At 34.4% G+C, this 55,131-nt stretch overlaps 4 protein-coding genes across 4 annotated transcripts; 3 read left to right on the forward strand and 1 right to left on the reverse strand.

The window, feature by feature from the left end:
• Positions 1-7,467: 7,467 nt before the first annotated feature.
• Positions 7,468-23,654, forward strand: tat (tyrosine aminotransferase). Its single transcript, XM_056478680.1, has 12 exons — positions 7,468-7,576; positions 9,187-9,501; positions 10,003-10,107; positions 10,260-10,327; positions 10,446-10,604; positions 11,929-12,067; positions 12,155-12,207; positions 17,765-17,917; positions 17,997-18,125; positions 18,207-18,290; positions 22,788-22,886; positions 22,992-23,654. The coding sequence occupies exons 2-12, from the start codon at positions 9,225-9,227 to the stop codon at positions 23,130-23,132; spliced, it is 1,407 nt and encodes a 468-aa protein (XP_056334655.1). The 5' UTR covers positions 7,468-7,576; positions 9,187-9,224; the 3' UTR covers positions 23,133-23,654.
• A 4,350-nt stretch (positions 23,655-28,004) lies between these two features.
• On the forward strand, positions 28,005-34,688 carry zgc:56622 (uncharacterized protein LOC326033 homolog). The gene is made up of 10 exons (XM_056478391.1): positions 28,005-28,270; positions 30,703-30,873; positions 30,964-31,080; positions 32,465-32,542; positions 32,644-32,760; positions 32,929-33,041; positions 33,284-33,371; positions 33,686-33,769; positions 33,929-34,011; positions 34,390-34,688. The coding sequence occupies exons 1-10, from the start codon at positions 28,181-28,183 to the stop codon at positions 34,421-34,423; spliced, it is 975 nt and encodes a 324-aa protein (XP_056334366.1). The 5' UTR covers positions 28,005-28,180; the 3' UTR covers positions 34,424-34,688.
• Positions 34,689-35,962: 1,274 nt separating this feature from the next.
• On the reverse strand, positions 35,963-43,120 carry klhl36 (kelch-like family member 36). Its single transcript, XM_056478114.1, has 6 exons — positions 43,104-43,120; positions 42,809-42,891; positions 41,617-41,769; positions 38,741-39,661; positions 37,154-37,311; positions 35,963-36,904 (listed from the first exon to the last, which is right to left on the reverse strand). Exons 2-6 carry the CDS (start codon positions 42,881-42,883, stop codon positions 36,325-36,327), a joined length of 1,887 nt encoding a protein of 628 aa, XP_056334089.1. The 5' UTR covers positions 42,884-42,891; positions 43,104-43,120; the 3' UTR covers positions 35,963-36,324.
• Positions 43,121-43,817: 697 nt separating this feature from the next.
• On the forward strand, positions 43,818-52,660 carry cotl1 (coactosin-like F-actin binding protein 1). Its single transcript, XM_056478115.1, has 4 exons — positions 43,818-44,121; positions 44,420-44,502; positions 50,346-50,503; positions 51,814-52,660. Exons 1-4 carry the CDS (start codon positions 44,045-44,047, stop codon positions 51,922-51,924), a joined length of 429 nt encoding a protein of 142 aa, XP_056334090.1. The 5' UTR covers positions 43,818-44,044; the 3' UTR covers positions 51,925-52,660.
• The last annotated feature ends 2,471 nt before the right edge of the window (positions 52,661-55,131 follow it).

Below are 55,131 nucleotides of genomic sequence, written 5' to 3' on the forward strand. Positions count from 1 at the left end.
CGCCGCATGTCTCAGCTCGCTCGCCGTCTGCTCCTTTGGAGTCATGCGCTGCTGAAATCGCTGTGCGCCGTTCACATCCCGGGTGAGCTCAACCATGCATCGGATGCGCTCTCACGGCAGCCTGCGCCCCGCGGAGAATGCCGGCTTCACCCCGAGGCTGTTGAGTTGATATGGGAGCGCTTCGGGGAAGCCCAGGTCGACCTGTTTGGTCGACTGGTCTTCGGGGAACGAGGGTTACTTTAGTAACCTAGACGTTACTCAGTATTCTACCAATGGGTCATTGTATTTTGACTTGACTAGCTCATCACTAAATCCTGAAGAATATCTGATTCCATATGTTTCTGAAAGGGTTCAGATAAACTCAATCAAATGCAAATAACATTTACATAATGATGTAGCCCACATCAGTGAGGCTTGCTAGCCTTGCTAGTGAATGTAAACTAAAAACAAAATTTGTCCCAGACCTTGTATTTCTTGAACCAGTAAGCGAATGAGGTCGTAATAGATTTACATGTGATTTAACATTCAGTGGAATGTTTGTGGAATATATTATATATGGATTTGTTCAGATGTATTAACAAAAAAAATTTTCACATCCATAAATGTGTGGTGAAAAAAAAGAATTGTGATAACTGTTTTAACATTGATCATAAATTAAACTTACAGCATAACACATACATACATCTAAATTCTGACATAACATTGTTTTGTTGAACATGATTTGATTAATACCTGCATGTATTCTAGCTCTGAAGCTAACTAGTGCAGCTATCTAATAATACATAATGCTCTTACATTTTAAAGCCAACCATTCTAGATACAAATATATAATTTATATCATGCATATTGACAATTCGCTTTTAATGTTTACAAATGCATAATATTATGTACTTGTATAACTCAAGCTTATGCACTTATCTATTTGCACAACATTAAACACCACTTCACATAAGACATTTTAATTCTGTACTCAACGTAGACTAATATATTTAGAATTTTCAAACAATCTCCTATTTGTAAAAAATGTGTGTGTGTATATATATATATATATATATATATATATATATATATATATATATATATATATATATATATATATATATATATATATATATATATAAAAATGTAAAATTATGAATATGACTCACGGAACCTTAATATATAAGCATATAATGTTACACGGACTGTCTGTGATGCACAGTATGCAGGTTGATGCAGGATACCAGTGTGCACTTCAGAATATCTGACTTATGGATTCGATTAAATCTGCAAGGTTTGTGAAATTTAAAGTTTATTAAATATCCAAAGATTTGTCAAAATTATATAAATCCATATTTGCTGATAAACACAGAGAATGAGCACCGCATGTTCCGGCTTTCACGGCACCACCAAAATAAAGGTCCCCCGTGGACGTCTTCAAGATAAAAATCACTAGATCACCGCTGGTTCAGTGGATGTGGTTAGCCACACATTTAACATTTTAGACAGCTTGTGTATTAACAAGAACCTGTCACTTTTAGCCAGAGAGCTAGAACGAGTCTGCTAACTTGAGCTAGCTTGTAACAGCATTCGTCCTAATATTAAGTTGTAGATAATTGTAAGTTATAATGTTTAAATTCCAATCCTTGGAACCGTTTTAGTTGCCAACGCGCTGTTTATTTGGTAAATCATTGGCTAGATAGCTAGGCATTCCGACTTCATAACTGTGAATTTCATAACGAAAAGTTAGAAAGACTCTTATTTTGACTTTCTGTGTGTAAATGTTTAGCGCAGTACCTCACACTTCCAATAGTTGGCGTATCAGTGAGTGAGCAAAAAATATGATACACTCTTACACAGATGATTTCAAAAAATTGTGAAAATTAAAGCCTAAGGAGATTTTTGCACCAAGTATATATTTAAGGCTGGAGAACACTGTGGCATGCTCAGAAAAAATGAGGACATTGGTTTTGGTCCTGACTTCTACACATGTCCTGACTTTGTTGGTGTGTATTCATAGATTTGTCCTGATATGTCACAAAAACAAACGCACACACACACACACACACACACACAGCAGTTTGACACTCTTTGCACCTACTGAGGCAGTGCAGACCACAGACACTTGCATCGTGAAATGCGGAGTTTTTTTTCTTCCATTCAGCATGCGCTATGAATTTCAATTAAATCAAGCAGTCCTCCAGCAGTTCATAGTTGCATCCAATATCTCATTGAAAGTGTCAAACCGCAGTTAAAAGTAGACAAATTAATAATGAAACACCCGAAATTACTTGACACTCCGGAGATTATGAACATTCTAAAAGCAACTCATGTAAACACCTTAATCATATTGTTGTCTTAGTTAGATTAAGGCAAATAATTCGATTACTGATGTCCATGTAAACTTAGTCATTGTCTTCACCAAACCAAACAGAATCAACAAACCCAATCTGAAACTGACTTTAAAGAGTTAAAGCTTCCTCATGCAGTCCAAGCTGCATCAACCACAAGTGAGCCTTAAAAGAATGAGCAAGGAAAAAGGAAGCCAAATCCACAGATTCAAACAAACCCCATGACATTTTGGGAGAAAAATAGGTTGAAGATTCTTGTTATATGATCTGAATTCATTATGGCAATGCACTCCAATGATTCAGATTCAAAAGACTCAGGGGACCTTAAGAAGTCGACAAAAGAATAAACAAATGACAACAAAAAGAAAGTGCCAGTGAATGTGGTCGCTGTCAGTTACTCCAACATTGGAGTAACTCCATACTCGTTGGTTTACTTCATGGAGCACACCCAAACTCTTGTTATATGAACATTTTAATGTCATCCATCAACTGTGAGACTTTCTCAATGACCTTAGCGAAACTAGTTACTCCTTCACCTTTGATGCTCCAACCGTCCTTTTACTGACCTCAGTCCACAAACTTAAAGCAAATTTGCACTCCGAAAATCAACCCAGGACAGATTGTAGTTATTGTTGTCTTCACCAAACTAAACAGAACCAACAAACCTCAACTGAAACTGTCCTCGGAGAGTTAATTCATATTCATGCCTTCAAAGTGGATACTGAACAGACTAAACAGTCTTCTTCCTCATCACAGTTCAGTCTCAAAGCAAATGACACATAAACAAATTAATGTAGGACATATTTAAAATTGGTTATCTTCACAAAACCAAACAGATCCAATGAACAATCAGTAAATGTCTTCTAGTCAATGGCATTTTAGAAAGACAACAAGGGGTAGTAGATGGTCACTATATGTTGTTTAATCAAAAATTCTGTCATTATTTTCATCATCACCCTCATGTCAAACACAAAAGAAATTTGTCCATATTTGCAACACAAATTAAAATATTTTTAATGAAATCGTGCGCATAAACACTGATGCATTTATAAGTATTTTCCAGTATTGGGTTGCAGCTGGAAGGGCATCCGCTGTGTAAAACATATGCTGGATAAGTTGGCGGTTCATTTCTCTGTGGTGACCCCTGATGACTAGAGACTAAGCCAGAGAAAAATGAATGAATGAGTTCTAAGTATATATAAAATGAACAGAAGCTCAACCACAAGTGCTTGAGTCTTAAGAACAAGTCTTATTGGCTCTTAATGCTGGCGTGATACTCAAGTATCAACCTCATTGGTTCTTGCGCATAAAGCAAGCATGATTGTTCTTCCATGACTAAATTTGAATGCTCTAAACATTGTTTGATGATCTCTTTGTTTAAAACTTAATAGCTTTGAGAAGACAGAATGAGAAATCTCTTCATTTGATCAGAAATATCTTAATTTGTCTTTCGAAGATGAATTTTTTTACGGGTGTTCAAACTTTTGGGAACTTGCCCTTGAATGTAAACACGCTGTTTTTTTTATTCTGATGACCCGGATTAGAGACTAAAAAGCAAATGTCGAGCAGAAATGCCAGTAAACGTGTTGTTTGTCATGTTTTTTAATTGCATAAGTACTCGGATATCGATTTTAGCAGTCGGATGTTTAAATAAACTCGCATTATTTTTAACACGGAGGTCAAAATCCTTGCCTTAAAGCACATGAGAGTAAATGCCAAAATATTTGTGTCCTGTATATTTTTTTGCAATCAGTCATTACAAAACATGCATGTTGTCCAGAAGATCCTATGACGTGCGGGTAGAACTCTGAAACTACAGAGCATGGTTTCTAATGGGTAAGGCTGTGCGCTGTTGGTTTAGTGATGCATATGGTGGGTCAGGGTTATCACTGGGCCTCTGGATGGTGTGTTTTAGCAGATACATGTTGACATGCCTTAATTGACCTGGAAGGGTTATGTAAGGACAGACGTTTTGTATTATGGCGAGTTTTTCAACTAATCTAACTGCGCCCTACTTTTGCCTACAATGCCACGGTTGCATTGACCCTACCATCAGTTTAGATAGTACATCAGGCCAGATAAGTGTTTTAAGATTACTCTTAGACTCACTTATTCAGTATTATGTGTGTGTACGTGTTGTTGTTTTTTTTAAATAGGTTTTTATGCCAAGTAACAAAAAAAAAATGAAAGTGAGTTGTTGGTTTAAAGTTCAAGGTTATTCCTAGGTAAAAGTTTCCAATCTGACGTTTGTTTACCCGACTTCAGTGTAAACTTGATTGCAAACTTCTTGGTCATTATTGCATCAGATATTGTTCTCGTATGCATGTTGTGTCTAATTTATACAGTAATTTGAGGTGTTTTAATGATTGTTTGAAAGGATTAATCCTGTCAAGTTTTTTCTTATTTATTTTTAAAGAAGGTGACATTTTATTAAAAGCACGTTTCATCTGATATTAACATGTTGTCATCATTTACCCCATGTTAATCTAATAGGTTTTCACTGTCTTCTTCTGTGAAAAAAACTGAAGTGTGATTATACTGGAACGGAACTAAAGCTTACCAAATCAACCAGTCTTTTAATTACTTGGATTGGTTGATCAAAATTATGAAACAAATTCATCATAAACATCCTAACCAGGTAGTTATATCTTTTAACTTGATGTCCTGTTAACCCTCAAATTGCTTCAAAGTTCAACAGTCTGTTTTAAGAGATGCCAAAAATAATTAAATAAAAAATGCATAGATTTAGTTAACAAAACTTTCTGTGCTTAAATACGCTGGATTTTTACATAATCAGATGCATACCTTACTGTATAACTTTTAAAACTGAACCCACACAAAAAAAATGACATCTGCTGTTTGTTGAAACTACTAAATCAAATTGAGGTGAAACAACACAATTCTTGAGTTTTAATTGTTTTATGTTCAATCCACTTAAATTTGTAAAGGAAAAAAAAAAAAAAAAAAAAAAAAAAAAAAAAAAATATATATATATATATATATATATATATATATATATATATATATATATATATATATATATATATATATATATATATATATATATAATAAATAAAAACTAGTTTAAGAGCACACAGCTGATTGATGCCAAACATGCTGTCCCAGGAGAGAGCCCCGAGCTCATGAGATCCTCGAGTGCGGGGCTCCCTCCCATTTGCAGGGCAAGAGGGGAGTTTGAGCTCAGGTAGATCTTACTAACTCCCCTGCTGTTTGTAGCTTGTGAACAATTAGGGATTTGCTATTAAGAGATGACTACTTACTAGGAGCACGTCTACAGTGCCAATTTTTAAGTCGCATGTTTTTGATGGTGGGAGGAAACCGGGGGAAACCCACGGGAGCACAGGAAGAACATGTAAACTCTGCACAGAAATGTCGACTGGCCTGGTAAGGTCTAGAACCAGTGACATTCTTGCTGTGAGGCAACAGTGCTAACCACTGGGCCACCGTGCTGCCCATCCAGGAAAGAGTAGGGGTGGAAGAGGGGTTATTATAAACGAAGATGACTGCATGGAAATTTGGTTATTTATGTTGACTTAGGAATCGCTTGATTAGTAAATCATGTTTTAGCTAATGCAGGACCAGCCGTGGTCAATTATCAGCATCTGATTCCCTCGAAATTAGTTTATAAATAAACTTCACTAAGTTAAATTAATTACTTTATTTTTTTTAAACTGGTAATAAGATGTCAAAAGTACATTTTGTAAATATATTTGTTATACACTGTAAAAATTCTGAGTTCCACATAATTCTTTCATGTTGTCCCATCTCAAATCAATTAAGTTAACTAAATTGTTTTTACAAATTTAAGTAGATTGAGCATAAATTAAGCTGTGCCTTTAATGGAATAGTGTAGAGAATTGACAGGAAATCATGGGGAGCAGAGAAAGGGGAAGGGTCAGCAAAGAAGCTTGAGCCAGGAATCGAACTCTGGTTGCCATGTGCACCTTGGTGCTATATGTCAGCACACTTAACCACTAGGCTATTAGCACCAACTTTAGCTCATTTTATATAAGTAGTTTATACAAGCAGAAAAAAACGTTTTTTGACAGTATCAGTGTCAGAAAACACTGCATATATTAAAATGGCATAAGACACACCCTCTGGGTTTTGGTAATACATGTACTTCCGTTGAAAACGATTTGTAGTATTGATCACCCTTTCTCATCTGAAAGTGAACATTTATGCAAGAAAAATGAATTAATTCAGCCTGTAAATAACAAGCACACTGTTTATTTAAACATATTGTTCATCTGATCAAGCATAAAGTTTAAGGAAATTAACTAAATTCCATTAAATTCTCATATATTCAAATATTTAATACATAATTTGGTTCATTTGTAATTTTAAATTGCAAAGAATTGGCAATTTTCCACTCATAAATGATAATTTCCTTATGGGATGTAATTTGGTTTTAACAAAAAAGCACAAGAAATTTGAAAATCTGGACAGAGCATTGATTTACAAGCAAGTGTCTTTAAGTTCAGTCTTGGTCTTTCCATATTTGGAATAGTTGGCAAAAGTCCTGCACAGCCAAATTCATTATACTTGCACAACAGTAGAACAGTCCAATAGTTGCAGCGTTGGCACCAATAAAACCACTCCATCCATCCTCCCTGAAACGTGAGTTTAACTTATGTAATGTGTGACGTCATTACATCTGTAGCGCATACGCTCTAAATGATGCGTGATTTTTGCAAACAGTAAAGATGTACTTCATAAACAGACCTGAATTGTCATTTGCTTCTTATTCCTCATTGATATTAACGCGCAATAGAAATCGGACAGCAAATTAATAAAGAAAGTTTGATGAATAATGAATGATGAGAGAAAATTAGACTGAAAGGGTGAAATGAAAGGGGTTCAAAGATTCACTGAGCAATATATGCATTGCAATAACACTTGTTTGTGCCTTGAGGATCGTCTGCGCATCTGATCGCGTGCATAAACACCGGACAGACGCATCAGAGGCTCGCCGCAGGTTTTAGAAGGAGGAGGATGAGGTTCAAGCCCAAAACTATAGAATTTTACACTTCTGATGTAACGGGGGAGTTTTGCGCTGCCCTCAGTCTCCGCCAATGGAAATATTTGCAGGGTTTAACACCCATTTTGGGGGATTTTGTATAAAGCTGGTCTTTGCACCGACTTTATCACTCCATGCACTAATTTAACTGTTAATCTAATTCACCGCCTTGGAGCGTGATTTCTGTAAAGAGCAACCTAATAAGGTATGTTATATTGATTATAAACTCTCATATACATTAGGCTTGTTCGTTTAATATTTAATTTAGGCTAATATTAAATTCTTTAATTGAAATAACTATTTTAAATGGATCCAAATTTAAAATTTATATTACTTTCATACATTTGAATGTGTGTTTATTCGTCTCACATCAGTGGTATGTTAAATATTGGACAATATTAAAGTTCTGCTGTAATGTGTTATAATAAGATCATTTATTACTATTTTGTGTTATATAATTGTTTTTTTTTATTTTGCAGTGCAGTTTTTTATTATTTATAGACATTTTGACTTTGCACTGTAAAACATTATTTGATCAATGAGTGCTGACTGCATATGTTTTTAGGTCATTATAATTAATTAAACTAAGTTAATCATGTTCTAACTTCTTTCATGTTCTAAATATTAAAAGGCATGCAAGATGTTTTAAGTCAGTTTAACATAATATAAGTTCAATGGACTCATGTTAATTTGATTCAGCTTTAAAAAATTAAGGCAACCAAGAGTTTTTAGTGTGGTAGCTTAATTTTTTGCCGCACTATATAATATATGTAATTTCTGAAGCAGCTGTCGGTTAAATTTAATCTCACGCAACACAGTTGGCTTTTGCAACCCAGATATATAATGATATTTTAGCATGTTTTAAATGAATAGCTAAAAGCTGTAGTTATATATTTCTGGGGTGTAATATATGCAGTATTTTTGCAAACAAAGCCTATCTTCTGATACCGCATGGAAAGCGCTCTTTGTTGCTAGGGTCGTCTTCAGGCCATTTGGTTACGAGCATCTACTTTTCCCCCTCTTAAAGGGATATTTCTCGCAAAAAAATGTTAAGTTTTAGTTAATTATACACACCCGTTTTCCTTCAGTAGAATATTAAAATAAGTTCAATTAGCTAAAAAATGTTTGGTGATTCATAAGTGCACATTAAACCGGTTTTGCATTGACTGAATATTTGTATGGCTTTTACAATATTGTTATGGCTTTTAATTCTCTTTACTTCATCTTTATTCTGCTTTGACAATCTACATTGTAAAAAGCACTATAGAAATAAAGATGAGTTCAATTTAAAAAGTCAACATCTAATGACAAATGACTTTGATTGTCAAAGTAGCCAACATATGCCGGTTAAAACAAATTAGCTGTGAAATAACCTAAACATCTAACATTTAAACCCACTAAAAACTGAATATCTGGAGCCCAAGCATATCATGTTGCATAATGACACATGCGCAGACGAAAGCTTGTTTGTTTACAACTTTTGAATATAACACCGATATAACAGTTTAATTAGCATACTATAACATTAATATATATCATTCAAAAAATGTTTTAAATACAAACATCAGAATAGATCACATCTTAATGTAAGCTACTGAATAAATTTAGTTAATATAACTAGAATCAGTCATTCCAGCTGATAACAACCGCCAATCAGAATCCCCCCTGCTGTAAGGAGAGCACTTGTAGTGACTATAGTGAGCTCTTATAATATATTACAGTTTTATTTAATGTAATTTAGTCTAGTTCATATGTGACTACTTGATGTTGAAATCGATATATCTAACTTTCAATATCATATCTTTCATTCTTTAGACATCATCTTTCCAAAACGTGCATAGCCAAAAAGTAAAATGTCTTTTGTGGTGAAAATGAACGGAGTGCAGAACAACGGTATTCACGGCAACGGCATGAACGGGAGCATCATGAACGGGAACGGCGTGCATCATGTGAGTGTGCGGACTCATGTGAGCGTCAACCCCGCCAAACTGAAGGCAGGCAGCCACAGGCAAAGATGGAGCGTCAGACCGTCAGAGATGTCCAAAAAAACACTCAATCCCATCCGAGCCATCGTGGACGGTATGAAGCTCACTCCCAACCCAGAGAAACCCATGATTGCGCTATCCATTGGTAAGTTATCAGACTTTTAAATACAACTTAGTCTAGAAAATGTTCATGTTTGCACTTGTGAAAATAGTTACTATACACTATATTAAAACCATGGGTAATTTTTGTAATGTTGGAACTTAGATATAGGCAGTAAAAAATTACTACTAATTAAACACAGACATTATGCAGTAACATAGTACTGTAATTAAACACAAACACAGACATATTGTACCTGCGTGTATTTTGTTATATGTTTAGTGATCTAGTCGGCAGAAACAATGTTATTATATGGTGTTACTTTGCTATTTTATGTATTACATTATCATTATTATTATTTACATGAAACTATAAATGTCAGTAGTATTTAATTGCTGTAAGTAGTTTGCAGTATTACTTATTTTGCTTTTAAATTTCATAACTTTATGCAATGCTTCATGTTTTTCTATTAAAGTCTCTAAATTAGTAACACTTTTAAATGCAAACCCTACATGTAAATGTCTGTTTTGGACTGTTTATCACCAGGTGACCCTACAGTGTTTGGGAACTTGCCAACAGACGACAATGTGTTGCATGCGATGAAAGATGCAATAGATTCCCACAAATACAATGGATACGCTCCCTCTGTTGGTAGGGCTCACTTTCTCTGAAGAATAAATGCTAAAATTTGTTGTAAAAAAGTATTAAACAATACTGCAATACTTTGATTTCATCCTGACAAAATGCTTATTAAGATTTTCCTCTTCATCAAAATGTATCTACCTTGTAAATACCTTCAACAGGTTATCAAAGTAGTAGAGAAGCTGTGGCAAACTTCTACAGCTGTCCAGAAGCTCCGCTGGAAGGGAAGGTATGTCACATACATTGTGATTAATTAAATAATCCAGTTATGTTATACAAATATTTCATGAAGTTTGTTTAGTTCTAATGATTATGTGAGTAAAGCTTTTTTTTCTATAAACCTGTAGGATGTGATCTTGGCCAGTGGTTGTAGTCAGGCAATAGAGTTGGTCATCAGCGTGTTGTGTAACCCAGGTGACAATATCCTAGTTCCACGTCCAGGATTCTCCCTCTATAAGACACTGGCAGTGTCTATGGGCATCCAAGTGAAGCACTACAATCTGCTGGTGAGTAAATCACAAATTACATGAATATACTAGAGTGCAAAGCAAACAATAAATTAAAACAAAGTGTAAAAAGTTTTAATTAAATGAGGAATGATTAACCTAAAAATGCATTTAGAAAGACCTCACTGTCACCACAACTTTAGGGGAAAAAATATGCAAATTGATGTTTTCAAGCATGAGAAGAAATGGGGTGGGACGGGGTTGGTCTGTGTGGATAAAATACTAGTGGACGGTCTAGACTAGACAGTAAATGGGGAAAACTGCTATGTCATTCCAGTATGGGGCACATCTGAGACAGATAAATGGAAGAAAAAAGCTTATGTCACATGCGTATGCCAACACAGATATTACCACTTTAGAGTGGACAGATAAATGCACAAAACAAAAAAACAGTATCAACTTTAATAATAAAGTGTTACACATTCTAAAACATCTTAGGTAAGGAAATTGTTTTGTGCATTTTCATACTGGGATGCATTTTATTTAATATAATTCTCTTTAGCAGTTTTATAATAAGTAAGCTTCTTGAGTACAGTAACGATCAAGTTTTGGAGGTAAAACTACATTTTTTTACCATAGACGAAAGGAAATTTATATTATTGTGAGGCTACTTTGTAATTTTTGACTTGTGACCTTATTTCAGCTTCATCTGTGTCTGTTTCTATCACTGACTGCTGTTTATCTGACGTAATGCATGAGGAGCAGACTTGCACGTGAGATTGGTGGGCAGGGAAAAGCAGCTCATTTGGATTTAAAGCCACAGGCTACAAAAACAGCTCCATTCTCAGCAGACACCAAAATGGGCAGATTCTACATTATATAATAAATAATCTGATGGGTATTTTGAGCTGAAACTTTACAGACACGTTCTAGAGACACCAAAGTCTTATCTTAAAGGGGTAACATATGTGCTCTTTAAAAGCATAGTTCACCAAATATAAAAAGTTACTCACTATTTTAACTCACCCTGTTGTGAGTTGTGTACCCAATTGGTTCCAAACCTTTATAAGAACACAAGATATTTTGGAGAAAGCTGAAAACCTGTCACCACTGACGTCCATAGTAGGAAAAACAAATCCTATGGAAGTCTATGGAATTACAGGTTTCCAACATTTACCACATTATTTTGTGTTTATCATAAGAAACTCTTCGGTTTGAAACAAGTAAAATTACGGTAAATGTGAACAACAGTATTTCTATGCTCTAAAAATGCTTGACTAACTTTCACCTCATAGTTGATTCCTATGGAAAATATCCTTATACGCTTGTCAAACAACTGTGACTGTGTCTAAGATGAGTTTCTTCTCACCTTTGGTTTGTTTAGCCTGAGAAGTCCTGGGAGATTGATCTTCAGCACCTGGAGAGTCTGATCGATGACAAAACTGCTTGTCTGATTGTCAACAACCCATCTAACCCGTGCGGCTCTGTGTTTACCACGGAACACCAAAAGAAGATCATTTCTGGTGAATGCACTGATTAATTCTAATTAAATACCATATCAAAAATGTTGATCCTATGATATTAAACTGCTAATATTTTATGTGTTCTAGTGGCATCAAGAAACTGTATCCCTATACTTGCTGATGAGATCTATGGAGACATGGTGAGCTCACACCAAATGCAACAACTTCTGTATACATGCATTTACAGTCCTATAGTAGTCTGTATAGTCCTAGCTCTCTAAATCTTCAACCATTGATGTGGAACTCAAAGGTTAAGTAGACGACATGTCATCTCACAGTGGTCTTTAATAGAGTTCACACTCTTAGCTCACCTTTGACCCTTGTTAAATGATTCGACTGAGCCTGGGTTGCTCAACCACAGCAACTTTTAGTATGCTTTTAAAGTTAAAGCCTTTTTATTTGTGGTTCTATAAAACCACAACTAATTTACTAATGATTATATTATTTACACTAAGAAAATAGGCGGCTCATTCCACTGGGGACCCCTGATTAACAAATGGACTAAGCCGAAGGAAAATGAATGAATGACACCAAGAAAATAGTTTTTTTTAAAGAATGAATCGCTGAAAGATTCATTGTGGATTGGGGAATCAATCATTGCTTCGTTGCTGTAAACACCACTGTTCGAAACTGTAGGCAACTAGGGAATTAGGGAACATCTTCGTGTTGGGTAGCATGTGTTTTCCTGGCTCAGCTCAGCTTCGACCAGCAGTGGAAACCACATCAGCACTGGAGGGATTAGAGTCTGTGTGTGGTGAATGGAGGATTGACAGCATTCTGGCCTTTAGGTCATAAAGGACAGTGAAGATAGAGTTGGTTGCAACAGGTCCAAAATTCTGGATATATTTAGTATATTAAATCAAACACTAAATGAAATATAAAAAGCTTTACCAAAGAGAATACCACTCACCAGAAATGACTTCACAGTCTGTAAGTTAAGTAAAATGTGTTACATCTACATGTATCAAGCAGGTCTCTTGCACCATCTATTTCAACCATTAGCCCTGCCGGTAATCTGGAGAATTTTAAAAATAGGCGAACATGGCAGCACGGACATAGGGGATGTGTCTGAATGGTAACGAAATCAACTGATAAATGGCAAAGTCCGCCATTCTCCAATTCTCCTACAGCTCTCCAGACAATAATGCTTGCTGCAAACCAACAAATTTGCTGTATCTGCCCTGACAGAATTGCGGGGAAAACATGCAACAAACCCCCAGGGTCATGTAAATAAACACATACGACCCGTGCCGTGCACGGTCTTACCCAGTCATTGAGTCACAGCTAGGCAGGTCTGCTTTGCCTTCGGAAAGCACGTGCTCTCATGAATAATTAAGAAGCAGGGTCTTCTCATATGATAAAAAACTCAGCTATGAATAAAAATGAGAAACCGACGTGTCATCACTCTACTAGCAGATTCGCGCTACGTCAACGATTTTGATCCCCCCAAAAATTATTTTAAATCCGGAATATGAAATTAGCTGACAAAAGCTTAAAATTATCCAGTTTTCCCCACAATTAAAGATGACAGGTGATAACGTTGTCTTAATTGATGCTCAACACACACATATCTGTTAAAATTTCAGGGTGTCTTGAACCTTTAAGTATAGTAATGTACATATAGATGGTTGTTCTCACAGAATAAAGCCAGGCAGGCTTATTAGTTTCAGCAGTTGTAATCAGGGAATAACATACCTTGAAATGTCTTCACTGGCCAAGCAGAATCAAGTATTCCAGAGAGCAGGTTAATAATCATGAATAACAAATACTCACATTATCATAAAAATGCAGACACATTAATAAATAAATTCAACCTGATAAAATGGAAGGAGGTGGTCTGACGTGTTTGTGGTAAGCCGACTGTGAATGGTTTCATTGCACCTCAGTGACTAAGCAGTTTTCATGGCATGTGTTTGTAGTTAGCGCATGCATGAATGTGACGCATTGGAGGTGATGTAGAAGGCGGGAAGAGACACTGGCCCCTCGTTTCTGTGCAGGTAGCATGTTGACTCACTGGATGTTTTTGAGCTCCATCTGGTACAGTACTGAGCACCGCATGTGGCCTTGCTGCCTGGATCCAGTTACAAACGACAGCAACAAAACATACTTCCATGTTTGAGCTTGTGAAACAGAGCCAGCATTGCAAATTGCAGTATCTTAGCCAATCAGACATGGGGCGGATCTATCGAGCAGACATGAAGCCATAATCGTAATTAGAGCCAGGCGGACAACCACATAACAGCTTCAAGGAAGGAACTCTTTCTCTGAATACTCTTGTAACTTTCTCATTCCCCCTCTTCCTAAACTTCCATTATGGTTTTCTTGCTTCTCCTTCCAGTGAATGTTTAAGATTGTACAAAAGATTCTAGAATGCAACTAACATAAACACAAAAAAGTTTTGAAATTCAGTAGAGGAAGGCAAACTTATTCTAGTATTGATGCTACACTGCAAAAATAAATACTTTCTTACTTAGTTTTTGTTTTGTTTCTAGTCCAATTATCTAAAAACTCTTAAATTAAGAAGCATTTTCTAGACAAGTAAAACAAAAAAGAATCAAAATTACTGTAACAAATAATTCCACCTATAACCTTGGGCTGGGAGATTTGGCCTAAAATCAAAATCTCGATTTAATGAACATTTTAACTCAATTACCATTAATGAACTATTATTTTAATTATTTATTTTATGTTTTTGCCCTCATAGTTCACTGACAAGTTTTGCACAGTAAACATGCTCATGTAAGAGCTAAAACGTGGCTCTCCTTGCCGCCCACCATCATCACCGCTACCAAATCGACCAATCACAAAGCTTGCTCTACGCATCATTGTGACGTATAATTAATTTTTTTTTGAGCGGTGTGCAGGTATGTGATGGCTACAACAGACTGTACACATGCCCTTGGCAGAAGTAAAATATCATATTAATATGATAATTATAAATCATAACCTACTTAAACCTACATAATCTACACAATTTCATTAACTCCTCACCTAATACAAAAAAAAAATCTAACTAGCTATTACTAGTCTTCATGGGCTCCCAAGAGTCAAGTCCCTTAAAGCATCCAAATACCGCTGGCGTGGAACTGAGCAAATAGTTCAGAACTACCCCACAGCAGTGCACTCGACCCAGAAGCCGCACAAAAAAAACCAACTAAAATTAAAAATAAAAAACAGGGAAAACAATTACAGTTTTAAACCACAAGAACTTACCTTTTCCGAGCGGACTAGACACCAAAGCCTACGCTCCAAAAAATATTTTCGCTAAATATATTTCAAATATATTGGTCTCTCCCACCTAATTACTTAAACAAATAAAGTTTAACATAAACCAAATCAAATCAATTTACATTGGATGAGCGCCCATATGTTAATATGTTACACCTTGTCTAAAAGATGTAACATTACGGAGACGACACGGTGAAATAAAGTCAAACATAATATTTATTTTAACACAATCTAAAATAAGGCGTCATGGTGGCGCGGTGGTTAGCACAATCGCCTCACAGCAAGAAGGTCACTGGTTCGAGCCTTACTGGGTCAGTTGGCATTTCTGTGTGTAGTTTGCATGTTCTCCCTGTGTTGGCGTGGGTTTCCTCCAGGTGCTCCAGTTTCCCCCAAAAGCCCAAAGACGTGGTATAGGTGAATTGGGTAAGCTAAACTGCCCGTAGCGTATGAGTGTGAATGAGTGTGTATGGATGTTCCCAGTAACAGTTTGCAGCTGGAAGGGCATCCGCTGCATAAAACATATGCCGGATTTGGCGATTCATTGTGCTGTGGCGACCCCAGAAATATAAAGAGACTAAGCCGAAAAGAAAATGAATGAATGAACAATCTTAAATAACACAGTCAAAACATCAGTATCAGTGTTTAATCAGTATGAACAGCAAGTGAATGGATGCGGTAAGTGTTGTCAGTGCTAGTGTTTGGATGCAAAACAAAACATGAAGCCAAAATTGGAGTGCAGCTCTGGCCAATTGCCCATACAAAGAATGAACAGCGGTCCGATAAACTGTCTCTCTGCGTTTAAAGAAGAACGATGATGAGCATCAGGTGCTCCAACCTAACCTAAAACACTTATTGTCTTGTTTTAAGAAATAATATGACAAAAGTTCTTTTTTTTTTCTTAAAACAAGCTAATAATCTGCCAGTGGGGTTAGCAAAATAATCTTATTTCCAAGCTAAAGACAGTATGTTTCACTTGTCTAGAAAATGCTTCTTAATTTAAGAATTGTTGGATTTCTGGACTAGAAACAAGAAAAAAACTAAGTAAGAAAAACTTTTTTTGTGTGTAAAACATTATCACAGAAAACAGAAAAAATTTGCATTTTAAAGAATGTAAATAGAAAACAGTCTTGTTAAATTATAAAACTATTCCACAATATCACTGTTTTTACTCTATTTTATGGAAAAAAAGGCTTGGAACATACAGTAACAGATTTTTGCCAAAAAATAAATTGTTACTGACCCCAGATTTTTTAATAGAGTCTCCATATTTACTTCAACATACAGCTGAAGTCAAAATTATTAGGCCTCCTGTGATTTTCATGAAATTCATTGGTTTCTGTTCATTTACCTGGTCAAGGGACCTGGTCATGAGGCAACATAAAAAGCAGATACAAAGCAGCAGGGACACAATACAATAACAATTTCACAGATGCAGATAATAACATACAAATCCAAGTAAAAACTAAAAACAGGCACAGTGATCTTGTACTATTAACTGGATTGAATTTTTAAAGGATGATAGTGGAATAACTGTGGTGAGCTTTAAGGTCTCAGAACACTGAAAAGAGTAGTGACTAAATAAAGTGTGAACTTTGGGTATACAAAGGTTAATAAAACAACTAGTGTGCACATTTCAACAAGTAGTTTTGACTTCATTTGGCTGCTACTCTTTTCAGTTTTCTGCTGCTGATGCATGGAATCATCTGCAGCAGACCTTAAAGCTCAACACCTTCATTTCACTATTACACTTTAAAAATTCAATCCAGTTAAATAATAGTACAAGATCATGATGCTCGTTTTTTGTTTTTCTTTGGTTTTATATGTTATTATCTGCATCTGTGAAATTGTTACTGTATTGTGTCCCTGCTGCTTTGCATCTGCTTTTTATGTTGCCTCTTAACCAATTCATCATTGTAAATGAGAACTGGTTTTCAATTGACTTACCTGGTTAAATAAAGGTTATTATTGTTATTTTCTTTTACAAATATTTCCCAAATATTGTTTAACAGAGCAAGTCGTTTTCACAGTATTTCCTTTAATATTAACCCTCTTTATTTGTCTTATTTGTTTTATTTCATCTAGAATAAAAGCAGTTTTTACAATAAAAAAAATCATTTTAATATTATTAGCCCCCTTAAGCAATATTTTTTTCAGATTGTCTTCAAAACAAACCATCATTATACAATGACTGGCCTAATTACCCCAACTAGCCTTATTACTCTAGTTAAGGCTTTATATTGTGCGTTAAGATGAATAGTGTCTTGAAAAATATCTAGTAAAACATTATTTACTGTCATCATGACAAAGATAAAATAAATCAGTTAGAAATGAGTTATTAAAACTATTATGTTTAGAAATATGTTGAAAGAAATCATATTGTTGTTACACAGAAATTGGGGAAAATATACAGGGGGCTAATAATTCAGGAGGGCTAATAATTCTGACTTTGATGTACCTGTCATTCTGCAGGTGTTTCCTGGCTGTGATTTTCGGGCTTTGGCACCTCTCAGCAGTGACGTGCCCATCTTATCCTGTGGCGGTCTGGCCAAGCGCTGGCTGGTGCCTGGCTGGAGGATGGGCTGGATCCTCATCCATGATCGCAACAACATATTTGGATCCGGAGTAAGTATTATCCTCATACCTGCAGCAGGAAAAGAAGCATGCAAGCACTAATAACCAATAATGCCAACATTCTCTGTAGATTCGAGAGGGCCTTGTGAAACTAAGCCAGCGGATTTTGGGACCCTGTACTGTTGTTCAGGGGGCATTAGAGAGCATTTTGAATGAGACGCCACCAGAGTTCTACCAAAGCACCATCAGCTTCCTTAAGGTAAGAGGAGATTCACAGGGGGGAAAAGCTAGTAGAATCAGCATCTGATTCTTACAGTAACACCATTCTTCTGTTCTTCAGTCAAACTCAGAGATATGTTTCTCAGAGCTGTCAACCGTTACCGGGCTGAATCCAGTGATGCCGTCAGGAGCCATGTACATTATGGTGAGTCTAGTACATATATGATTTTATACAACTAAATTAAAATATTCTTTATTTCTATAGCGCTTCTACAATGTAGATTGTGTCAAAGCACCTAACATAGAAGTTCTAGTAAACTGAATCTGTGTCAGTCCAGCTTTCAGAGTTGAAGGTCAGTTCAGTGTGGTTTAATTTTCACTGCTGAAAGTCCAAACTCTGAAGAGCAAATCCATTGATGCGTAGCTCCACAAGTCCCAAACAAGGCAAGTCAGTGGCGACTGGCGAGAAACAAAATTCACCAATTGACGAAAGAAATTTTATAAAGATAATGGTAGCTAAAAAATTCAAGCATTCTTTTATGAACTTAAATTTAAAGGTATAGCTTATTTATTCTCAAACAAAATATATATAGAATGTTTTTAAATGTTTGATTTTGGCTTACAACAATTACACTGTAAAACCCAAAAAGTTAAGGTAACTCAAACCATGTGAGGAAACCGATTGCAACAAACTATTTAAGTTCAAAAACGAATCTATATGAGTACTGTGAACTTACTCCATTTGAGTAAATGAAGCAATTTGAGCAAAGTAAAACTCAATAAATGAAGAGAACTCAAATGAACTGAGTACTGTAAAACCCATTAAGTTAAGGCAACTCAAACCGTTTGAGGAAACCGATTGTTACAAATCTTTTGAGTAAAAAACTAATCTATAAGATTACTGTGAACTTACTCCATTTAAGTTGAAGTAATAAGGTATTTAATTAACTCTTTACCTTCAAGTTCAACACTCTTTTCAAGTGAGTAGAATTAACTTCCAGTAAATTTCGAGTTAACTACACTCATTTCATTTGATAAAGTTGACTGTTTGGTATCACAGTGAATAAAAACACAACTCCGCACCCCATTCCTTGCACATAAAGTGATGCGCAAATACAAATACATCTAAATATACATCATCATACATTCAGTAATACAGACAGTTATGAATGAAATAAATACAAGCTGTTATACAGTAATTGAATACTTAGTGCCCTTAAAGTGACATTTATTTACTGTTAATTGAACGAAAAAACTTACTTCGTTAAATTGCTGTATAGTAGGCCATTATTTTTTTTGTAGCCCAAAATAGCCTTTGTTAAATAATGAGATTGTTTGTAACTTCCTTTTTTTTTATTGTATTACTATTTAAACCAGAGATGCCCAAACTAGGGCCCGCGGGCTGAAGTTGGCCCATGGTAACCTTTGATTTGGCCTACCATCCAAACAGAGAAGAGAAGGACAAATGATGGGGAAGGTTGGGGTGAATCCCTCAAACAGAGATCATCATTTCTAATTTAACATAACCTTTTGTTTGTTTGTTTGTTTAATTTCTGAGCTACAAAAAAGCAAAACTGAAATTAAATGTTTTAATTAAATGTGAATTCATCAGATTCACGTCATGGGTCATGAAACCCTGAAACATATTTTTTCAGATGTTGACATACATATACACTTTATTTGCATTTGTATATACAGTATAAATATACACAGTATATTTTGCATTAAGATTTCCATTTGGTATATATACTATATATATATATTATTCACAAATAAAAAAACATTGAACTCCATTTGGTTATAAATGAGATTGTTTATGGTTTTATTGTAAGAAGTACATTATAAAATGTAAAATATATATTATTATTGATGCAAATAAAGTATTTTTTTCTTTATAAATTAAATGCAATTATATATATTTTTAATATTATTAAAGTAGAAAGTTACCAGGCGACTTTAATGTAATACAGTTTGGTATATTTAGCTTCGGCCCACCGGCTTCAATCAAGTTTGGATTTTGGCCCTTCATAAGAAAAACTTTGGGCACCCCTGATTTAAACTCACTGTTGTTTGTTGAAACTGTCCTGAAATAACAGATAAGGTTTGGGGGTCATTTTGGGTTATGTTAAAGCACTGACAGGGGCCACCCTCACAAAGTTTAGTTTAGGACTCCTAGAGATCTAAACTAGCTTTGGCCTTTCAATGAGATAATCAGCTTTTTTAGTGGTGATTTGCATTTGGTTTACATTGTGCACTCATGAGTATGTCATAAAAAATGTCGGAACACAACTCGACATGACTTAGATTCCCATTCTCAATTGTGACATAACAGATTATCAGAAAATAAAAATGATATGGTGGGAACTTGGTATACGGGTTTCTACTGAAGTTTTTTTACAAGGAACTTTGAAAACCACTACAAACCTGCATTATACAAGTCAGGCCAGTAGATGGTGATGTCACTGTAAATATCACTTCGCACATACTGTATGGTCCATTAGTCCATCCTTGCTGATTTGTTGTCAAATACTTGCTCGTGCCTATAGACCGAACACGTAATCCATACATTTTTATTGTATTTATATGAGACAATATCGTCAAAAATGAGAATTTTTAAACCTGTTTCCCATAGTTGTCCAAAGGTTTTTAGTTAAAGACGGCGACCTCACTGATACAAAACTAGAATAGAATTCAATTTATAAATGAACCGGTCACACTTTACAATAAGGTTTTATTATTTAATGTTAGTTAATGTGTTTACTAACATGAACTAATAATGAACAGTACTTGAAGAGTTCAGATGCAAAAGCCTCTAAATGCTATCTGAAATTTCTTTGAAAATGTCAATTTTTTCTCATGTATGTAGGTTCAGTAATTACTTCAGTTCAGTTACACTCATTTTGTTGTACTAAATATTAAATTACATAAACATAGAAGACTTAAAACAATGCCCATTTTAGAAAAACTTTTCAGATAACACTTGTGGTTTCTGTGTCTGAACTCTTCTCTTGTACAGCATTTATTAATCATAATTCAACATTAACTAATGCATTATTAAAATCCAAATTCATACTTGTTAATATTAGTTAATGCACTGTGAGTTAACATTAATTAACCATAACTTTGTTTTCATTAACTAATGTTACTATATGAATAAATACTGTAATCAATGTATTGTCCATTGCCTGTTCATGTTAGTAAATACATTAACATTAACTAATACAAGCTTATTGTAAAGTGTTACCATAAAAAATATCTGTAAATTAGCATTTTTCTGTATTTTGTAATTAATGTTTTCATTTCCCTCCGCCCTTTTATGCTTTTGAATTGCATTATGGGACCTCCATCTTTCTTCCAACAACTTTTAATCTTGAAAAGTTTGAAAAAGTGACTTTTATGAACATTTTCAATAGTTTAAAGTGATATACAAATATTTTTTTTATACAATATATATTTTATACAATATATTTTTTTGCTCGTTAAAGCTACTTATTTAAAATGAGCTGAAACAACACAATTCTTGAGATTACATTGGGACAACTTTTATGCATCAATCCACATAAATTTGTTAAAAGTGTTAAGGTAACTCAATTTGTGTTGGGTCAACATGAATGAATTGTGTGGAACCCTACATTTTTTACAGTGTATTGTCTGGGTCGGTGTACATATTACGGTACAAAAACCTTGTAATAAACTGCCAGTACATTTTCCTTTATTTTACAGACTCATGTCTCTACATATTATTTATTATACATTATTTTATCTCAAGCTACTAAAATGTTAATAAAAGTCACTTTGCTGGACTGTAGAGTTGAATTTTCGACATCAAAAGTCGACAGAGTAGAGATTATGGGGTCAATCTAGGGCCAAAATAGAGGCAGGTCTGGCTGGGCCTGCCGTAAACACCCAAGTCTTGACTCCGTCCTCTTGTCAAATCAGGGCCACAAAGTGAAACGTGTAAAAAAGTGAAGTGCAAAGTTAAAGCAGCATCGCAAACTCACGGTTGACTAAAAAGCAAATCAAAAAGAGCATTGCAATTGACTGGACGGGTTTTGTAAAATATGTAATATTGTAAAAAATGTTTTGCAAACATACCGTTTTTTTTTAATTGCAAACATTTTTGTTTTTTTGCATTGTGTGATTTTTATTTGCAGTTCTTTTTTTGTTTGCAAATTTCATTTTTATTTCTCAAAACTTAATTTTCGCTTTGCAGTTCTTTATTTTTGTTAGAAAAATGAATTATTTTTTCTCAAAAATACATTTTTGCTTTGCGATTTTTGGAGATTTGCATTTATTTATTTATTTTTGCTCAATACTTTATTATTTGTTTGCAAAAATTTCATTTATTTTACAAGAATATATGGCCCTAGATTGACTCCATAAGAGATCATAATCCCATTATACAATTCACAACCATAAATGAGCGGAAACCACTTGTAAATCACAAAATAGAGTGTAGTTTAGATTAAGTAAAACCTCAAACCCAAACTAACAGCACTTTCTAAATCATCCCGAGCGCAAGTAAATGTCAGAATATTCATTTATGGGTGAACTATCCCTTTAAATGGCCTGATAGACACATAATCATCCCTGGCGCGTTTGCTCATCAGGATGTCCATATTAAGAAGTGAGCATGTTTGCAAAAAGTGCAAAGTTGCAAGGCAGCAGAGGGTAAATGTATTTTTTGCTGGCTCATTCTCAGGTGGGGATCGAGATGGAGCATTTCCCAGAATTCCAGAACGATGTGGAGTTCACTGAACGGCTGGTCACTGAGCAATCTGTGTTCTGTTTGCCCGCTACGGTGAGTTATTCATGTCCCCAGCTCACCTTAGTCTGTGACACATTTTCACTTATTTGTTACAGATATGCTCACTCTATTCTGACCTCCATGTGGTTCTCTCTTCAGGCATTTGAATACCCAAACTTCTTCCGAATTGTAGTGACAGTCCCGGAGGAGATGATGATCGAGGCATGTATTCGCATCAGAGAATTCTGCGCACGTCACTATCGACCTCGGAGCCAAGACAGTCATGAACTGGACCAGTGAGAAGACAAAACAGACAGAGAAGGAATGAATAAATGAAAAGTCTGAATTAAAGTGATTCATGAAGCTGCAGAAAAAGGGAAAGTTGTGCATTACATGGCACAACGACACGTTTTCCTTTCAGGAAACCCACAGTTCTATGCAAATATCATATTTATATTTTTATATGAGCTAGTATTGTATTGGTATTGTATGAGTACTTGTAGTCTTCTTTTTCTTACACTGTAACGTACATTGTGGCAAGTTTAGGAAACATTGGCTTGGAACAAATTATAAGGCCAATTCGTGTATAACCTGCATGATGTGAAGTATTTATCTACATGTAATCCTGTTTTAGGAATAGTCCATTTTGTAGTATGTTTAATTAGCATCTGTTTAATTTGCATGCTCAACAAAAAAGAGACAAAATGACATGTATAGCACCTATATGCTATCTAATGCTCCTTAGGTTTTCATTTTGAGTTGTTAACCCTCCCCACCCCCCAAAAAAGTTATTTAAATAAAAGTGTATCAAGATTTTTAAAAGTCTATTCATTAATTTTCTTTTTCGGCTTAGTCCCTATATTCCTATATTGCCACAGCGGAATGAACCACCAACTTGTCCAGCATACAGTATGTTTTACGCAGCGGATGCCCTTCCAGCTGCAACCCAAGAAAGTCTATTTATTCTTGCTGGTGCAAATGTATTAATATTATTATATAAACATATTTCTAAAGGTGCCGTTGACTTGAATTTTTTTCACCAGATGTTGGTAACAACCAAAGAAATCCATATGTGCAAAGAAAACAAATCTAATTTACAAATTAAGTTATCTGTAATAAAATGCAATGACGCAGGGAAAAATATTGAACACATGAAGAAAGGGAGGTGTAAGGCAGTGAAAGCCCAGACAGCAGCTGAAATCTCACAGTAGTAACCCTCTACCCTTCCTCAATTAATTTTAATAATACATTCCTAAATTAATACTAGCTGATTCAGTCCATCATCTACTCTAGCAGGATGATGAAGATGAAACCAGAGTGGACATTTCAGCAAGACAGTGATTCAAAACACAGACAAGGAAACTCCCAAATGCTTTCAGTGAAAGAAAATCAAGCAGTAGAATGGCCCAGCCAATCACCTGACTTGAATCCAATAGAAAATACTAATTAAAGATCAGATTTGATAGACAAAAGCCACAAAACCATCAAGATTTTTACACCCTCTGTTAAAATATGTCAAAAAAACTTATCAAAACACCAGAGCAATTCATTCTCCAAATAAGCGGCGTCTCTAGGCTGCCATCACCAAAAATCCTTTTATATAAAGTATTAAAATCATTTCAGTAGTTCAGGACTTTCTCCTTGTGTCATTTCATTGTTGTTACACATAACAAATTTTTCAGATTTTTTTTTCTTTGGTTTTGTTTTATTTTTATGTTTGTATTGTATTTTACCAAAGTCCATGGTTCAATTCAATGTTAACAACTCCTTTAGAAATATTATTCCCAGAAAAAAACATGTGAACATCTATATATATATATATATATATATATATATATATAGTTACTATTATTGTTACTCTTGTTTCCCTTTATCTTTTGAGTAAAATACTTTTTGTAAAAAATAAATAAATAAAATAAATAAAATGAAATATGTTTGATAGTGTAAAACTGTCATAATTATAAGCAGGACAACTTTTAGATCAAAACAAATGAAAAGCTTCAATATACAATTATATTTTAAAACTGAAGTTTTTAGTCTTTTAATTTATAAACATTAAATAATAAAAATGTAATTGCATGTGAGTATCTATGTATGTAATATGCACACATTTTATTTGTAGACAAACATGTAAGATTGTTTTGTGTCAATATGCTGACATCTAGAGTTTGAAGCATGTATTGCAGAATAAAAGTACCTCAGTGGCGATGAGGAACAATGTTGTTTTAAGTTTGCATTTATTTGATAACATACAGTAAAAACAGCATTAGTATAAAAATGTCTTTACTTGTATAATGGGCTCTATGCACAGGTAGAGTTTTAAAGGCAACTATAAACTGCCGGTGAAAGCTTAATGTGACTATTTTCAATTTCACAAGGTTGTTTTTACAGCATCAAAGTTATAATGTGATTACAATACATTCAGTTAAATAGACTTAAGAATTCATTTAGTTTTTAAGTGTAAAACAAGATGAAAGACTGTGTAACCACTAGTGCCATCAGTAGCAACAGACTAGCGCAGAAATTCAATTGAAAATACTCAGGTAAAATAAACGGTCATATTTTAAAGACATAGCGGGGGGAAATGGAATTTAATGCAGTGCTTCTTGTCCGATCTGAGACCCACTTCATATCGTTTATCTAACAGGCAGTGAAGATCGCTGATGTTTAAAGAAATCAGATCTTAAACATGACAATTTTGTAATAGAAAGACAGTTCACCGGAAGCGATTTGGCTGCCTGGCTGAAAATTAAAAGTCTGCATGCATATACTCATTGATTTATTTATCAATTTAATGCATCCATGCTAATAAAAGGTTTTATTTATTTAATTATTCATTCATTAGTTCATTCATTCATTTATTAATTTAAATACATAACCCTATTTTCAATTGTTTTTCACTAAATAATAATGTGTAATAATAATAAATGTTTGGGTCTCAAATCAATATATCAGAATGATATTCTAAAGGACAGTGAAAGGACAATGAAAACTGGAATAATGATGGTGATAATTCAATTTTGCCCCAAGAATGAATTGAATGCAAAGCACATTCCAATAGAAACTAGTTCTTAATATTGCTTCACATTATTAACAACTTTAATGTACTCAAATCATTATCAAATAAATGCAGCCTTGGTGAGCAAAACATCTCACAAAAAATTATATATATTAAATATACAGTTGAAGTCAGAATTATTAGCCTGCCTTCAAATTTTTTTCTTTTTTAAATTTCCCATATGATGTTTAACAGAGCAAGGAAATTTTCACAGTATGTTTGATATTTTTTCTTCTGGAGAAAGTCTGATTTGTTTTATTTCGGCTAAAATAAAAGTAGTTTTTAATTAAAAAAAACAAAAACATTTTAAGGTCAAAATTATTAGCCCCTTTAAGCTATATTTTTTTTGATAGTCTACAGAACAAACCATCATTATACAATAACTTGCCTAATTACCCTAACCTGCCTAGTTAACCTAATTAACCTAGTTAAGCTTTAAATGTCACTTTAAGCTGTATAGAAGTGTCTTGTAAAATATCTAGTCAAATATTATTTACTGTCATCATGGCAAAGATAAAATAAATCAGTTATTAGAAATGAGTTATTATAACTATTATGTTTAGAAATGTGTTGAAAAAAATCTTCTCTCCATTAAACAGAAATTGGGAAAAAAGATAAACGGGGGCTAATAATTCTGACCTCAACCGTATATATTATATACGTATACCGTATATATTATACCTGTATCCTGCACTTATACCTGTATCCTGCACTTGCTGCTATTGCACTGCTGGTTAGACCGAAACTCCATTTCGTTGCCTTGTACTTGTACATGTGTAATGACAATAAAGTTGAATCTAATCTAATCTAATCTAATATATTAAGATGTTTTGAGATGTTTATTATTGAGATGTTTTGCCACCCAAGGCTGCATTTATTTGATGAAAATACAGCACAATCATATATAACTACAGTATTTTTTTTTCTCCATAACCAAATAAGCTCTACTGAGCTTGTTGATGACTGTTCCATTTATCCCTCTAAACAGGTTAAGCGTCTGGGTGTCATCCTTGGCAACACCCTATCTTTTGATTCTCACATCAAAAACATCAGCCGGTCTGCTTACTTCCACCTATGCAACATTAACCGTTTCCGCCCTTCTCTTACCCTTCATGCCACTGCTGTTCTTGTCCATAGCCTTGCCACATCTCATTTAGACTACTGCAACTGCCTTCTCTTCGGTCTCACTCATAAATCCCTCCGTAAGCTTCAGATGGTCCAGAACTCAGCTGCCCGTATAATCACCAGAACCCTTTCTTCTCATCACATCACCCCTGTCCTGCAGCAGCATCACTGGTTACCAGTTCATTTTCGAATTGATTTTGAAATTTTGATGTTAACATTCAAAGCCATCCACAATCTCGCCCCTCCATATTTGTCTGCCCTCATTTCTGCTCCCTCTCGCACCCTGAGATCTTCTTCCTCCCTCTGCTTGTCTATCGTCCATGGGCAATAGAGCACTCAGCCGCTCTGCTCCCCGGCTTTGGAACTCACTACAACCTGCCATCAGAAACATTGACTCCCTCACATTATTCAAATCAAAACTCAAAACCCACCTATATAAGATGGCTTTTAATCCTTAATTGTACATGCACTATTGTTGTGTATATTTTTTACATTACTTTTCTTGTTGTTTTATTGCTCTTGTTTTATTGTACGGTGTCCTTGAGTTGCCAGAAAGGCACCTTTAAAAAAAGTATTATTATTATTATTATTATTATTATTATTATTATTATTATTATTATTATAAGCAGATTAGAATGATTTCTGGAGATTCATTTGGAAGTGAAGACTGAAGTAATGATGCTCAGAATTAATTTTCACCATCAATTACATATTATAATTGGTCCTATTAATGTTTTCACTGTATTTTAATCTCAAAAATTACAAATTTCTTTTTTATAAATCCTCTTTAGGTCATCAAGTATACTAGCAAAAGCAAAAGTGAATAAGCAGTTTTTTTTAATTATTTCACCACCATACTTCCTGATTTACACCCGCAAACACATGGAGGAAGTAACCGAGGGTCACATGAGCTCTAAAGGTCACCTTCACAACAGTGCCAGCAGCCAGTATAGTTTGAGGAAACATGTGAACAATAGTGGCAAATGATCTGCACTCACACACAAACACACTCCTTGTTAAGATGAATGATTAACTGCACAGATAAAAAGAAAGCAGCTCTGCTTAGTCTTCAGAGAGGAAGATCTGAGATAGAAATATAGGAAAAAGGACAGAAAAGACGAGTCTGTCTACTTAGCTCATTTCACGTTGCTCAACTCTGTCTTTCATGGAGGAGGGAACTCAAAAGCCTAGGAAGATTGAGCTGAATGATGGCACGTTCATGCCACTGCTGGGACTTGGGACATGGAAGCCAGAGGTAGCATTATGATTCTACAAACGACCTTATGCTAGCTTCATTTACATGCATTTATTTACATATAGGAGGAATTTGGACCGATCAGGAGACTTTTAAACATTTATATCAGATTTAGCTCAATGGAAGAGGATAACTGGGATTTTTTGGCACATTTTTAAGATGTCAACAAACAGTCCAATGTTACATTGTTTAGATGATCAGTTAAATTATTGGAAATTCAATGAACATATTATTATTATCTATCTTTATCTAAAATTATTGCAGAAATATATTATTTAATATTATTCTTATGTGAGAAAATAATTTAAAAAATAAATACAATTATTAAATAAAACACAATAAATATGAATATATTTTTTTATAAAATATAAACAATATTTATAAATAAAATTTAAATGTATTTCATTTTGTGCATGTATATAAATCCATATTTATATGTAAATTTAAAAGTAAATCAATTTATTAAAAACTAGGGATGCTCTGATCAATCGATCTCAATTGAACCAATTGCAAGTGTTTGTTTATGACTTTACAAGCAGAGGAAGATGCACATGCGCGTCCGGGATATACATCAGCATCGCTTCAACGCATGAGCAAAGTTTACAAATTGCATTGTTAATAATATTTCTTACCATTTTTTTCTAACCGTTTTACCTGTTTTTTTTTTTTGTTAAGTTGCTTTTGACTATTACATGTATGCAACATTCTTAATTTAATCTCTTAGGTAAGGCGAGATCTCACACTTAGAGGAAAATTTTGCTTTATGCAATGACAAAGGTATATAAAGCTTGAAGCATCAGTATTAGGTATTGGCCGATCACCATGACAAGGAATCGGTACTCAGTATTGGCTGCAAAAATTCAGATCGGAGCATCCCTATTAAAAACTAATTACATTTATATTTATGAATTAAAATAATAAAAAATGGATAGTCCAAATTTATGTTAGCGAAAAATATTAGATAAAAATAGAAAAAAAATTGAAAAAAATCATGAGAAACCAAAGATTTATAAAAAGTATGTATTTATATATTTAATTCAAATAAAAAAATCTATTTCTAAAGATGTTTGGTGACAAAAATATTATTTTAATAAATATATATTATTTATAGAACTGTTTTATAAACATTTATATATTATCAGATTTAGCTCAATGGAAGAGGATAACTGGGATTTGTAGGCACATTTTTAAGATGTCAACAAACAGTCCAATGTTACATTGTTTAGATGATCAGTTCAATTTAATTATTGGGAATTCAATGAAAATAATATTATTTTCTATCTTTATCTAAAATTATTGCATAAATATAATAATTAATATTAACCTTATGTGAGAAAATAATAATAAAAAATAAAGACAATTATTAAATTAAACAATAAATATGAATATATTTAGTAATAAAATATATACATTATTTATAAAATAAAATTTAAATATATTTTCTCTTATGCATATATATAAATTTCTAGCTAAATTTAAAAGTAAATAAATTTATTAAAAACTAGAGATGCTCTGATCAATCGGCAGGAGATGAGTATTGACTGATAATCACATTTCACTACTCGATCAGAACTCGCTGATCTGGCCGATCTCACGAACTGATCGCAAGTGTTTGTTTACGACTTCACAAGCAGAGGAAGATGCACGTGCGCATCCGGGATATACATTCAGCAGCGCTTCAACACATGAGTAGTGTTTACAAATTGCATTGTTAGTAATATTTCTTACCATTTTTCTTCTATCTGTTTTATCTTTTTTTCTGTTAAGCTGCTTTTGACTATTACATGTATGCAACATCCTTAATTTATTCTCTTAGGTAAGGCGAGATCTCATACCTAGAGGGAAAATGTGCTTTTTACAATGGCAAAGTTATATAAAGCTACAAGCATCGGAATTCAGTATCAGCTGATCACCATGACAAAGAATCGGTACTGAGTATTGGCTGCAAAAATCCTGATCGGAGCATCCCTATTAAAAATTAATTACACTTATATTTATAAATTAAAATAAGTTTAAAAATGAGTCGGCTAAATTATTACATACACATATTACATAAAAATCACCCAAAAAGTGAAAAAAATCAAGAGAAACCAAATATATATAAAAAAAAAATGTTGAAATTATGTATTTATATATATTTCAAATTTATTACCTTTCTATTTCTAAAGACAAAAATATTATTTTAATAAATATATATTATTTATAAATCTGTTTTGTTCAAATGTACAAAAATATATAAACTATATTCACTGAGAAATGGATAAAATATTCATTTTCAGATTGGGGTGTAGTCATTTATGCTGAGCACTACATATATGTGTGTAATTATTTAATTATGACAATGATAATGATGACAGGGACAGGAATGTTTAAAAAGGTAATAATCTCATGCACCTTGAACTTACATTAATGTTTTACTGCACTGTGAACAGTCCACTGGTCCAGACATGTGTCAAAGGGCCTGTGAGGCAGCGATTGCTGCTGGATATCGTCACATAGACACAGCCTACTGCTATAGGAATGAGGTGGATGTGGGAAAGGCCATCAAGGACAAGATACAGCAGGGTATCATCAGACGCCAGGACATGTTCATAGTCAGTAAAGTGAGTTTAAATCATCATGAGATCTATGTGAACACATTTTAAATTAGGTAGCAAAAACATAAGTGTAACAATGCTACTGTTAATTTCCAGCTGTGGGGCACTCATCATGCTCCTGAAGATATTCCTGTTTGCTTTAATAAATCTTTAAGTGACCTTCAGCTGGACTATCTGGACCAGTACCTGGTGCACTTTCCAGTCGGACTAAAGGTAACTAGTGTAGTACCTTATAATTTAAATAATAAATGATCCTCATATAACCATCAGTTACTGAATATAATAAGTAAATACTAATATATCTTTAAAATATTTGTATTATAATTACAGCATATACTTTTTTATCTATAGATCTGTTCATGATATGTTTTTGTGTGTACATATCTATTCAGTTATAGGTAAAAAAAAAAAATAAGAAACCACTTGAGAATGAAATATAATTGAGCAATTCCATGCAAATGTCAACCTTTTTTCACCAAAATACAGAAACCGTTTCTACGTTTTTTTTGTGTAAGCAAGTGTCCTAAAGTACTTTAGAAATATTTAAAAAATGTCTGTCTATGTTTTTAAACAATTTTATTTGATTTATCAAAGTCACATGAATGGCAATTTCACATCGGTCACATCCATAACGAAGCTTTTACCTCATAAATGCAAAAATAATAAAATAAAATCAATCATGTTTGTTCTATAGTGAGTCAACTCTTATCCTTTTGATAAGCATTATTTCTTTTGGGTTGTGCAGTTAAATTGACAGAATTTCTACAAAGTATGTTGTATACGGCAAACTCGCTGACTTTTTTTTATTTCCCTCATTTAAAATACAAAACAAGTTTACAGATTGATATTTTACTGATCCTTTAACTCTGTGGTTAGTTGTTCTGGAAAATATAAACAGATGTTTTAGTATAATGTTAGCATATTCTATGTGAATTTATGTTTTAAGTTTTTACTGCAAAAGTCACATCCATAACGCTGGAATTGCTCAATTACATTTTTCAAAAAATAAAGAAATTGTCATGTTTCAGACATATCTATTCACAACATTTTACTTCTGAAGAGTTAACAAATCAACAATTGGTGGAATAATACTGATTTTCAACCAAAACAAATTAAAACATTCATTAATAGTTATTCTGACCAACTGCTTTAAAAGATAAATATATGCAAACACAATACTACATTTATTTTCTAAATTAACTAATAAGTCCATATATAGGCCTACACATTGTTCCCAAAAAGTGCAGTTGAATTCTATTTGGTCATCTTTATCTAAGTTTATTTGCTAAATAATACATTAATGAAATAATAAAACACTTTTCCTCCATTTTAAATGCCCAGATGCATTTCCAACAGTACATATATATATATATATATATATATATATATATATATATATATATATATATATATATATATATATATATATATATATATATATATATAAAACTGTAAATAAAATGATCTGCAGTCTTTCACGCAGTATTTTACGGCATTGTTCGGTATCAAAAGTTATTTAACTAACCTAATTTGCATGATTATATTGTATCGAGTTCAACTTTTCAAATTTTTTGTCGCTTTTTTCAATAAAACACAGAAAGTGGGGGATGAACTTTTTCCAGAGAGGGATGGAAAGATCCTCACAACTGACATAGACTATGTGGATGTGTGGAGGGTAAAGCTAAAGCTAGCGCTAAAATCAAAAACACAAAATACTGTAAATACCTTGCTAATGATGTCCTCAAGGTGTTTAGAGTGCTCTGTCGTCTGTTTCAGGGGATGGAAGCTTTGAAAGCAACTGGAAAAGTGAAAAGTATCGGCGTGTCGAACTTCACAATGGAGCAAATAGACAGACTGTTATCTGTGGCCAAAATCCCGCCGGCGGTTAATCAGGTGCGTCAACGTTATACTAGCACGACAACAATTGCGGTTTGGATGAAGTTTAATAATACGAACCATCAGTCGACATATACAAATTTAAACATTAGAAATATTCGGTATAAATAAGATAAAATAACTTAAGTAACCTAATAATATTGTCAACTGTTTATGTGTCTACAGGTGGAGCTTCATCCGTACCTGGTTCAGTCTGACCTGATAGACTACTGTAAATCCAAGAACATTGCTTTAACAGCCCATAGCCCGTTCGGTTCACCCGGGAGACCTTTAGAATTGTTGAGTTCAAAGCAATATGTCATTTTTATCATCTCAGTTGACCAAAGCTATTAATGAAATTAGCCATTGTTTTATTGAAGTAAAAGTGTAGTAACCTTGTTTTAGGCACATTGATGTGATTACCACACAGTTTTACTACTAATACCACTGTTAAACTTTGGTCAGTGTACCTAAACTATAGTGAATTTGTGGTTAACATGGTTGAACTAAATTACCTACTTTTATTCTCTTACCTCTGCAGCCAAACAGGAGACACAGATCCTATAGGATTACTGGAGGATCCTGTTGTTGTTGATGTAGCCAAAAAGCACAGGCGGACTCCTGCCCAGGTCATAATTTACTCAATGCCAATGAAACCTTTTATGTTTTGTCTACGTTTTTCTACTCTAATTTAAATTATTTTAACCTTTAAATTAGATAATTTAAATTAGATTATTTATGGTAGTAAATGTTTCTTTGCATTATTGTTTGTTAGAATACACAATTATGTTTTGTAAAAAACTGTACTGAAATGGTATTTAAGAATTTCTAAAATAGTTCTTAATTGTGTTGAAGAAAAATAAATGCTTTTTTTGAAAGACTGCATGTCATTCATTCTGTGTTTTCTTTTGGGGTTTTAATCTCTGAATGAATCCTCCTGCAGGTTCTTTTGCGGTATCACATTCAACAGGACATTGCAGTGATCCCAAAGAGTGTAAAACCCCACCATATTTTGGAGAACACAAAGGTAAACTTCTAAATAATATGTACATTTCATTTATTTCACCTAAAGCTGTCAGCTGTTAACTCATAGTATCATCCTGATATACATACTAAATAAAATTATGCTACAATAGGTCTAATAAACATTTTTGTGTGTGTTTGTGTACTGTATGGCTGGATGCAGATCTTTGATTTCATTCTGGATGAAGAAGATATGAATGCTCTTAGGTCTTTGAATAGAGGTTGGAGGGCATGCATCATAACAGAGTAAGAGTATTTTGAGTTCAGTTATTTTAATAGTAAAGGGGGCATTTACACAAAACAGTCCAAGTACATTGTTGTCATGTAAATGGGACGATGTAACGACGAACCCTTTCAAGATGAATTTGTTTTTGGCTTATTTTGTATTTAAGTTATGTTTAAAATGTAACATCCCAAATCAAACAAGGGATGTTAAAATCCAGTTAATATTGCTTCCAACCCTTTCAATTGGAAATAAAGGTCAAAGTAAATCAACTGCATTGCATGAAACAATACAAAATGTTGCACTAGTTAATGTGGGTACATGAACAGTAGTCTGATTGCAAACAGCAATAACAGTGTTTCCAAGCTAGTAGTTAACAGTATGGTGTTATTGCTCTTTAGGTTGGAACCACATTACTTCTACCCCTTCAAGTGAAATGCTGTTAGTCCCCACAAAGAACCCACGTAGGAAAATCAACAGTCAAGCACTTCTGGAGGAGATTTCAATGTATTGCTATAAAATGCAGCATATTAGATTCACATGATAAGCATTATGGTATAGACTAACATTCAAAAGTTTATGAACTGTGAAATACTGTTAGAAATAACAGTAATGTGAAAATAAAACTTTAAATGTATTTTAAAATCTAATTTATTCCCGTGGTGAGTTTTCAGAAACCATTTTAATATGCTGATTTGGTTCTAAAAGAAATAATGATGACTGCTGAAACAGTCGCGCTACTTACTATTGCTTCGAACACTGTGATACTTTTCTCAGGACAAACAGGACAGCTAAACTTTGATAAGAAGTCTTTTGTAACATTATATTGAATATCATCATTGTCCTTGCTAGTTAAAAGTAAAATAAAATAAATTAATAATTAAAAATCTGACTGGTATTATTCTTAAAGGGATAGTTAACTAATTTAAATTTGCTCGTTCTCTGGCCATTCAAGATTAACTTTTCTCCATTAGAACATTAAAGGATCATGAAACCTTGGACTAAATGAACAGATTTGTGTCTTGAACATCATTTAAGATAACGTTAGCATCTGTTAGCTTTAATTGTAGGGAATAAGTAGCTAAATTTGAGCTTTCCCCCCTATTTTCATCTTCTGGGTTTGAAAATCTATATTGAGGCAGTGTCACTTGTAGTGATTTAGCAAAGGACATACTGTCCGTTGACATTAGCCTGAGTTTTGTTATCCTGTGAGAAGATGCTTTTTCTGAATTGTTTAGTCAAGCTGTGAGACCAAACAGATAGTAAATAGGCATTCTTGATCGGTCCTGATGCTGGTAGTTTTGTCAGATGTGGCAAACTCTTTGAGTATGCATTACATTTAAAAATATGTGACGAGCGCTGCTGAGTGGATTATTGAACACTGCTGATTGGCCATTGTGTACACGACATGCGCTCAACAGATATGACTCTGAAGTGATTGGCTCTAATGATCACAGGTTTAAAAGAGATGCAGACAGACAGTGGAGTATTTGAAATCTGTGTCTATCAGCAGATCAGTAAGTAAATTGACACGGCATTCAAACACTGGCAGACACAACTTTCAAACACTCAAGTGGCCAATGACATTTCTGTCCCTTCAAATCTGCTTAATGTATCTAAATTTTAAAATAAGCATTCTTTAAGTATAAACATATTGCATTTCCTCACATGTTACATCTGAGTTAGGATGGGCCACTGACAGATGATGGATAATCTCTCCTCTTTCGCCCCTGCTTTGCTCCAGCACACCCACTCCCCAACCTTCTGCTCACAACTTTCCATGCGCAATTAAGTTGTATTTTAACAAAACAAATTCTGAGGTAGACTTCAGCTGAAAGTTTTCATGACCCTTTAACGAAGATTATTTCCTGAAACTCTGGTGATAGGCATTTTATAAACTGTGAACATGCTCAGGGCTGTCTGTTGAGGCTGCAGTTTACAGGTAATGATGTAAATAATGTTCAGTTTTTTTATCTTTTCTTGACCATTTCACTTTATAAAACCTCAATGTATCATTAGAACCCACACATATTAATTTTGCTTTGCCAGTATATCCTTTTTGACTCTCCAAACTGCTGGTATCCTTTGACCAGAGTAATTTTTTTGGAATAAACAATGTTTTAAATGTAACTCAAACATCTCAAGACATCTATGAAAGCTCAAATAATGTTAGAAGACTTATAAAGGTAGTTTGTGCTTCTCTTCAAGGTCTGGCAGCACAGTATCTTCCTCTGACCTTTATTAAAGGCTCTGAGAAGCACCCAATTGATTTTGTCTTATGGCAACCCAAGTTTTAAGGGAGTGGTTTAGTTCTTTATAGGAAGATGCCCAGTCATTCACCTGTGATGCTCCTGACTGGAGTTCTGTTTTTCTCTCTCAGTGTGTGCTGATGTTTGACCCTCTATACTATTGGTTAGCTGAGATTTAACAAGACACACACATGATGCTCCAGCAATATGCTTTGGTAGATTTGGACCCAAAGACCACTGTCCCTTGTCTGGATCAAACACTTGGGTGCCCTGTGAAAAGTCCATGGCCTCCCAGCTGTAACCTCCCAAAACATAGATCTTTCCATTTAGCACTGCTAAACCAGCCTCACAGCTAGCATACCTGAGAGGGGCAATCATGGTCCACTGATCGGTCTGTGGGTCAAACGCTTCCACCTCTAACACATCAAAACGCTCCATGCTGTCCTCATGGTCATCACTGCCACCAATGGCGTAAAGTCTGTCCTCTAGAGATGCCATTGAGTGCCAGCCTCGCGCAAGGATCATGGCCTGGCGCTCTCTCCATGCATCTGCAGTTTTGGGGTCATAACTTAGCATATCACGTCTGTACGGGCCGATTTGGTAATCATGACCCCCTGAAATGTAGACGATACCCTTGTGGATGGTGCCCGCATGACCATATGTGAATCTATGAAAGAAAACAGTAATACTTTCTATCAGAATAATAAACAGAAAGTTATGAAAGTTCAAACGTATAGCATTTAATTAAATCTTTTACATGCAGATGTCTAATTTAATGATCAACTTGAATAAAAACATTTATTTTGATCATTGAAACTCTCACTGACCTTTTAAATGGTACATACAGAAACAAAATACATTTCCACATAAACTGCAAACCAATACTAAGAAATAATATCTAAAACACACAACAAACTTGGGTAATCCTGCAACGTAGGTCCAGTGGTCATCAGCAGGATGATACACTTCGACAGAAGACAAAGCTCCACTATCATTGCGTCCCCCAACAGCTATAAGACACTCTCCCATGGTTCCTAGATAGAAATCCACACGCCGCTGGTTCATAGGAGCACCCTGAAAATGAACAGATGAACATTCAAACTTAATCAAGTCTGTCAAAAAACAGAGTTAATAGTCATGTGAAAGTTAGGACACCCTATGAAATGTATAGAGTGTATATTAATTTACTTTTGTAAAAAATAAATAAATAAATATAAATACATTATATATAAATATAAGTCAATAAAACAACTTAACACTGAAAAGGTTTTATTTCTGAAAACAGAAAATATCAGGTTTATGTATCAGTTATTTTAGTTTTTATTTATTATATATTATAATATACATTCATATTTAAAATGACATTTTGCTTCTATTTTATTTTTATTATTCTGTTCTATTTTATTATGTTTTTTCCCTGTTATTTTATAAGTTTTTATTGTTTAATATGTTTATATGCATCTGTTCCAGTAGTTTTATTTCTAATTCAAATTGTATTTAACTGGATATATTATATAATTAGAATGTAATATAATATATAATAAAATAAGGATATATAATTTTATTTACACACACAAAAACTAACAAGAAGTGAATGGATGGACAAAATATGTTTGGATGAATGAGTGGGTGGGTGAGTAAATGGGTGGATGGATGGACAAAATAGGGATGAATGAATGGCTATATAATTTTATTTATACAAAAAAACGAACTAACAAGAAATGGAGGGAGGGATGGATGGATGGATGGATGGATGATGGATGGATGGATGGATGGATGGATGGATGGAAGAATGTATGAATGGATGGATGGATGGATGGTCTAAATATAGATAGATACATGGGTGGATGGATGGACAAAATATGGATGGATGAATGGGTGGGTGGGTGGACGGATAGACAAAGATATGGATGAATGGACAAAATATGGATGGATAAATGGGTGGATGGATGGACAAAAATATGGATGGATGGATGGCTGGGTGGATGGACAAAATATGGATGGATGAATGGGTGGATGGATAGACAAAGGTATGGGTGGATGGATGGATCGATGGACAAAATATGGATGGATGAATGGGTGGATAGATAGACGAAGGTATATAGATAGACAAAGGTATGGATGGATGGACAAAACATGGATGGATGAATTTATATTAAAGATCCTGTTAGTTATTTGCTCCCAATATGAAAAATGCAACCATTTAGTCATACTCTGGAGCAGAGGGACTGCTAAGCAGGGTAAGTTAGGAATATTCTAAGGACCCACTCATTTTTGGGGCCCCAGAAATACTATCAGGGTCCTGAACCCCACTCCTCCCCACCCCTGACTCCACCTCTTTGTCTTGATCACCTGTTCTTATACTTCGTCATTTGCATGTCACAGTGAGGGGTAGCCATTGAAGCTAGACCAGCTACTGCCAACATGCCTGCTCTGGAACATTACAGCTAAAACTTAAATGTCACAATCTATTCAAACAGTCAGCAGACAAACAAATCCTCACCTTGAACCACAGGTTGCTTCGAGGATCGTACCGATACAGCATGTCACTTGCAGAATCTCCCCCGTTGTCCCGTGAGCAGCTCCCACCAGCTGTGAAAATAAATCCCCCCAAAACCGCCACACAATGCTGAGTCCTCGGCGCCGGCATCTCAGTCTCCCCAACCCACTTTCCTGCTTCTTCATCCAGCCAGCAAACCTCAGCGCTCAAACCCTCTCCGCGCTCAGACACTTCTCCTCCCAGCAGCAGCAGACGCTCCACACCTCCCCGAAGGCCCGTTCGCTGTGTCTGCATTACAGGCTGAGCACTGAGCTTCCTGTGGTAGTCTACTCCTTCCTCAATTAACGCCTTGCAGCTTGTGTCCAGAGGAAGCAGGGAATGTACGGTAGGCAAAGCATGATCTTTTAGGACATCAGATGGGATGAGGGCGAAACGAATGTTGGATAGGAGCTGAAGGGTGAATTCAAGACGTTCAGGTTTTTGATTCAACCACTCCAAGGCGACTTGAAGGAGAGCTTCCTCGTTTTCACATTGAACTTGTTCACTGGAAAGGTAAGCACAAAGCTTGAACATCCGCACATCTTGGAGGAACTCGGATGTGATGGAAAGCGTGCTGAAATGTTTCAAAATAAAGCGGTCTATGAAGGCATCCAGCCGATCCAGACTGTATAGCAAGGCGAGTTCTTGAAGGTACAGGTAGTTGTCTTCACGTACCTCTTTTTCTAAATACTGGCAACAGAAATCCACAGCTCGCCACACTTGCAGAAGGTGAGCCGTTTCTAAAACGTAATCGATGTTTCCTCCGTCGAGAGGTAAATCGCCGCTATATAGGAAGTCTATTACGGCTTTAACGCCAACATAGGAGGCTCCTACTAGCTCTATTTCAGACTCGTGTTCCTCTCGCATACCCAGGGTGAACATGGCCTGGAAGAAGGCAAATGCCAATATTCAATAATTTAATTTATCATGATAATGATCATACACTATTTTCATATAATGGGCACTTAAAAATACAGCTAATAATTAGTGTTACAGTGTGTATTAAGAATATTCAGTATTCAATCCGAGTGGTTGTTCATCACAGGTGATTTATTTTTAAACATGAATATTTTCCGATGTTAAACTGGTCTACAACATTAAAAAATTATTTAGAACCTTTTTCGTTTGTTAACTCTGTAAAGCAAGGTTCAGTAGTGTTGAATACTGAAGAACCCAGGCCAGGAGACTCGTTACAAGCACAATTCTTTATTGAGTCGTGTTGGTTGTTCTGCAGTCAAACAGCATCTTCAAAAAGTCTTACAGGTCTAAATGAGTCTGCAAGTCTAAAACAAGTATGATCTGAGACAGAGTCATCCTGTCTATTATGTGTTTTAGGAGGGGCAGTGTATAGAAAACGGGCATGACAAGTCATTTGAAAATCTTGTTTCAGGGTCTTGAATAGATCCTGAGGTTTAACCTGCCCTGATGAGCTTGAAAGTATCATGCAGAGACAAGGGCACAGGTTGCGTCCGAAACCGCCAACTACTCAGTAGGTACTGTATTTGAATTTAAATGTACTACTCTGCCGTTCTATACAGTATGAATGTAAGCAGTATGAATGGAATTCGGACATACTACATCTGCCATTTCGTCATAATCACGTGACCTACCCTCGTGAGTTGCGTCGCTTCACTCCCATTTATGAATTCTCATGCAGGCCATCATGGGATAGCGCAGCGTGCATGAGATACGCACTTCAGAATCTCGCCGGAAGTAGCAGGTCATGCGAGTACTTCTCACATACGAATTCTATGAATTCGGACATACTACTCGGCTCGCATACTGATTTTAACATACTATATAAGTATGGATGTATGCGATTTCTGACGCAGCCACAGTCTTTAAGACCCTGCCCATAGCAATTTCATGGGATCTGCCAGTGCTCAAGAAGGCAATTTAATGAAGGCAGTTTAATGTCTCTGTCACCTGGCCTGCTAGAGTTTTAAATTAAATTATACAATTAAAACCAAAGAATATAACGTTTCACTTATATATATTATTGTTAATTTGGAACAAGATTATACAAAGTTTTATTTCAACAGTAGTTAAAATCAGTTAATTTAACTAAGGTCAATGTAAAGAATTAATCTTGATGAATCGTGATGTTAATATCTTAGGTAATGCCTAATAATGCATTAAGAAAATCATAATTGTTAAATAGAGTTAATAACTAATACAGTTCAGTTGTATTTTTGGTCCCACTTTATATTAAGTGGCCTTAATTAATATGTACTTACACTGGAATAATCATATGTTACAATGTACTTATTGTGTAAATACATGTTTTTACATTGTACTTATGATTGATTAAATACCTGCATGTCATTACATCTGTAACGAATGTCCGTAATTACATTTACAATTTATATAATTGACCATCCCTTACACCTTGACCCCCCCTTAAACCTACCCATATCACCAAAGCTGTCCCTAACCGTACCCACATCCCATCACAAGAGCCCTAGAAGTGTTCTGCAATACATTATGAACACGGTAAGTACATTATATTTATTTTCTGATGCAAGTACATAGTAATTATGAAGTGGCGCCGTATTTTTTTATATTAACTTTGATTTGAATGCATTTACTATCGTTTACTAATGAGACTTTATTATAAAGTGTTACATTGTGTTTTTTATCATCATTTTGCTATTTAATTTGTTTTTTTAAATGTATTTACTCTGGATATGCATGTACAATAAAGCTTTACACTAAGTATTTTTTAGTTATCATACCTGTTAAAGTAGCCTTTTTTGCAGCTTAGGTCAATATTGGGATAATGCCATATACCATAATTACAGCTTCAGCAATTAACTGCAGCAAGCAAAATTTAAGCCTACCTGGAAGTAAGGACTGGATACAGCGAGTAGAGCCCGATGTGCTGGGATCCGCTGGTCATCAGCCACCAAAACCACATCACACATTTGGCCATGCTGTCGTTGCTCATTTAAGCCTTGCAGGAGGTTGTTAGCCTGGTCTGCCCATCGATAGACCTGGTGATTATGAGGACACTTGTTAGAAACTTTTTAAAAGATAATATGATTTTTACCCCCATCCTTTATAAAGCACTAGTTTACTCTTTATAGGCTCTATTCAGTCTGGATGCACGAGAGTTGTTCTGGTCATCTTGTGATGTCCATATGCCAAATACAATTTTCAGACCAGCATAACTGAAGTTTTCATCATGTGACAGTACTATTTATATTATTTACAGATGTTATTTATTATTGTGCAAAAAAACTGTACATTTAACTTAATGGATTTTGAAATGTTTATTAATAATAATGCAACTATTGGGTATGTAACAATAAATGTTAATGAATTATGATAACTACTTAAACATTAATATTATTTATATAAAAATAATTTATAGTATTGGCCATCAATTTAATTACTTATATACTTTTAAAGCATTCATTATATATATATATATATATATATATATATATATATATATATATATATATATATATATATATATATATTTTTTTTTTTTTTTTTTTTTTTTTTTTTTTTATGTGATTCCATACCATTTTTATGTGATTCCATTTTTATGTGATTCCATTCCATTTTATGTAACACTTTGAAGTTATTATTGGTTCTCAGCATTTGCATTTTCTTATCTTACAGATAATACAGATAATTTGTTTTGCAAATGTCGGACAAGAAAATTATCATTAATTTGCAGAAAATGATAACAGGTCAATGAAAGATATAACCTTAAAAATTACTGGTACACATATATCTTTCCCGGGACTCCAAACCTATTTATTTTATCTGGAATTTTAAAGACTCCATGTGTAGTTTACAAAATGTATATACTTAACATTTATTAACTTAACACTTTTATTTATTAAACATATGGCATGATTATTACTAGAACGTCGAGAGAACCACCAACAACTTTGCTGTTCAGAGTTGTGATCTAGAACCAAAATAATAATTGCTATCCAGAGTTGTGATCTTGACCCAAACATTTTTTTAATTTTAGTTTTCAGACTTATAATTAAGAATAATACCAGTTATGCATACCTTTGAAGATTCATTTGATCTGTGAGGACGTGTCAGACGAGTTTGCTTCCCAATGTCCATTATGTCATCTGACATCTGACTACCTGCAAAATAACACAATCAAATTTAATTATCTGAAGAATTTTTTAAAAAATCGTAAGTTATTATAAACCTTTATAACGTTCAAAGTAATTAAAGACAATAGCTCAGTACACAATAATTCGTGACTGTTTCGTGGATTTTCAATATGTATATAAATAATTTATAGCTACAGCTTTGACAACAACCGTACAGTAAATTTCAGATAGTATTTTACCATTTTTCGATTATTTGAAGTCTAGTTAAATGCCCCTGAGTGGAGAATTAGTTTAAGAGTAGCACAGACGGTGAAGCTTCCGTGTAACGCATAATTTCAAAATAAAAGTCACTTTTCGCTATGACATTCTCACATTCTCCCTGAAGAAACTATGGAAGCAGTCGAAATATAAAATATGACTTTTATTTATTTATTTAAACTGCTGGATTGGTTCCTAAATAAATATATTACATTTTAAATTACATTGACTCTTAAATAGCATTTAACTTAATGTATTGTTTATTGTTTATAATGTTACTTTTTTATTTTTTTCAACTCATTGTGCTATATTTTTAATTACATATGTATTTATTTTATTTTTATTTTTTTATTTTATTTTTAATCCAATTTGTATTATTTGTTCACATTTATCTGCTTGTTTACTTGTTTAAATATATGTACTAAATCAAGATTTGGACATATTTACATTTTAAATTTACTTTTAAATTATATCTTTTGCTTCATTCATTTTAATCCTCTGGTGCAATTAAAATATTAATAATAACAGCAAGTCATTGTTCTCGTTCCAAAATTCAACATGAACCCAACAAAGTCCACAAGATGGCAGAGTAACTCAAAGCAGACGACCGAGCAGAACTGGGCGGATTTAATGTGGCTCAATACTCATGTTGGCCATTAGGAGGAGATGAACCCGGCTCGAGCTCTGCGATTCACTGGAACAGCAACCTGACAGACGAATATCACTAACGCCCATTAAGAGCAATAGGAAATGAATCGAGTCGTCAAATTAGTTGCCTCTCCATCCCACTGAGAGAAGAGACCTCTCCGGCACACCAGCAGCCCCTCTGTCGCACTTTGGGATTTATCTCGCCTTTTCTCTCACCCCCCCGCCCCGGCTTTGTTCTGCATTTAGACACATTATCTCCCTTTGCATCGTCGAAATGGCAACACGAATTGACAAAGAGGCTTGCAGAGAGGTATACAATCTGGTGCGAGACGACAGCTCAGGTATATGCTGGTGAGTCAAGCCTTGATTTGCCGCACATCCACAGTATTCGATAACGGAACTCGTTACATTGTTTCAGAAATTAGAACGAATTCGAATTTAGAGCGATACATTGTAGCGTTATTTCATTCATTAACACGGGATGTGGTGCAACATGTAGGGATGGGTGTTTTAACCCTTGGGTTGTGTTTCAAAATCTACTTTGCAGCCTACCTAGGCGACAAAAAAATCGAGGTAGGCTGCTGGTTAGATTTTGACGCAGGTTAAGAATTGTGTCCACTGTTAATAATGTCATATTTGATGTTTAAAGGGCATGTTTTAAGTATGACGGATCTACAATTGTACCAGGCGGTCATGGGTCCGACTATGAAGAATTCAAGAGCCAGTGTACAGGTGAGTGCTGTTTACCTGCATTCAATATTGTTTAATATGCATTTCTGCAAAGCATAAATGTGGAAATTTCAAGTGGTATATTCTTTTCGCCACTTGTTGTTCCAAATATGTCTGTCTTCTATTTTGAGAAATTACTCCCTTCGCCTAAATATTTTAAAAGGTGTCTAATCCTGCTCCTGAAGGACCTATTGTCCTGAATCGTTTGGATATTACCCTAATTAAACACACTTGAACCAGCAAATCTTACTAGAAACTTACTGATAGATTTATTGACACAAGTTGAGGCTAAACTTCAGGACAGAGTTTGGACTCAATGAAAGTGATCTGTATAGGTTCACCAGAAGAAAAAAAACAAGGTTTAAAGCAGCAGTTTAATTTTTAAGTGAACTGTGCCTTTAAGTTCGACATAACACATGATAGGAAGTCATTCATATTCCAGTGTAGACCATACCAAATATGGTTTTAGACTTGATAACATGACATGGCTAGAGGGTGATAAGTTTACTGAGAGGCTTTTAGTTAATAAAATCACAGATATAATCACTGAATCAACCAGAAGTCAACTTTATATTTATTTAATAATATATCTGTGTTTTTTTTTTGTTTTTTGTTTTGTTTTTGATCCATCAAGCTATTATGAATGGTATTTTATTGTTATTTAACTGTAAATAACTGTGTAGCTCTAATGAGAGAATGAAATGCCACAGTTAATGAGCAGGTCTGGGCGTGGTGCTCGGTTTTAGTCTCTGATAGTAAGCAGATGCAAAACTGTCCAAATGTTGCAATATCATGGCTTCCGGCACTGCACTTCGACGGATAATCAAAGATGTCTTCCTTAATGTTACTGCACGCCCATTGATTGGTGGAGAACCTTTTCAGAAACTTTAGTCATGAAGTTTACTTAGGAAATACTTATGCAAATGAAATGTAAATCACTGTTAGGTTTCATTAAGATGCTAATGTAGCTTTTATTAGTAGTTTGAACTCATTTTTTATTAGTACGTTTTCTGTTTGCATTTAAATTCTAGATTTCTTTTGTAGTTATTTTATTTTAGAGTAGTTTTAGTTATTTTAGGACATAAAAAAGCTAAAACAAAATGAAACTAAACAAAACGAAAATGAGAAAGTCTTTGATTTCTTGAATTACATGAGCTAAATTAGGTTTTAATATACTTTAATTTCAGTTAATTTTATTTTTAAAATTAAAAATAAAACCGTATACTGTTTTATCCAGCATTTAATTTTATTTTTTCTTTAATTTAATTAGATTTTTAAATTTAATTATTTTATTTTTCCATCTATGGCTATTATGGCTATTGCAATTTCCATAAAAATATATAGCAGACAGGACAAAAAAAAACAGAACAGCAAATTTGCTGCTTAATATAGAAGTATCATTATTATTTGACATTATATGAAAAATATCCTTTTATATTTCCTACATTTTTGATCCATTGCATTAATTTTAATTTCATTTGGAACCTTTCTTTTTACTCGAGTGCACAAAACCCAAATTGGGTTTCAGAAATTTGGGTCAAACTGATTGAAGATTATACAGCGGGTCACATTCATACATTCTGCATTTCATTATGTCTAATAGGCGATGTCTAAAAGATGTCTAATTTTTAAATATATTTCATATTTAAAGAGCTGTATGATCATCATAGTGGAGTACACACGAAGTCAGTACAAATACACTAACTTTCTGGAAGTGATTTCTTCAGAAATGCACACTCTAGAGGAAGTAGAAGCGTGTAAAGCATTGTGAAAATGGCAATAGCAGCGTTTTTATACCATCGTAAAATAAACAGCATGTCTTTTTCCTTTTTACTAGAATCCATGTGCACGACATGCCGACACATGACAGGCACTGCTCACTTCCTAAATGTGGTTTGTTGGAGGTTTCAGTTCTGTTGAGATGCACCAGGGGTCTCTGTAATGAGACGTTGACTCGTTGCATACTTTGCTCCTGAAACTTGAAGAGTCACTGTGCCAAACGCAACTGACAGTATTACCCATGGTTCCCTGACTTAGCGTCTTAAATCCTAAGCCCAGTTAATCAACAACAGAAAACCAGATATTATCAGTCTCGGCTTGTACCAAAGAAACTAAGCGAGGCAGTTGTTTTCAGATAATATAATAAAGTATTTAGTGTGAATATAGAACAAATAAACATTGTAATGTATTACATAGGCAAATAAATAATTGTATATTAAAAATAATAACCTTAAATATCTATCTGTCTATCTATCTGTCTATGTATTTGGCTGTCTGTCTATCTGTCTATGGATCTGTCTGTCTCTATCTATCTATCTATCTATCTATCTATCTATCTATCTATCTATCTATCTATCTATCTATCTATCTATCTATCTATCTATCTATCTATCTATCTATCTATCTATCTATCTATCTATCTATCTATCTATCTATCTATCTATCTATCTATCTATCTATCTATCTATCTATCTATCTATCTATCTATCTATCTACATAACTAGATAATGTAATAAAATATACCACGTTAATTTATATTTATTATTAATATATCATGCGTGTATAAAAAATCTAATAAATATAGCCAAAATAAAAATAAAACAACAAAAAATAAATATTATATAAAATAATAAATAAATTAAATAATAAATAAAATGTTAATACACAAATAAAGAATAAAATGGATAATATATTGTATATTTTTAATTATTATGAATAACAATAGTAATCATAATAATATTATATATGTTTATAAAATGCATTTTTGTAAATAAAATATTAAAATTATTAGGCATAAGGAGGTATTAGTTTCACATAATCTTTGCAGATCCATAAAGATCAAAGTGCATAGGCACATTCTAATAATAAATGAAAGAATGTTTTCTTCCTTATAACATTATCTAAGCTCCTGTCCAAATGCCACTGTTCAAAGCAATTGATGTTATCTTTTGAATCCAGTCCCAGTGCCACTGCAATGCAGTTGTAGCTCATTGGGGAGGAAGTGGACAGCTGTTAAACAGACAGAGCCAGGGAGTGTTTCAGTTCCTATATAATACCCTAAATCACTCTTATCAATGGAGACTGTTAACATGATCACCTCCTTACCTCGCCCGCTTTCTCTGTTCCTTGTCTTTCATATGATGTCATAGAGCTTAAATTTCTCTGCCTCATCCCCAGTTCGCACGTGACGCTCTCAGATTGCATTTCATATCATGACGTTTTTCTCTGGAAAGGAAAACAATGCAATGGTGTACATACAAAAACACTTGCTACAATAGAGACAGTGTTCATTCCACTGCCAACTCTTCCTTATTGTTTATTAATTCTGTCATCATTTACTCACCATTCATTTGTTCAGCACATTGTGAACGCAAAAGAAGATTTGTTTTGAAGATTGTTGGAAACCGCTACTAATTGGCTTTCAAGTATTTGTTTTTGCCTACTATGGAAGTAAATGGCTACTGTTTTTCAGCATTTTAAAACTATCTTCTTTTGTGTTTAACAGAAAAAGAAACTCAAAGGTTTATAATCGCTTCAGAATCAGTAAATGCTCACTGCATGTTTGTTTTTGGGTGATCGATCACTTTAAAATTAATATAATGTTCATATTAATGCTTAAATTACAGTCTCCACTTATGTTTTAGACCCTCCCCTCCAGGCAGATTGGCTCTGTGCCTCACTTTTCTTGTTCAATGTCCTGTTTCACTGGAGGATCAGTTGACAAAGATGTTATTGACTTAAATAAAATACAAACCAGTAGCAGAGAGAAATATTCCAGTTGCTAAAATAATAAAAATGAGCAAGAAATAGCTTATTACATTATTTAAATAAAATATAAATACACACACATACAATAATTGAAATGCTGATAATCTACCTCTAAACTATAACTTTATCTTTATGAAATATAGTTTATTTAAAATGACAAACATGAAACTTTAAATGAAAAAAAAAAAACGTTATTAGTTTTATTTTAGCCCCCCCATTTATAATAATATATATGGTGGGAGGGGTGCATATACTGTGTGTGTGTATATATATATATATATATATATATATATATATATATATATATATATATATATATATATATATATATAATATCACACGAGTAGCAGTGCGACATGGCTGTATCAGCACTAGCTTTATGCGTTTATAGACGCGTGAACATTTTGAGTTTACTTGCTTCATTCGTGCATCATATTCACTTCACAATAGACATGGATTCGCGTCATGGGCAGGGCTTCTGTCTGCTCGGTGACTCTAGCTTGCTAAATAGCTAACATGGATTTTATAGAGAGTATAGCTGTGTTTATGTGCTTTAAGACTGAAAAACAGCGTCGATTCGTTTGGAGCCGTGCTTGAGTCCACTAGATCCATTCTAGATCCATTCAGAGGTGCACCCAGATCTGTGTTCATCAACTCCTCCAGAAACTATACCTGCATGATGGAGGCTTTCAGCGGTGCTTCAGACTGAGCCAGGCCCAGTTTGGTGAACTGTTGACCGGTGTCGGCAGGGGGATTTTCCCTTTGGACATCAACAACAGGCTCTATGTCATAATCACACTCCTACAAGAGAAAGCTCCTGATTGGTTAACGTGGCACAAATGTCTGCTAAAGTTCAGATTTTCCAACTCGAGCGATACGCGCATTAAGCATGTCAATTGTGGAAAACACTCAACTCGCACCGCTTCATTCACATCTTTGCATTGACTTAACATGTAAATTACTCGTGCTTGATGCTTCTTCTGCATTTGGTGTGAACGCAGCATTAGTGTCCTGCAGTAATGAAAACAGGAGACTAATTAGAAACAAACCAAAAAGTAACTCAGGGTTATACAAAGAGTGGCCAAAACAAAATGCATATATTCCTGATATGTGAGTCCCATCTCACACTCAATACACTACAATTACTATGGTATAAATACAAAAGAGAGAGAGAAATCATCTCAGAAAGTCACTTACCAGGTTAATAATCATTTGATCAGCTGTACTTAGAAATTACGATCTTTTCTCTAAGGGCTTATTATGCGGTCTCTGTCTCCATCTTGTGGATGGACAATGTCAGCTGTCTTTGCTGTGCTCAGTATGACAGGCGTCCTGATGTGCTGTTTCTCTGAAATTATAAGTATTTAAAATAGGCACTGTCCTTAATAAAAAATAAACTGCATAGTTGCAATCTAAAAAACTACATTCTCACCTAAAAAGCCTCAAAAGTACATTATGTTGTCCAACAGCAGCAATATTTGTCAAACTGTAGTGAGTTTATTGATCTGCTGTCACTCTATGTGGGCGAAGTAATACAGAAGGGTGAGGAGGCTGTACTTGTTCTAATATTGCAGAATATCGCACATATATCAGCCAATCAGATTTGAGAACGAGACAGAACTGTTGTAACTGATTCATATTCATTTGGGGGCTTTTTAAATTAAATTATGTTAGTAATATAATTTAAAAAGTACTTAATGTTAGTTTCAATGATGTTTACTTGATGATGTTCTTGGGTGTCAGAATCTGATTTATCATCATTGATTTATCTTTCTCCTATGCTAATGTTGAGGTGTGTGTATGTATATGTATATATATAAATAAATAAATAAATAAATAAATAAATAAATAAATAAATAAAATTGCACCTTAAAGAGACAGTTCACCCCCCCTCCAAAAAAAAAAAAAAAAGAATATATATATATATATATATATATATATATATATATATATATATATATATATATATATATATATATATATATATATATATATATATATCCTTCCTCTGTTCCTTGAGTTTCTTTCTTCTGTTGAACACAAAACAAAACCTTCAACTTTCTCTCTCTGCCTCTCAGAGGACGGCCGTCTGTTTGGTTTTGTGAGGATGATGACGGGCGACGCCATGAGCAAGCGTTCTAAGTTCACCTTCATCACTTGGATTGGCGAGAACGTCAGTGGCTTGCAGAGAGCCAAGATCAGCACCGACAAGGCACTGGTCAAAGAAGTTGTGCCGGTGAGTTTTGCCATCTCTGATTTCATATGCAAAACTGACTTACAAAATTCAGCACACCCAGACACGCACATTACGATCTTCAGTTTGACTTTAACCAAATCTGTCCATCCATGCAAACAATCCACCATGTTTTTATTGTTTTAACATGCAGAATTTAGCGAAGGAGTTTATGATCCTATATCTGATTGAGTTCATTTTTCCTGTTGAACACAAAGGAAGATATTTTGAAGAATGTTTAAAACTGGAACACATTGACTTCCATAATATTTTTTCTTACTATGGAAGTCAGTGACTAATAGTTACCATCATTCTTCAAAATATCTACTTGTTTAAGTGTAAGTAAAAAAAGTTAAATACTATTTATTTATGTGAACTATATTTTTAACGCTCTCTACCATGCAGATGAGATCAGATTTCCTCTTACGTTACTTACAAAATTCAACACCCAAATACGCACATTACAATCTTCAGTTTGACTTTAACCAAATCTGTGCATCCATATAAACAATCACTCAAGTTTTTTTTGTTTTTTACACATAATTTTGCCAACGAGTTTATGATTTCTTTCTCCTGTTGAACACAAAAGAAGATATTTTGAAGAATGTTTGAAACTGAAACTGACTTCCATAGTATTACTTTTTCCTGCCATGGAAGTAAATGGCTAACAGTTACCACCATTCTTCAAAATATCTCCTTTTTAAGTGATCGACTGAAGAAGGAGTGAAAAAATACTCATGAAGGTAGACTTGTAAATAAATAATATTTTAATTTCGATGTGAACTATATATTTAACGTTCTCTAACATGCAGATGAAATTCTTCCAGATTTCCTCGTATGTTACTTACAAAATTCAGCACACCCAGACACCAACCAAATCTGACTTTAACCAAATCTGTGTTTGTTCTGTGTTGTTTTAACACACAATTTTGCCAAGAAGTTTATGATTCTATACCTAATTGAGTTTCTTTCTCTTGTTAAAACAAAAGAAGATAGTTTGGAGAATGTTTGAAACTGGAATACATTGACTTCCATACTACAATTGAAGTCAGTGGCTAACAGTTACCAACATTCTTCAAAATATCTCCTTTTTAAGTGTTCAACTGAAGATACTCATGAAGATTGACTTGTAAATAAGTAGTATTTTAATTCTGATGTGAACTATATATTTAACCTTATCTAAAATGCAGATAAGATTACCTCTTATGTTACTTACAAAATTCACCCGGACACCAACCAAATCCGACTTTAACCAAATCTGTGCAAACAATCACTCAAGTTTTTTTCATGTTGTTGTTTTTTTTAACACGCAGAACTTTGCCAAGGAGTTTATGATCAGCGATCCCAGAGAGCTGGAGGAAGATTACCTACGTAATGAGCTCAAGAAAGCCGGCGGTGCCAACTATGATGCTCAGGCTGAATAAAACTTGGGGATGGGTTTCCATTGGGTTGAAAGACACACACACACACACACACACACACACACACACACGCGCACACACAAACATGCACACACAGGGCAAATATCCATACCTCATTTTTCTCGTCGGTCTGGCTACGGTTGATTTATCTACTGTACTGTGCATCATCTCAGTGCTATAGTGCTCTCATCTCTTTTCTTCAGGGGTGTTTTGTAAGTCTTTTCTGAGGATGTCTTTCGGCTCATCACTGTGATATGCTTCCAGAATCACTGGAGAGCATACGAGTCCAGAGTTGTTTTCTAAAGGGGGTTCTTGTGAATTGGATTCCTCCAAAACAGACCACTGTGTTTACGGTCTTGGTCTCCTATAGAGAGCAAGACATTGTGGAATGTGTGCATTTGGCTATGTGTGTGTTTGCAGACACTGCACTGTGATTGGCTGACTTGCATGCAAGAGGGTGGGGCTTTAAATGAATCGTAGCCCCGATTGGCTGTTTTGCTCTCTCTCCACCTGACTGATAAAAAGCCATTTCTATGGTGTAGCCTTCATACTGGTTTAAATTAAAATATCCAAGAATGTCATATTTTGGTGTTGTTTTTGTTTGTTTTTTTACAAGTAGCTTATATTTACATGAATAAATACAACCTGTGGTTCTTCCTTTAAAGTAACTCCGGAGACAAGACAAGAAATAAGATGGTCACAAAAGCAATCATGTCCGAATAAATCTTTTTTTTCAAGACATCTTGTGTTTGTGTGTTATATTTTGTGAGAATTTTGTTCAACAAACATCTATATTCTGAAGAGTTCAGGTCTTCTGTTTGTGCATAAATATGCTTATTTTAAATATGGCTCAGCATTTTTCAATAAACTATCAAAGATGTACATAATGTCATTAGCTTCTCACTAACATTTGGATACTAAAATAATATCTTAAAATGGCTACAGCACTAGCTAGATCAGCTGATTACCTACAGTAGATATTGCTGTCTGTTCTAACTATTGTTAAAGGGATAGTTTGCTTCATTCATTCATTTTCTTTTCGGCGTAGTCCCTTCATTAATCTGGGGTTGCCACAGCGGAATGAACCGGCAACTTATCCAGCATATGTTTTACACTTCCAGCTGCAACCCAACAACGGAAAAAGTATAGTTTGCTTAAAAATGAAAATTCTGTCAACGATTATGCACCCTTCACTTATCCTATACCTGATTGAGTTTCTTTCTCCTGTTGAACAGAAATTAAAATATTTTGAAGAATGTTTGAAACTGGTATACATTTACTTTCATGGTATTTTTTTCTTTTACTATGGAAGTCAGTGACTACCACTTAACACCGTTCTTTAAAATATCTTATTTTTGAGTGTTCAACTGAAGATGTAAAACAAACTCAAAGATTGACCTGTTAATCGATATTGAGTATTTACATTTTTGGGTGAACTATACACTATAAACCCAAAAAGTTAAGGCAACTCAACCCATTTGAGGAAACTGATTGTTGAGTTAAAAAAAAACTAATCTATATGAGTACTGTGAACTTACTCCAGTAGAAGTAATGAGGTATTATAACCTTCAACACTGAGTTCAAAACTCATTTCAAATTAGTAGAATTAACTTTGTCAATTTTGAGTTAACTACACTCATTTGATTTGATAAAGTTGACTGTTGGGTTTTACAGTGGACATTTATCGTTCTCTAACATGGTGTTGTGGTGTTCACTATGAAGCCTTTAAAGTTTGATTTAACATTAGCTGACATGAACTAACAATGGGTGGCATGGTGGCTCAGTGGTTAGCACTCAACCTCAAGAAGGTCGCTTGTTCGAGTCCCAGCTGGCCCAGTTGGAATTGTCCATGTATGGGTTGCGGCTGGAAGGGCATCCGCTGCATGAAAACATATGCTGGAGTAATTGGTGGTTCATTCCATTGTGGTGACCTCTGATAAATCAGAAATTAAGCCGAAGGAAAACGAATGAATGAATGAACAATATTTGTACAGCCATTATTAAGGTCTATTCTTTCACACAAAAACAATAACATTCTGTTTATTTTAAGGTTTTTTTTTGCTGGAGTTTCGTCATCTGCTACTTTCAATACTAATTATTTAAAACAAAATGGATTCTGATTGGCTGTCAGAGATTTCATTGTTATTCAGCTGAAAAACAGTTGTGCTAAAAAAGGCGGGATTGCTAGAAACCATATAAATGTGCAACTGTGAGAAATAAAGTCACAATTCTGTGAGAAAAAAAAGTCAGAATTGCGAGAAGCCAAGAAACTCAGTTCTGAGAAAACAGGTCAAAATTCTGCTTTTATTTCTCAAAAGAGAAATTTAAGCAGGTTTTGCATGCTGTCCCGGGAGAGAACCCTGAGCTCGGAGATAATTGAGCCCAAGTCTCCCACCTGGTCAATAAGCATATAAAGGGGGTCCGAGATCAGGTAGGTCTCGAGAGCGCCTCTTAGAAAAAGGAGGAAAAGGAGGATATGGAACGGAAGAGTGGATTCTTCCGAAACAAAGATAACGCAGTAGGGTAAAATCTGTGTTTATTGTAAACTTGGATAAATCTGATTGGATTATCACTGATCACGGATGAGAGTCCAGCTGTGCTCAATCACTTCACGTGCTCTTCTCGAAATTAGTTTATGAAACTTCACAAAGTTGCAAAAACCAAAAATTCCAAATAAGTGAAAAAAACTTGCAATTGCAGGAATTGTGAAGAAACAATTAGCTTCTTTATTTCAATTATGAGTAGAATTAAAATAAACTGAAAATTGTGAGAGATAGAAAAAGTCTATATCTAATTATGAGGGAAAAAGTTGCAAGAGGAGAAAGTAGAACTGAGATTTTCATTCATTCATTCATTTTCATTCAGGTTAGTCCCTTTATTAATCTGGGGTCGCCACAGCGGAATGAATCTCCAATTTATCCAGCACAGCAGATGCCCTTCCAGCTGCAACCCATCACTAGGAAACACAGATACACTCTCATTCACACACATACACTACGGACAATTTAGCTTACCCAATTCACCTGTACCGCATGTCTTTGGAGCACCCAGAGGAAACCCACACGAACCCACGCTGGTTTGAGCCTCGGATGGGCCAGTTGGCATTTCTGTGTGGAGTTTGCATGTTCTCCCTGTGTTCGCGTGGGTTTCCTCCTTGTGATCAGGCATTCTTAAACATCATTACATCATAATTTTTTTCTGGCTCTTTAG

This window comes from Danio aesculapii, chromosome 18 (genome assembly GCF_903798145.1).
Source record: "Danio aesculapii chromosome 18, fDanAes4.1, whole genome shotgun sequence".
NCBI classification, from domain to species: Eukaryota; Metazoa; Chordata; class Actinopteri; order Cypriniformes; family Danionidae; genus Danio; species Danio aesculapii.

Excerpts from the sequence above, each read along its gene's own strand:
- tat (XM_056478680.1), top strand. The coding sequence starts at position 9,225 with ATGTCTTTTGTGGTGAAAATGAACGGAGTGCAGAACAACGGTATTCAC. Across the intron at positions 18,291-22,787 it reads CAGGAGCCATGTACATTATG|GTGGGGATCGAGATGGAGCA; the intron begins GTGAGTCTAGTA and ends GCTCATTCTCAG. Across the intron at positions 22,887-22,991 it reads TGTTCTGTTTGCCCGCTACG|GCATTTGAATACCCAAACTT; the intron begins GTGAGTTATTCA and ends TTCTCTCTTCAG.
- zgc:56622 (XM_056478391.1), top strand. The coding sequence starts at position 28,181 with ATGGAGGAGGGAACTCAAAAGCCTAGGAAGATTGAGCTGAATGATGGC. Across the intron at positions 32,761-32,928 it reads TCCCGCCGGCGGTTAATCAG|GTGGAGCTTCATCCGTACCT; the intron begins GTGCGTCAACGT and ends ATGTGTCTACAG. Across the intron at positions 34,012-34,389 it reads AGGGCATGCATCATAACAGA|GTTGGAACCACATTACTTCT; the intron begins GTAAGAGTATTT and ends ATTGCTCTTTAG.
- klhl36 (XM_056478114.1), bottom strand. The coding sequence starts at position 42,883 with ATGTCAGATGACATAATGGACATTGGGAAGCAAACTCGTCTGACACGT. Across the intron at positions 39,662-41,616 it reads TATCCAGTCCTTACTTCCAG|GCCATGTTCACCCTGGGTAT; the intron begins GTAGGCTTAAAT and ends GCCTTCTTCCAG. Across the intron at positions 36,905-37,153 it reads TACGTTGCAGGATTACCCAA|ATTCACATATGGTCATGCGG; the intron begins GTTTGTTGTGTG and ends TTTCTTTCATAG.
- cotl1 (XM_056478115.1), top strand. The coding sequence starts at position 44,045 with ATGGCAACACGAATTGACAAAGAGGCTTGCAGAGAGGTATACAATCTG. Across the intron at positions 44,503-50,345 it reads ATTCAAGAGCCAGTGTACAG|AGGACGGCCGTCTGTTTGGT; the intron begins GTGAGTGCTGTT and ends TCTGCCTCTCAG. Across the intron at positions 50,504-51,813 it reads TGGTCAAAGAAGTTGTGCCG|AACTTTGCCAAGGAGTTTAT; the intron begins GTGAGTTTTGCC and ends TTTAACACGCAG.